At 40.3% G+C, this 72,089-nt stretch overlaps 2 protein-coding genes across 4 annotated transcripts; both read right to left on the reverse strand.

Moving 5' to 3' along the window:
• Positions 1–829: 829 nt before the first annotated feature.
• Positions 830–37,641, reverse strand: CPT1A (carnitine palmitoyltransferase 1A). 3 transcript variants are annotated; one of them, XM_042814314.1, is made up of 20 exons: positions 37,538–37,641; positions 33,740–33,928; positions 26,767–26,921; positions 25,621–25,760; positions 25,049–25,220; positions 21,897–21,998; positions 21,021–21,158; positions 19,749–19,826; positions 18,943–19,050; positions 17,226–17,313; positions 14,504–14,699; positions 13,021–13,209; positions 12,669–12,774; positions 10,891–11,007; positions 9,986–10,150; positions 8,605–8,739; positions 7,283–7,435; positions 6,261–6,365; positions 5,302–5,394; positions 830–3,849 (listed from the first exon to the last, which is right to left on the reverse strand). In XM_042814314.1, the coding sequence occupies exons 3-20, from the start codon at positions 26,905–26,907 to the stop codon at positions 3,763–3,765; spliced, it is 2,313 nt and encodes a 770-aa protein (XP_042670248.1). In that variant the 5' UTR covers positions 26,908–26,921; positions 33,740–33,928; positions 37,538–37,641; the 3' UTR covers positions 830–3,762. The 3 variants fall into 3 exon arrangements, with proteins under 3 accessions (XP_042670248.1, XP_042670249.1, XP_042670250.1); XM_042814315.1 differs by lacking the exon at positions 37,538–37,641 and adding an exon at positions 37,277–37,295; XM_042814316.1 differs by lacking the exon at positions 37,538–37,641 and adding an exon at positions 36,787–36,806.
• A 16,105-nt stretch (positions 37,642–53,746) lies between these two features.
• On the reverse strand, positions 53,747–66,117 carry LOC122157981 (acyl-CoA (8-3)-desaturase-like). Its single transcript, XM_042814257.1, has 12 exons — positions 65,893–66,117; positions 62,466–62,576; positions 60,886–61,083; positions 59,741–59,842; positions 59,449–59,577; positions 58,060–58,120; positions 57,355–57,431; positions 56,507–56,604; positions 55,966–56,062; positions 54,789–54,868; positions 54,013–54,138; positions 53,747–53,834 (listed from the first exon to the last, which is right to left on the reverse strand). Exons 1-12 carry the CDS (start codon positions 66,115–66,117, stop codon positions 53,783–53,785), a joined length of 1,356 nt encoding a protein of 451 aa, XP_042670191.1. The 3' UTR covers positions 53,747–53,782.
• Between the last annotated feature and the right edge of the window lie 5,972 nt (positions 66,118–72,089).

A 72,089-nucleotide genomic window follows, 5' to 3' on the forward strand; every position in this document is an offset into this window, starting at 1 on the left:
TGCAACTGTTCGCGTTGCAGCATTCATGGCATTCAGGCTTCAAATAGAATTTAGCTGCTTGGTTTTAGCACTCAAAAAGAGAAAGAAAAATTTGACACAGCATAGAGCTTGGAGAGCAGCAGTCCCATTGTCAGTCTCGTACAACTGAGCACCGTGAGCTCAGATCACCTATGCTCCCCACGTCGCTACTGTCAGGTGGAGAAAAGGCACCCCTCTGCCCTCCGTGCTCCACAGCGCCTGCAAGACAGCAGCCCAGCCCCACCTGCTCTGCTATCACTGCAACTCCTGGATGTGGGCTAGGCTAACAACAGGATGCTGAGGCTCACGACACGAAACCAGCCCTCTTCCTTCACTCTACCCCCGTCTCCAGCTCCACCCTGCGCTCTGTGAGAAGGCGAGGAAGCGCCGCGTGCCTGACCGTTACAGGGCGCCGCGCGTGCGCGGTAACGGTCGACCCGCGCGCGCGCTCGGCTCGCGCCGCGGGGACGGCGGCGCGCTCCTGACGGGAGGAGCCACGTACCCACACGGTACGGAGAGCAGCCACGTGCTCCGTAGCTGTCAAGTTCAGACCGGGACTGATTGCTAGCAGGCAGTCGCACTGAAACTTTCTACCAGCTATCCCACCTCGAGTTGTTTCTATTAAACCTGAAAAATTGCTCATTAGCACGTTCTCTGTTAACTAGCAAAGCGTCTACATATAAAACACTTCTTAAATAAGCTGAGGAGCATCCTGCTACAGCTCTGAATTGGATTTAACTTCCATGATTTCGCAAGCCCAGTAAAGCAAGGGAGCCTGGAAAGAAAATACAGAAGACAGGAAACACTCTACTTAGTAGTGATAATTGTGAAACTTTATTTTTTGAAGTCACTGAAGAGGATAGAACATTGGGACAGACTATTGAATGTAAATAACCAACCACAGGAGTAAGTGAACAAGATAAAAAACAGCTGAAAGTAATACATTTTATACAAGGAAGCAATTGGTACAAAGGCTGAATTAGAACCATGATTTTCAAGGTCAGGCTTGCACACCTCCACGGTTCTGTAGAAGCCCAACCCTTAAGAGTACTCAGTTTGGAATAACCTTAGTCCTGGCAGCCTCTAGATGCACCAAATTTCAGCTATTCCATCATATTAAAGAGCTGAAATAATAAATTCTGCAAATTCATGTTTAAAGGATTCCATCAATTCCAAAAAACTGGTATTTAACCAACAGGTTAATTTATTATTATCCATACCTAGCCATCCCTCACTTAGAGCTCTTTTCACTAACTGAGAGCAGGTGATTCAAGGTTTAGTTATGGATGAACAGCTGTTCTAAAATACAGACATTAAAGTACACTGTGCTAGAAAGTTCATTCAATTCTAAGCATTTTCCATTACATTCCTATGGCTTTTGAGCAAAAAAGCAAGTAGTTTTACTGTATGTACACCATATTGAACATCAAGTTTTAAATTATTTATTAACAGCCTACATTCACTGTGGATTTCTAAGATTTACATCCAGAAAGCATATTTTATTTACACGCCGTTGACATCTTAAAGAATGAATTAAGATCCTACCTGTTTAGGAATTACGATCTAACTCAAATTAAAAAAAAGAAAAAAGAAAGAAGATACAATTAACACCACTCCTTTAAACATTTACAATAAAAAACAACTTTCTGTGCCAATTGTACTGTAAGAATGTAAAATTGCATTGATAACTGCACTAAATACAATTAGACATGAAACATTTAAAACCTGAGAGTCAAATCTAAACTTTTTCTTTTTTTTCTTTTTTTCTTTTTTTGGAAAATCCTAGAAGCCCTGTGTTAATTTAAGCACAGACTGGTTAGTGGTCAATAAAAAAAACAGTGCATTATTTCTGCAGCTCCAGAAAAACACATCACTATAACATTGATGCAGGAATTTGGTAAATGTTAGCTGCAGTAAGGCTTATTTTAAAGTCTCCTTTCCCACAAACTTCATCCAATCAAATAATGGGCATCTTTGGCCAATTCCTACGGGGGAACCTGTATTTATGTAAGCATGTATTTGCTTATGTATGCGTTTAGGAGCTTTGCTGAGGTTTTCCACCTCAAACATACACATAACAGGTGTTTCAACAGCTAGATCAGAGTGAAAAAAAAAAACAAACAAAACACATGTAGAGGCATATCAAGTTAGAAATACTGGCCAGAAAAAGAAATCCAAAAAACCTAATGAGAAGTTTCACAGCACCCCCGGAGAGCTTTCAAAATGAGCACAGCTCTGGAGCAACATTACTAAATATTTTGTACCTTTTACTCCCAGAAAAATAAATTTGCCCTCATAGGTGCACTGTATCGTGTGATCTAAAAAAGTCATGACACCGATAAAAGTTTGAGGAAGAGTAGCATAGCACACCAAGTTACTTCAGTTTTGTAGCAATCATTTTACTTCTGCACTTACAAATACGCCCCTTTTTCAGTGAAACTGTCTGCCCTATTCCCACCCCCATTTTTGTTGCGTGTTTCAGAAACTGCCTGACACAAAGGGCCATGCAGAAGAGGTTTGAGAAGGCCATAATTTCCCCATTCTGGAGCTATTTTCCATTGCCTTCACAGCCTGTTTCATGCAGAGAGCTGACCATGCAATTCTGGTCCTTTCAGACTGAAACCTAGCAAACTGCAATTGCTCAGCCTCTACATGCAGCATTGATTCATAGATTATCTAACAGGTCTGAGTTTAAATATATTTACATTCCCTAGGACCCAGAAACTCTTCTCTCAGCGAATCACTAATACCACTCAGCAAAATGAGATCATGAGTATCCACAGCTCTGAAAAGATACTCCTGCACTTTAGAGAATGGTCTTTGCCATGTAAGAGGAGATCATCTCATCAGAGCTTTGAACCTAGCTGCACCATACACAAGCAAATTCAATTCTACTTATATCATAGCCCCCTAATTTATAATTTCAGAACTAGATCTGCATTGCTGTTTCCCCTCCACAGAAATAATGTAAAACCAACTCCCAGCATAAGCTTTTCTCCCGTGTTCAAGGTATTTCTTTTACTAAGGCACTGGCACAAACAAGCACACAGGTTCATTTATATGGATATAAAATCAATCACGTGGCAAACGTGCTTATAAGTAACAAGGAAAGTTTGATACCTGCTAATTTGCATATTTTACTGCTTCGCTGTAGCACATAGTTGTTCCCAAAAAGAAACACACCAGTTGGATGTGTTGCACTAGGTTATGATTGTTTGGTTTTTTTTTCTAATCTCATATAGAAATTACCTTTAAAGATGTTAATGAAGGTAAACAGCCAGAAGAGTTGTCATTTGTTGAAATAAAGCAGCAGATACTCTGAAGAACATCCTGCTATCAATGCATACCGAATCAAATCTTTTAAAGGCTTTGAGTTTAAGACTTGATATGTTTTACCCCTTCCATTCTGGAATACAAGTGGACTCAAATAATATTAAGAACAAGAAAAAAAATGAGAAAAAAACTGAGTTAGAATATACATGCCTTCGTGCAATAGTGGTATACTTCATCCCTAGATATGTATAAAATTGTAAAAGTTGCCCTTTGTGGAACTAAATGCTTCCAAACTACTAAAAAAAAATATTCATGAAACATTCAAACCATGGCTAAAGTTTTCATAGAAGATCAACTCGATGTGACTCAGTTTCTTCACCAGCCAGTGTTTTTGCAAACCTTGCTTTCATTCGCTGTTCAGAAGAGTTTCCATCCCAACGATGGGAGTTTGCTTGGTGGCAATAACCCAAATCATTTGGTACAGTTTTTAGGAGGTTGAAACAAACCCATGATGTCAACCATTGCTTTTTGGATATTCTTTCCAAAGCGATGAGAATCCTTAATAAATAAATAAAAATACAGTGAGATACAATGAGCTGTGCTCTCTGGTAAAGTTATCTTATAAGCAAAAGAAAGAATTTCAATATTTTGTGACTTTGGAACACAGGCTTAGATCACATCTGTTACCATAAAACAGGTAAATTAAACTGCAAAAATTTGAATGCTATGTAAGTTAATCCAGGTTTATGCTATTATTGACTGGTAAATTCTACATTATGCTATTATGGTTTTTTACACACAGGACTGAGAATTTAGCTTTGAAATCAAATGCATCTATTACTTAAAAAAATAATAATAATAAAAAAAAAAACCCTAAAACGTCTAGTTCATACAAGATGATTTTATCTAAGCCATTTCTCACAACACAAAAGAATGCCCAGAAAGTATAAAACAACCTAAAAATACTAAAAAAGGAAAAAAAAAAAAAAAGAAAAAGAAATTGCATTTGAGTTCCTGTTGGAATCCTGAATCCATTGGAAGAACAACATGAAGTACAGGAAATGAAAATCACAATTACTTAAACATTAAGAAACTATTCCAAGAGATGAACGGTACAGGGAAGAAAAAGATTACAAATATAAATCATTAGCTACATTATAAAACCTACTACAGGAAGCTCTAATAATATCAAGGACAAGAACATAAAGCATTGCCTTCTCTCTGTGGACTTTTGCCTTGACTGATAAGAGTACAGGGAAACTTAATGTATAAATTAAATGGCATCTGAAGAACAGTTTGAACCACACATGAACAGAGTCATATTTTCTAATATGTAATGATTAACCAGAGGCACCAAGATCTATCAGACAAGTTAAGGTCTATGTACTCCTGCCAAAAACGAGTATGCTGGTAAGTCATAAAACAAAGGGGAAGGACAAACTGAAGCTCACTCAATGCTGATCTCTGCAACAGAAGTGATGGATGACATCACTACATCTCAATAGATGGGTGCTATTCCGATAAATTATGATACTTAAGTTTCCCAAGCACAGATTAAAATTTATCCATCAACTTCCGTCAGAACTATTTAGGCTAAGGAGATTCAAAGAATAAAGAGCACACCACTGAATTATCTTTACCACTGCAGCCAGAGGCAAATCAAAGCTGAACTGTAATAACAAAAGCCAGGAGACACCTATCTTACTGCTTACGGGACAGATAGGAGTCATTTCATAGGAATTCCACAGAACTGCATGTGCACAACTATGATCTTAGGCTTTTTTAATTATTATTTTTTACATCTGACAGAAAGGGGAAGTATTGTACCGTTCCCTTGGTTCATCAAGTCACTAAATTTATAGAAGCTGAGAAAAGCATTAATATACAGCATATGGTGACAAAGAAAAAAGCAGAGTACCACTGTATGTTGCAAGTCCTAACATTTTTAGTAGACAGTGAGTAGAAGAGTTTTACAAGCAGATATCAGAGCAGGAAAGGATTGTCCCTTACCGTTTCAGAACAAGAGAATTTGCTGGAGACATGGAAATGGATGGAGTTTTCATCTAAGATTATGTAAGAAACACCATAACCATCATCAGCCACCTAAGGGAAGAAAAATGACAAGTCTTGAACTTACTTTTCCTTCACTTTCTACAACAGTCCCTGAACTTTCCAAACCAATCAAGCAACGACCACAAAACCGGTTTTCAGCTTGACAAGCCAGCCAAAATACACAATAATTATTCTGATTTCTGAGTGCCGAAGAGTAGTCCTGTGATCCCCTCACCATTCTTTTAATAGAAATGCTTTTCGAAACAGACAAATCCAGTCTATGACATGGAAAAGCCTGCCTAACAGAGTTAACAAGAATACTACCAATTTCCATATTCAAATCTTGGTGAAATACCATAGCAAGTCAGAAGCTCATTTACAACTCTAACAGTACGCTAGCTCCACAAAACTGTTTTATTCTTATCCTAGCCACTACTCATATTTAGGAAGGCAAGCAGACAATCTGATTAGCTTAATTCAGAGGAAAACACGGACAATTATTTTTTTAAAATTAATTAGAAATTATAAATAAAAAAACCTCATAACAGTGAAATACTTACTTTCCACAAATCACAATCTTAAAATCTAGTGTAAGTAGTAAACTGCTTGTCACTTTAATAATAATTTGACATACTAAATCTGCAGGCATAGATAGTATGATAGCAGCCTCCAGTTTATCAGCCCTCCTGTGGAGCTTACACCACATTTGATAACTGCATATTTCCTTAAGGATGATCCATTTTTTAGTGGGACAAGGGAAAAAGGTGATGTTGGTTTTTCTGAGCACATTCACATAATTAGAAAACTTTAAACACACTTTTGAAGTGTATATTGCACTTCTAATGTGCAACATTAGGGGACTATGGGTCTGAAACAAAACTGTTCTTAAAAGGGATATTTGTATTTAGTAAACATACAGGTCCAAATCCACCACCAGAAGATAACATCTCAGGGTTCTTCTTCAGATCAATATGTTGCTGTGGTGTCTGACTCGTTGATAGCCTCCAAGGCTCTGACAAAACCTTTATTAGAGGTTAAAAAAAAAAAAAAAAGATAAAATCAAGTACATCATATTGTACTCAACTCTCTCAAGAAACAATAAAAATAACTTTAAAAATATTCAATAAAGCAATATTAAAAGGTAACTCTAGTTCACACGTCAATGGAATGAATAATCGAGTGTTAAAAGAAACAACTTAACTTGTCCTAACATATAAACCATCAACATATTGGATCTTGATTTTCATTTCTAAAACACAATAAAATTTCTGAAGAGTACAAATGTTATTTCAAAACAGATGAAACTGATCTATAGCCTGGTAAACTCTGTATAACAGACCTTGTTAACAAGATCAGCAGTGGTGGTACTCAAATCCCAGGTAAATACTACAGAAAGTAGTACTTAGAAGTTTGTAAAGTCTCCAACAATACAGAGGTTTCTTGGAAAGCTGCAGAAGCTCTACAAGGTTGTTTGATTCTTAACTTAAAGCAGGAGCATTCCAACTTTATTTCAGAAATTCCAACTTTAAAATATGGCTTAATAAAGCATTTGTCACTGCAGTTAAAAATTACACTATAAGGCTCCATTAGTTCATGTCAATGTACAACAAAGTAATTTTGTTACAGTTCCAAAAGAATATTCTTGAGAGAAAGCGCATGGCTGCCTGTGGTGAATATGTGCTAAGAGCCAGTATTTTATTGTAAGACTGATTATATCTTTCTTGCAAACCTTAACATGGTATTACTGAAAGTCTATTAGTAAATGGATATATATTAAAAAAATGAAAACAAGCTGTAAGATGTTAAGCCACGCTATCTATACTCTTTTCTTCTTTCTAAGGAAAACTGGAGTTCTATTAATATGTAACCAGATACCAGAAAACACTAAATAAATAAATAAATGGTTATTTACTGCAACCAATCAATAAAGATAACTTACTTCCTTGAGGAAAGGAGAATCTACAGAAAGGTACTTGGAAACAACGTACAGGCAGAACAGATGGCGGTCAATGCCTGCACCAGTCATGGCAAGACGATACAAGTGCTGGTGTTTGGTAGCAGCAAGCCGGAATAACTTCAGCTTATTTTCATTCTAACAATGAAAGAAAGATGGAAAAAAATTCCATTAAGTGAATCTATTTGGTTTCTTAGAAAGTTACAGAAAATCAAGTTTCAACGTGGTTTAAGAAAGGCGGGAACTGCAAGAGCCATTTTAGATGACAGCGTATGAGTGTAGCACAAGGGCTGAAAGAAAATTTCAGTGTCAAACTCACTTTAAGATAGCTCCTTTGCTAAGATCTTATAATATCAAATGCAACACTGAAAATATGGTAACCTGTCACTTAGGCCCAGCATCACTGTATTTTATGCCACTTATTCAGGATGCTGTGAACAGACTATTAGTCTCCAAGATGAAAACTTCTAAATCACTGGTAGTCATGCTCAGCATGCCTACTATTGGCACTCTGGATTAAAGCCTTGTGGATAGTCCATGGAGGACAAACTCTTGGAGGGCAAAAACACACAGATATGAAGTAAGCAGTAAAAGCAAGTATTAAAAAGAACTGAATTGAGATTTGAGTATACTAGCAAAGGTATCTACTGACTTAGCTTTCCAGACCATGTGAATAAGCCATGTGTCAAAAATGCAGAAACAGTACATTCAGGGGGATGGTTGTGTTAGAAAGTATCCACATTTCTATAAATTGAACAGTTCCATAATGGCAGGTCAGAATCCTCGTTAAGTACCATGTTAAAACTAAAATGTGTCCATCAAAAATTTTATTCTTAAATATTTCTAGAGCCTCGCTGAATGTTAAAGTTAAGCACATTCTGTTAAACCAAACCTATCAACTCTACAGCAGCAATTCAAGAGACTCCCACCCCAATAAAGTTCTTTAATGGCAATTGAGAGTTTGGCATGACATTCCTTGCTTCACAAATAAGAAATTCACAAATATTATCAGTTTTCTGGAGTTTAAGATCCATGAAGTTGGCATATTTGTTAATTAGTGACTCGTTATTCTCCTTTGGTGTAGTCTTTAATTCCTGCCATAGACAGGAGGATGTCTGCCACAGAGGATGAAGACAGCTATCTGCTGCTACACTTCCATTCTCAAAACAAGGCATCACTCTTTCTTTAAATGTATATATACACATTTATAATATATACATTCTGTACATATACAGAAATTTACCTGAATAAAAAGTGCTAGCTGCGTACTTTGTGGATTGTATTAGAAATCAACACAGTAAACTTACACTTTCACTGGGGTCTTCCATGGTTCGAACAAAGTTACACGACTCAATGGTACACGAGCGGACAGTTTCAGTTCTCCCTTCTCTGAACAAGCGTGTCATAGAGGCTTCGTATGTCAAAGAAAATTTTCCCATGTCCTTGAAAGTTGGAAAAAAAAAAAAGTCTTAGTGGCTTAGACAGACTTAGCCTCTCTTTCTTAATTGATCGTAACATTCAAGGTAAGTACATAGGATGCAAACCACTCCACAAGTTAAGCAAGTTGTTAGTAGTCTACCATTAGCAGCCTTACAGGAAAAACTAGTAATGGGATTTGATCAATGCTTTTACAGCAAAGACTACACATTTTATATCCACTTCTTTGCTCGTCACAAAAAGAACTAATTCAAAAACTATCAAAAGCTTATTAGAAAGTTCAGTGGCTACTTAACACAGCTGTAGTTAAGTAAGCTACAATATTTTCAATTCAAAGTTTAACAGCATAGATTTGTATGGCAGCATGGGGATAAAAAAAAAAAGTGAAAGAACATGATCTGAGAAAGTGAAAACTGAAAACGATCTGCAAAATCCAAAATCCACAGATTCTGAAGTTTTTATATTGTAAAAGCTTATCTAGTACATGGTACCAATTCTTTCAGGTCACAAAAGTTTGTTCAGCTTCAAATTAAGAGATTGGGTGGTTACTGAAAATATAGAAATAAAAGGTGGTTGGGATGGTGTGTGAAAGTCAAGTTATTTGCCATGTAGCTGCCCTAAGGAATGGTAACAAAGATAATAAGTAATAATAGCAGCAAGGGAATCTCTGTGCTTTGATATTCAATTTAGAATTGCATTTAAAAAAGCAACAAAAGATAAATTCGGAGAGCTAATACCAATAAACATTGAGCAATGACAGCCAGAATGCAAAACCTGTACATTTTGCTATGTGGGCATCCTATGAAAATGTGCAGGGAAAAAAAGGTGAGCTAAAAAGAAAAAGCCAACAGGCAGGCACGTCTATTAATAATGTTAAGGAATGGAATGTTCATTACTACAGAATTAAGGGAGACTCCAAACTAACAGGTAACTTTAATAGTATGTGGGTTTGACCAGCAACAACAAATTCACCTACCAAAGTTTTCATATCTAAAGAGGGCTAAAACAACTAAGCAGAAGAGAAAAATCTGCATTAGCATCAATAAATCAACCTTTGGACAATGAGTTTCCGACTGGTAACCTGTTCAGCATTTGTACTAACTTCCACTGAATGTCTTTAATAACACAAGCAGTGCAAAGTTACGTGAAAGCACAGCGTACTTCACACGATCACACATTCTAATCGCAAGTACAGAAACACAGAATCTTATTAAATTGCCCACAGCATAAGTCAAAGTCTGTTCTTCTTACTCGGTAGTGAGCAAGCTGCAGGGCAAGCTGAATGAAGGCATCAGGGCTGGTTTTTGCTTTCTTTATTAGCCCCTTCCCAAAAACATCAAAGTAAAATGAACAGAAGTCCACATCATTTGCCAGAGCTCTAGCGGTGCTCAGAGACTTCTCAATCACATCTTGGCACTGAAATACACAAGCAAATGACTTATCTATAATATATATCTCATATATATATATATATACACATACACAGGTATAAGCATTTGAAGGCATTCAAAAGAAATAAAAGTGCACACACGTTTAACTAATATAAAATAAATGTAAAATTATAAAATTTTTTAAAATAATTACATATTATAAATATATAATATTATAAAGTAACTATAAATTATAAGCCATTAACATCATTGTGTAAATATTCTTCCTTTGGAGAAAAAGAAGATATATTTGTGTGAAAGTTAAGATTCAAACAGCTTTAAAAAAAGTTTTAAGCCAATACACATTTGGAGTCCAAAAATGTTCTTCCAACAAAAAACATAAGACTGTTCAGATCACACATTAAGTGTACCACCAGCCACAGAATTCTGAATACAGCTAATCTCAAGGAAATATTACACAGGCATAATAACAACACAGCAGCAACTCAAACTTCACTGCAGTACTGTTCCTGTCTACAATGGATGACCATTTATTTTTGACAAGCTGCTACGCTAAGAAAATTTCTAGAAAAAAGCTGCTATTTCCTGAGCAGAATTTTTAAAAAGCAGTGTTAAAAACACTGCCATCCTTGTAATACACTGGGTAATGCGCACAAGCAAAATAGATGTTTTACAGGGCTCAAAGCAATTAACTACTTGTAAGGTTTTCAGTAATTAATTATATGATTTGACTGCTTAAGAAAAGCTGAGCTCCTTTCCCCTTACCTCTTCTGGAATTTCCCACTGCAGTTTGGTAGGGATAGGAATATTTTGATTGGTTTCTCCTTTGCAGTGTCCATCCTCAGAGTAGCCCAGTTCAAGATACTCAGTTGCCATTATGTTCTGTGAAGAAAGATACCTTTTCAGAATTGCAAACACATTATATCCTAATTCCACAACAATAAGTAATTTGCAAAAACAGTAAATAAGTCCCAACATTTTTAGGATAACACATTTTTAAACACAGTGAAATGCAATCTATTCTCAAATACTGCCTATTACTTCAAGGCATTTTTACCTCTAAGCAGAAAAATACCAGATATACATAAAATACTGTACTACAGTGGTGCAAAACGCTTTAATTAAACCTCCTCCAAAAAAGGCTTTCAATCTTTGTTCAATTTTGGTTCTAAAGAATTTCTGTAAGTCTGTTATCTGGCAAAACCAGTTCATCAAAAACAGTTTATTGCAGATTAAGTGCAAATTTCCAAAAAATTAATCAGAAATCTTTAATTCTTTTCAAGATTCACAAGCTGCTCAATGTTTCAGTACATTTTATGTGCACACTGGGTTTCTTGGAGTAGTTTTCAAGATGGATGATGCAGGTTGAATGACAAACAAAGACTTTGCCTTACAAGATTTCAAGTGAAATATTATGGGTTTTTTTTTGTTTTTTTACCTTGAGGTTATCAGTCTGTTCAACATGGAAAGAAAGAGTTTGATAAAAATCTGCTATATGTCTGTACTTATTTCTAATCTCTTGCTGGTATGGATAGAACACACCAACTACAAAACATCCAGAATTTCTTAGGAAATTGAATTCTATTTTATTTTGGGCTTCCTGATTCTCAGCAGAAAAGGAACCAACTAACAGTAAGTACAAAGATATGAACTAAGCACACTGAGCAATTCTATAAAATAGAAAAAAGTAATACTTTTCCACTGGCCAGAACAGCTAGTCTGAACTAGACTGTTCAATCAACCTTGAATGAGTTTTGACTTTCTCCCATTTAGAGAATGCAGTTAGGACTTTCTCTTCTTATACAAATGGATACTCATAGATAATAAAATCAGGACATGACTTGGGGCATCAGTCGGACCCGGGTTCCACTTGCACAGATACATAATTAAATCAGAATTAGCTAATGTTTCTGAAATACTTTTGAGTGATGAAGTCGTAACTGCTTATAGGTCTAAACATCAAAGAGAAAAAATATTCAGATAGGATTTCAAGCAATAAACTATGTCCATGATGAACAAATTCGACAAAAAGTCCATTTATACCATTCATAGCAGCAAAACACAAGAGCTAATTTAAATAACATCAATCTAGAACGTAAAAATAGCTTAAGGGAAATAAATGCTACAGAGTATAACTTCTAAGTTTTAACAATAAACATGGGATTTTACAGCACAGGGAAGCCTAACTGCTTCAGTAGCATGTGCATATGCAAAATGAAGTGCTATGTCAAACAGGCAATGGTTTATTGATTTAGAATATTAAAAACAAGCTAGATAGGGTGACATATCACTTTCCTATAAACATGTTTGTTGTCATTAAATTTTAATAAAGGCCTTTAAGGCAACGCAACTTGTTTTTTAGCTAGTTTTGCTTGTTTGTTTGTTTTGAATTCTGCTGACAACACAGAAGACAAAAGTGATCCAAAATCACTCATCAGCAACATAGTTGCAAGAGACTGGAAAGGAATCTGATGTTATTCAGAGGTGCTGCATGAACCACCTAACATTACATTCTACATTAACCTTTTGTATGTAACACTTACCTCCCACAGGTGTCCAACAATAGGAGCATCTGCCCAGGAGTGCTCAGCATTCAGGCCCATTTTGCCATTTTTGAATACTACAAGAGTAAACGTTTTATCAAACCACCTACAAAAAGATTAGATTTACTTATGAATTTTCATGTTTCAGAAACATTTTTATACTCTAACTTCATGTCTGTGAAAAAGATTCGAAGACAATGCTGGTTGTTTTTGGTTTTTTTTGTGTGTTTTTTTTTTTGTATGAAATGGACAAATTTATATGCTTATAAGTCACTAACTCATATGGATTAGCCACATGAATTAGCACATCTCTGAAAAAGAGAAGGGTCTTTTCACAGAGTCAATACTGTACCTGTCATAACATCTGCCATGTATTAAGGATTTTGCATATTCATTTAGTGACCTCACTGGATCTTCTTTCCTGTACCCTTGTTCGTCGTCATCCAATGTCACAAAAAATGCTGCCTTTTCAATGGCATCTAAGGACTGTTTGTTCTTTCCACGGCTAAAATAAGCCTGTCGAGCCTTAGCCCATGGTACCCTGCAAAAGAATTTGATTTACAGCCAGGTTACATGCATTAGTGCATATTTTATCATCCTGAGACATTCCTCCTACTTGTATCAAGTTTTGAGCTGCTACTTGCATTCATTTAAACTGTATCAGCACAGAAAAGTTCTAAACATACAGGTAATAATACAACACTAGGAAATAATTCAGCATTAGTTCAGTACCTACAGGGGTCTCTTCAATAAAGCTGGGGTGGGACTCTTTATAAGGGAGTGCAGAAAGAAAGGTCTGTAAACTAAAAAAAGGCAGATTTAGATTAGACATCAGGAAGAAATTCTTCGCTATGAATATGATGAGGCATTGGAACAGGCTGCCCAGAGAAGCTGTGGTTGCACATCCCTGCAAGTGTTCAAGGCCAGGTTGGAGGGGCACTGAGCAGCCTGGTCTAGTGGAAAATAACCCTGTTCATAGCAGGGGGGCTGGAACTAAATGAACTTTCAGGTCCCTTCCAACTCAAACTATTCAATAATGCCTTCGTATCACAACATGAACGCAAAGCATAAGCATTATTCTTCAGAAGTTTCTGCTGCACACAACACGTATAACATCGATCATCTACATTTAATAACTGAACAAAAGAAGATACCTGTTATGTGAAAGAAAACAGTAATAACAATGAAAACAATTCACTGATAAAAATGTCTATTGCTGTAACACCTAAGTATAAGCATCTGGACAATTTTCCATGAAAACTTCCATGGTATACAACTGAAACAGATCTAAAGTTAATCAACAAAGAAATTTCTATGCAGTAGTGCCACATTTATTTATTTAGAAACTGTAACTCTTTCCAATGAAAAAAATGTATTGAAGTACAATATCTCCTAGGTAGTATATTAAAAACCCAAAGCTCTTTCACTTCAGTGTCCAGAAACAAATCAAACAAGACTGAACTGAATTTGTCAAAATAGAATTGAATTCAATGATCTCTCACCAAGAGCCAGATGAATTTATATTCTCAATCTTAAGTTTGAGAACATTCTGTAAAATGTCAGTGAATCTCAGAGAAAACCTAAAGCTTACATAGTTTAACAAGCTTACTACTGCAAAGCCTCAAATTGCTCTTCTTACCACAAACAAAGCAAACTTCTCTAGCTTTCCAGCTAAGTACGGGGAGTCTATACAGAGCTACAATTATAACAAAATAATTGCCAAATTATTTTTAATTCCACATCATAATTACAAAGGACAGCACAGCAGTAACATGTCAGCAATATATTTCCAAATAATAAAATTAATTTAAAAAAAAAAATGATAATAGCCATACCTATCTCCTGCAGTAAGAGCTGCTAATTTCTCTTCACCAGCCTGAGGCTCTGAATCATCATCAAGAATTCTTTGTATCTGCTGTTCAATCTCTCGAGGTTTCAACAGTCTACCATCGTGGTACAGCCACACTTTGAAGTAACGCCCCTTGTGATAGACAACAATGTGTTTGCTGTCTTTCACATGCTGGAGAGTATCTAGAATTTTAAATAGTTTTTATGAAAACAAAGCTGAAGTCTCAATACTAATAATACACTATGTAACGGCGAGTGCCTGCTGCATGTCCTATCAATGAGCCACAACTCATTCAAACAAGTTTATCTTCACTTTGTTTATAAACAGAAGGTCAGCTGGAATAAGAAGGCTTACGACATGAAGGCTTTGTGTCAAACACCTACTGAAGCTTTCTAAGCAGCTAGGTAAACTCCTCACATGATGGAAACCAGTAATTCAGTTCTTTTGCTCTTCCTGTTGACATTCTTATAAATCTGAGGAAATCAGTTGATGAGACAGTGAAGAGACATCCTAAAAGCCTAAAATTCATTATTCTGAGAAACACAGTACCAGGAAAGAGTTCTCTACTTTGGGCGTTCTGACCTACCCATAAAGTTTTGAGAGGTATCCACTGACCAGAAGCAGTTTTATACTTATGGCACCTATGGCTAACCTAGATAAAGCTCAAGCTTTTGTAGAAGTATCACAAGGGCACCTGAAAGCTCCAAGAAAATCTGCTGCAGAATTAGTACAGGGTTTGACTCTCAGAACTGAGAAAAACGGATAGCAACATTTTCTTTCATCTGTTGACTACTAATGTTAGTATTTCCAGATGATCTGCCTCCTATTCTGTTTTGACACTGAAAAAAAGTAAAAAAGCATCCTCACACACATAAATTAAAAAAAAAAATAAATAAATAATAATAAAAAAAAGCCACAAACATAAGAAGAAGCTGAGCCCAGAGAATGTAGGTCAGGCTATTGGGGCGGATCATTGGAGGCTAGTTTGGGGGAGAAGCCCCTACTAAGCCTTTAGGGATACACTCCATAGAAAAATACCACCGCACGGAGAAGAATTTGCCTCAAGTGCTTTAATATTCCAAATTCTCAAAGCTGATGCACTGACTGTCACATTCAAGTACAACAAACAAGTCACCAAACATTCATCAGGACCAACCTGAATCCCTGAATGGGAATAAGCCCATTTAAAGTTTGCAAAAAGTTAAAGTTCCTTACGATCTTCAGGATGCAGGAATATTAAAGCTCCAACCCACCAGGTTATACAAGCCTATGTGACAGTCAAATGTACCTTAAACAAGACCACCATATTTGTTAAGCCTCAACACAACTCTTCAACATGGCAGGTACTAAGACTCACACCAGTATAAATGAATTATAGGAGAAGCAGTTGGAAAATCTGGAATATCTGTCCAGACGGGGATAGAAAGGTATCTGGAAGGTGCCCTGTCCATGGCAGGGGTTGGAACTACATGATCTTTAATAGCTCTTCAAACCATTCTATGACTCCATGACACTACTAAAGAACATCATTGTCACCTGGAAAGAGCAATACAACTTTAACATGGATATGTAAAAAAATCCTTGCTATGCCAGAGAAGGCATTAAAAAATAAAATAAGGAGATGAAATTACCCCATAGTTACATGGCTAATTTCAATAAGCAACTGAAAGGACTGGAAGGGGTGTGACATACCCTACTTTTCTACCCATGTTTTTTCTATCCATGCACTAATGAAAATGCATGCATCTGCCTTCCTTCAAGACATACCTAACTCCTGTTGTCTGAATTGAAAGCATATGTCCATTTACAGTGAAAATGTACAGATGAACTCTGACTTACAGATACAATTGCTTTTTGGGCATGGCTAGCAAACACGATTGCTTGTGAACTTGTAAATACATTCGTAATATCCCATAGAAGCTACAGGAACAGATTCACACAAAAATAACCCTGTTCTACTTAAACAGGTATCTCAATTCAACAGTAAGATGTAAAAATCTAGTTAAAACTAAGAATAATAATTTCATTGCTGAAAGTTAGAGCAGGAGCTAATAAAAAAGAATGTGTTTTCCTTAATGTGTTACAGAGAAAGATTTAGTCACTGTCCTTCTTAGAGCTGATTCATCTATCTGGTATCTTACAGTGCATACAAATCATCAAGATAACACTGGCACTGAAAAGCCTGCCAGGACTAAGATTGTACCTGCCTTTAACCCAGGTAAGCAACAATGCTGAACATACGTTCATATTGAGCAGAATACATTAAGATGCTGTTGTAAATAATAAACTGAAGGAAAAAAAAAAAGTCAAAAAAGGACAGATTTTAAAATGACTCAGATGAGAGAACTCAATCCTCGCAAAGAAAAACTCTGTATCAAAAGAAACCTGAAAGGGTACAACAGGAGAGAAAAAAAAAAAAAAAAAAAAAAAAAAAAGGTTGCATACAAATTAAAAGCATGAGGCAGAATTTCTTGAAGTCAGCTTTGAATTAAAGAGACAAGCACTGAAGTGAAGTTTCAAAGTCATTCAGAACAGAAAAAACTATCTATGTGCTCTATGACAATTCATTACTTCCTGAGAAACAGCAGTACTGGTGCCCTGGTGTCATTCAACCCCTTAGCTGGAAAAAAAGGGAGTCTAGCAGAAAATATCCCCAAAACTGTGAGCTCCATTAAGATGTTCTTTTCTCCTTGGATAGCCCAGCTTACCTGATTCTTCTCCTGGGATGCGGGAGGTATTAAACATCCGCTCCCACTGAGCTGAGCAAAGCGGAACAGTGGATCCCATCAGAAGAATCTGTACAAAACATCTGGATTAAATTCTAATTTAGTATAGATCGTTAGTAAATTTAAAAGAAAAAAACAATCTGGGTAAACAAGAGGCTGCAGAACAACAATATTTATAATGCATCATTTCTTTCCTGTTCCTTGTTTTCCCTTCAACTACATGTGGAAGATTTCACTCACTGACATTCCAGTAGCTGTATTTTTTATTTATTTATTTATTTTTTAAATTCTTATCAAAGCTCACTCTTCAGAAGCAAGCACTTAAAATAGCTTGCATCAGAAATCCAATGTCAATCTGGGTTACCCCTTGATTTCTTCCTCTGTTTCTGATTAATCTACCTATGAAATTACATCATAAACCCAAGAGAGTACACAACTCTCCTCCTATCCTTATCTATTTTGGCTCCCTTCCTTGTTGGATTTCTCCTATGCAGGAGAAATCACAACACCAAGTCCAAGGACAACCTTTGCTTCAAACAGCAACAGCTACTCAACTGCACTCTTTCAATGGTGCCTTTTGTTATCAAGCAGACCTTCTTACAACCACTATGTCCACATCAGGATCTGAATTCCTCTGAAGTCTGGATGTTTTTAAGGCAGTATTCTGCCTGACAAATACCATTTCTTAGACACACCATGTATTTACTCCAATTATCTGGGTCCAAACATCCAAACAAACAGAACAGTAGGAAGACTTCCCTAGGACACCTGCTTTGAAGAAAAACTACAAACATTTCTTAGCGTTTCTTTATATGACACTAGGAAAGAAATTGTATCCACTGAATCATCACAGACTAAGTATGTGGGCTGGGAGTTATGATGCTTACTTGAATAAAATATGAAATAGAAACAAATCAAATATTCAAACAAAATCTGCTTGAAAGACACTTAGGTTTTCTGGAAATGCAGTGTCCTGAGGAAGTATGAAGTCACACACTTAGCGTAAATCAAATGTTTCTAAACTTCAGATAAACTTAACTTTAAAAAAAAGTTGTCTAGCTTTATTGCTACACCAGCTTAAGAAATGAGTAAATTCAGCAATATACTGAAGTGTTTATTTTCCACCTTGATATATCAAGTAAATAAATTCACTGCATTTGGCAGATTCACTAAGCAAAGCAACTACAAGCAGAAATCACAAAGAACAACATGAAAATATGGCAAGCAGTACACATCCAATTGTAGTTAATATTTCAGCATATAACCTACTTCATATGCTACTCAATTTAAAATTCATCCTTACAGTCAGTTTTAGCAGGAAATAGGAAAATGTTTTCCTGCTGGGATTTCCAGAACTCAGAGGTTCAGAAGTACCATGACATGCTTGCTACCTATCAATAATTTGTTAGGTGGTGTACTTAACGTATGCAAACATAAGACCTTATTTCTCTTTTGGGCAAATAGCTAGGTCAGTTTCAAGTGCAGCAATTAGCTGGTGTAACAGAAGCTTGCATCTGATAGCCAGTAGTTTGTGCACATGTGCAATTCAAGTGATAACAAAGATGCCTGAGATCACAAATTCAGTTGAGTCTCACATATGGTTCTGGCACAACTTTTTCCTCTCCTGCTGAAAAAGCTGATCAACTCCTTATAAACTGTGCTGGAAAAGACCAAAAGCTATTTAAACCAATGTACATACTGGCTTGATTTCTTGTCTGTCCAGTTTTTTCCGGTAGAGCAGGATGGCATGGATAATATTACCAGCTCTAGCTGCCTGTATGGTTGTGGGAAATAAATAAAGGAAGTCCTGCAAAGTACATAAGAATCTTAAGTTAGCTATTATCATAGAACACTGAAAAATATACAGTACTACTGGTATTTTGTGGGTTTTTTCCTTTTTTTTAAATTTTTTTAAGCTATATTCTGGTCAATGAAGTCAAGTCTTGAAAATACATGAAGTACGTTAGTGCAGTGAGTTGATGACTTAAATTCCATTCCTTCAATAGCCACAATTTCCTTAACAGCACCAGTTTGAAAACCTACAGCATGGCTGTCAGTCATCCCATATAATGCTACTGAAAATTTGAATTCAAAACCACAGTATTTCCTACTTATGTTTTTAACCTCAGGGTCTTTCACAATTTTACTTCCTGTACAGACATTTACAAATACCAGAACACACAACTGTGCTATGCATACGCATCAGTTCGGTTTTTTTTCACATTAATCTTTTTAAAAATAGCTTGTTGCAGTAAGTATAAAACTGCAAAAGAAGCCATCACTGCACAAGTTTGCCCAACTGCCAGATGTGCTAAGTTTATTATGAAGATAGCACTTTGTAAGACATTTGTTTCAGATCGTACTCCAGAAAGAACAAAGACAGCCATATACTCAGTGGCAACAGAGGTCTAAAAAGGGAAATATTAAAGAAAAATAAGTTAAGATCCATGACAGAAATTTTCCAATGCTTCTTTGACCCATAAGGCATTTATAGCATTTACCTACCATTGCAAAATAGTTACTGTTAACCATAATTGGTCCACGCCCTCTAAGGTAGATATATTCTTCCCACCAATCGCTCACCTGTAGGATGAAAAAAGATGAGTAAAAGTTCATTATTTCTATAGTTGACACCTGCTGTGTTGATAATTCCACATTACAGTGCTTTGTACAGAAATAGAAATTTAACAGTCAGCTTGCCACCCCCCCCACTTAAAAACATACAAAGAAACAAAAATCCTCCACTGATTTCTGTTAATATTTAAGGAAAGCAAATTAAAAGTGGGATAATTCTAGAAATAGTAAGTTTCTGAATAAATTGTCATCTTCGCATGACATTTGAAATGCATCAGAAACCCCAAATGCTGGGGTAACCTAAGAGAACTACAGTTAATGTGTAGAGCCAGATTTTAGATACTACATCAGGAAGCTCAAGAGCAGCCTTGGGGTTGTTCAGCCCGGAGAAGAAAAGGCTCAGAAGAGAACTTATTGCAGCCTTCCACTACACAAAAGGGGCCTACAGGAAAGTAGGGACTTTGTAAAAAGGCATAAAAGGATAGAACCAGGGTAATGACTTTAACCTAAAAGAAAGGAGATTTCAATGAGATATCTGAGGAAGAAATTCTTCACTATGAGGGCGGTGAGCACTGGAACAAGTTTCCCAGAGAAGTTGTGGATGCCTCATGTTTGAGGCCAGGTTGGATGAGGGGCTTTAAGCAGCTTCATCAAGTGGTTGGGAACGCTGCCTACTGCAAGGGAGTTGAAACTAGGTGAGGTCCTCCTAAAGGACCTTTCTAACCCATGCCATTCTATGATTATAATTGCATTACACAGTTCTCACTACGATACTGCAGTTTGGATTTTCTCTTTGATGGAAAACATTTGTTTTCCATATGCTTTATCAATTCTACATAAAAAAGTTTTCCTAAAGTACTCTTCTATCTAAACTACCTGGACAGCTACGTTCAGGGTTTAATTACAAATCTTAACAAGGATAAATAGCCTATGAGCAGTCGTAATAGCTAAATCACTGGCTCCAGAATAACAAACACAGAACTGAACAAAGGTGTGCTCTATAAAGTTCCATTTACCAAACTTTCTGTTTTCAAAATCCCACATCAACTTATTTCTGTGCAAATCCAGTGGTCTCCAACGCACTTTGCACAAGTTTCAATTCCCTTCTTCTCCATTTAAGACAGAATGAACAATAAGCCAAAAATACAACAGGAAACAAATATTCAACAGATGTAATTTGAAGTCATCTGTTGATCTACTCACATAGTTTGTGGCCCACCATGATTTTAGCTTTAAGTACCACTGAAGCCTTGGTCCTAAGTTAAATGCAAAATCTTTTGCAAGACCTTCCATTCTTTTGAACTCGTCGTCATTCATAAGTGGCCGGACTGATTCCAGATACTAGAATACAGGAAGAGAATCAGCATCAGTGTAGTCACAGATGTGCACCTTCTCATCATTTCAGCCGAAAGTCATGTACATCATTACAGCAGAGAGAACGTTTACATCACTTACAGCAGAGAGAGCATTCAGATTCAAATGTATAAGGCTGCAAAACGCCGTGTTGTTAAAACACTTTAAACATTTTCCTGCAAACTTTTCCAGAATTTGTGGAAAAGGTCACTTTTCTAACAATACATTCTCCTCTCCAGAGAAGAAAGCATTTTAAAGAACATATTAATGTTATCATAGGACTCAACTCTTCAGCTTTAAGCAGCTTCACCCAGCTCTTTTCCTTCAGTTTCCTTCAAACCTCCAGTTTCCATAACACACAGTCCTACTTACACACTTTGCTGCAAGACTTTCTGTGATAAAACACACGCTTACATGCATGCTAGTCAACATAACAAATACAAGATGCACTGAAAGCCCTGCATATCACTTCATTGGAAAGTGTTGTAACAGACATCATATCACCCAACGTGAAGCAAGCCAGCTTCAAACTATCATCCATTTCAGTGGTTTGTCTTAGCCCTTAGTTCCTACACATTCCGTTTTTATGTATGAGAAAATATTGATACCACCACATAATGATTTTAAGACACGGCAAAAACAAAACAAAAACACTCGGATATAAATACAGAGGCATCTAAGCATGGATTCAATGTTACCAAAGATAATGAATCGAATTCCACACACCCTGGTGACTGTGTCTTTGACAGCTGGAACTGGCAATCGTGGTAAAGACGTCTGGAAACTGTACAACATGGGCTTACGTCCTGAGAAGAGTTTTACAAGAGTCTGAAGGAAAAACAAAATCAAAATATACGCTTCAATTTATTATGTTCCACAAAGGAAAATGACAGAGTAAAAGGAATAACATAGCTGGGAGTTCCTTTCACTAGTAAGCAACATTAGACTAAATTTAGCCAACTACCATCTTTATCACTGTTTGACAAAGGCAAAAAGGCAACGGCAAACTATCTTCCAAAGCAAACACCACATCATTTGAAGAAAAAGAGCATCATGGAGACTTCCTGACTTCTTCTGGTCATTAGGCAATATTGTTCGCATATGACACGCCTTGATCTCAGTAGAAAACGGAGGCAGTTACTGAGTGCACTTCCTCATTCATTTTCCTTTATGAAGATTAAAAAGCAAATGTACCCATCGATATTTTACTTACAAAATAGCCAACAGAAAAATCCACCTCAATTGTACTCCAAAACAGGAATCGTTCAGTCAAGCATCCCACATAACAATAGCCATCATTAAGAATTATGCTTTGGAATCATGCTTTGATATTTTTCAAAGTTATAGCTCAACATCAAGAGTATACATTTAAAGGGAGTTTCTTTAAGAACAGTTTGCCCCCAGATAATCAACTGCGTGATTTAAACACATCAAGTTGTGCAAGCATGCCAATGTTATGCACAGTCCTTGTGTTATCAAAAACCAATAAACAAACAAAAAAAAAATCAAAGACAACAGTTCCAGACTCAGTTTCAAGTTTTACAGCATCCCATCTTCTCCACGAGACTGAAGATAGAAATGCTGCTTCTATCTCTGAATACCTCTCAGCTGTGACATGCACTAAGTTGAAACTCTCAACCAGGCAAATTCTAGACTATACATGGAAGGATATTGATATTAATCATCCCATTTGGGCAAGAAAGTAAAATCAAGTATTAAACCAACAGTTCACTTATTGTGAAGTACAATCTCAACATCCTATATAGTATATTCTATGAAGTTCAATATACTGTGTTCCAACGGGCTGAAGACAGAAGAAAACTGAGGATGCCCTTTCACTACTAAATTGCTATCATTTGCCCTATTCACCCAAATTACAAACAACTGAAAACACTACTTATGAGAACAGCCCATTCCCTCTCCATTTCCTTGGTCAGCACAGCTACAGGAGGCTGTTTCAGGCAGCAAAGCCATTAACAGTCGCAGTGTGTTACCAGCAAAAAAGACTTCCCCGCAGCACAGATCTGCTAGATGCACCATGGTGATCAGCCCAATGAAATCTGATTGTGCTTCATGGATAAGACAATTTTAAAGCCAGGTGAGAAAAACACCACAGCTTTTCGTAAGAAAATCAACTTCCTATACTTGGAGAGTATTTTATTCCAGAACTCTTCAGCCAGGCAAGATTTTCTTCAGGCAGAGAATAAGACTACCTGCTCAACTGACAAATACAACAAACATGCTCAACTACAAGTTTACTTAAGAGTCTGAGACCACTGAAGTGATCTGACACCTCCTTCATTACTTCTCTGATTTCACATCCTAATACCCATCAGAAAACCTAATTACTTCAAAGCTGAAATATTTTCATTAGATGGGTCACCAGACTTCCAATTAGCCTGCCAAACAATCAATACTGCAGCTGAAATCGCAGCACAGGTTTGCTATCTGCAGGACTATTTGAACAAAGAAAAACATCATGAGTATATTGTTATGCTGTTAATCAGCATGAAAATCAGCTGGGGAAAAAACAACACATGCACAGGAAAATCCCTCCTGGATAACAAAGGTTTAGAAAGCTGAGGTAGTTGGTGCTGGTTTATAGAGGTAAACTAGTCCTCTCTTTTGTTGGAACTACCTAAAAAAAAGCAAGGAGTGAAATAAAGGTTTATATTAAACAGAGATGAGATAGTGCTAGGCATACACCTGTATAGTGGCCTGTTTTTAAACCACATGTAACACACAGCAAAATAATGTATGCAGCATATCATATACCAAAGTATATCAATAATACGCAACAGAGCGTGGTAAGTAGCACTACAGTTCATACTGTTCAAGGCTAGTGTTACAAGCTAAGATTAACAGCCTTAACATATCTGTTTGGTAGGACATGCTGAAAACCCAGACAGAGAGAGCTTCAAGCAATCGACAGAAAGCCTTACCATTCAGAGCCTGGACTGTACAAATTCAAGTCATGAGGCTCTTGACACTGCTTCCAGGAGAAACTATTGATTAGAAATTTCATTTGTAACAAACTAATATTGAACTGTAACGTATATTCTGGATATCTGTTGTTGAACAACTTCCATAATATATCATTACACATCTCTTGATTTTTTTAAGGAAGCTAATTCTTATCTTAGGAGAGCACTTAAATTCTGTGTCGACAATGGAAGAAGTTTAAACAACTGAGCCTGAATAATAAAAATCCACTCCCCCTTCCAGAGCACCTATACATATCTTCCCCACACTTATTACAGCCTTTAAGGGAGATGGCAGCCTCTCAAACCCTTTTCCAAAGCATCTTAATTATCAAGAGAAGCCACGTCATTCTAGTCTTATCTTTAAGTGTAAATTGTGTTACAAGCTCCCCACCTCATATGTTTTCTCCAACTCTGTTTGGAGTCTTACCACTACGACCGTTTGAAGGGACAGACTGTAGTTTTCTTTAAATGTAAGGTTAATTTTAGAACGGATGCCTAAAAATACCAGCATTTCTACTTTAAAAAAGAATTAGAGTAGTGCTTTCTGGAGAGAACAACATTTTTTTGTTGTTGTTCCATAGCCTGAGTTTAAGCTGTGGTTGCACATAGGGAAGTAGGCATTTGAGTCACACAGTCCCAAGGTGCTGGGAAATTTAGACATTCTTCTTGAAGTGTTTGCTTTTCCTTCCACAAGGCCATATTGAATAGTTTAATTACAGCATCAAAAGGATGATAGTCATTAGTAAAAATACCCAACAGCCCTTGTTCCGTGACATAGAAAACTCAAGCAAGACAGAAAAAAAGAACAACTACAAAACTATCTACTTCAGGGCTTTGAAAACAGACCACATACACAAAGAGATGAGATAGAACCGAAAGACAATACATCCTTACCATCCACAGCTTGGTGCCTGCAGAAAGCTTGCCGTGTTCAGCAAACATCCAGCCATGATAGGAAAGCAGCATTTTCAGGGAGTACCTCATCGTGACAATAAGGGCAACCCAAAGCCCTGTGCCAAAAAGTATTCCACTCACAATGTTCTGTGTTTGGTTTGACATATAGCCACTATTTAAAACAAAAGGCAGTATGAATCAGTTAACGTCAGTTTAAGTTTTAAGGAGAACTTAACATTACCAACCTACATTCTGTGGTACAAAGGCAGGCATTGTGCAAGTTTCACATCTGTCTGCTCCTTGTTATTGAACTCCTTTCCAAACTTCCTCTCCTATGGCCAGAACAAAGGCAACAGGAGTTGCCAAATGCACTTCCCAAACACGTATACAACAATGCAGTAATACTGGTACAACAACCTACACATTTAATAACTTCATGCATTAAGATTTACGCTTACTCTATCACAAAGACACTGTTCAAAGACTGGTATGCTTTAACAGGATTTAGATGAAAAGCAATTACACATAAAACTGATTTGGTTTAGAGAACAGTAAGTTTTCAGACTACTTACGTTGTATCAAGGGTTCGGTTGATTTTCGCTATTATTCCTAAAGAAGGATCAATTTTGGCATACATTGTTGACATCACACCCACAACTACAATAAGCCAGCTAGAGGGGCTAGCAGGATAAACACCAGTGATAATTCCATTCTGGAAAGAAAAGCCTTCACATAATTTTTTCATACCAAAGCGGTTGACTTCATATTACCATGGAAAGAAACAAAAATCAATACATTTAATTTTAAACAAGATTATCCAGCATTTTCTTTCATGGATTTTAGCTAAGTTTGATTGCTACCGGAAATTCTCACAACAATACCAATAATTACTTCATAGATTATGCAGTTTGTGCCACAAGTTCTAGTGAAAGCACTGCAATCAGCAAAGTTCTTTGGAATAAATGACATTTCCAATTATGATTCCATAATCCCATTATTAGCCCTTCCTAAACAAATACCTGGGAAAAGATACTCTACTGGACAAGATTCAGAAAATTGTCATTTAAACTGTCTGTCTCAAAGATACTTTTCTTAAGGCTACTTTTTAATAGTATGTGAAAAAGACACTGAAGTCAGCCTGTCGCTTACCTCATGTACTACTAATAGAATAGATACCATTTCTGATTCTATGAGCAAAACAAAAAAAACAATCAGAAACATTACTGTCTGGTGTAATTTATTCAAGATGGGTGTTCAGGTAACTTTGGAAAATAATAAACATTTTTTTCTAATTTGAAGATTTATTTTTGGTAAAGAACACATAAATCAAGAATGTATTTTGGTACCTGTGCACCCACATGATTTTCAAAGTCATGATTACATTTTTGATCTATGCAAATAGATAATATATAATTCTATGAGCTGTTGAGAAGAGAATAAAATAAAGGTATTATTAATTTCTAACACCCGCTTCATCTTGATTCCATAGAACAGATAAAAAAGAAGAATCTTTTCAGTCTTGACATTGTACTTTTGGCACAGCATCAGCCAGCACTGATGCTTCCTTTACTACCCCTTGTTAACTAAAATTCACAGAAGTCATTTGCTGTAAGGAACTTCATATGCCAAAGAGGCCTAAAAATTAAGTTCTGCTTAAACAAAACTTCTATATATCTATGAGAACCTTAAGTTTGGTAGGCTTGACTGGTTTTAAGTACCTTGAATCTGATGAACTTTTTCTTCCATGAATGGACACCAGATAGGTAAATTTGTTTGAGTGCCTCATGGCTCATTCGCAAGTCAATCCCATCTGGAGTTACTGTAAATTGAAATGCTACTGCTTGATGAGCTTCTGCCATTTTTGGAGAGAGTTCTGTTAAAAATAAATAAATAAATAAATAAATAAATAAATAAATAAATAAGACTCTGTACAAAGGTACTAAAATCATAAGCATAACATAATAATTCCAGGGGAGATTCAGGTTGGACTTCAGGAAATACTTCATCTCAGAGTAGTCAGGCATTGGAATGGGCTGCCCAGGGAGGTGGTGCAGTCATTGTGGGGGTGTTCAGGAAACGTTTAGATGTTGTACTGAGGGACATGGTTTAGTGGGGAACTATTGGTGATAGGTGGACGGTTGGACTGGATGATCTTGGAGGTCTTTTCCAACCTTGGTGACTCTACGATTCTACGATAATCAACACCATTTGGACCAGGGCAGCACTGACGTTTTTCTGTAAGCGTAGCAATTCTTTTGCAAATCTCAAGTTTAGACTTCTTAATTAAAAATTAAGTTCCAGTTGACCTTCATCCCTTGCTAAACCGCATGTTAGAGCTAACAAGTACAGTTTAGCAGAGCACTTCAAAAATGGTCTGTTGTGACTTTGCCCTTCCTCGCTGTAAATATTCTACAATGCCAAAATCATCTGGAACGTGGGAGAAGAAATACAAAGGTTCGTGTATGAATATACAGTAAAGGAATGTAAACACTGGGAATGCTGTATGAACAGGACTAGGAAATAAATACACAATGTAGAAAGAGTATTAGGGTGAGATGAACAAGATAACTGCTGTTGCACAACATCTAGTAAGGTAATTGACCAACGGGTAGTGCAATATTTATAAAAGTACCTATCTCTAGGACAGCCTCTGCAAATACATCTTCTCCTAGAAGAGCTGATGGCAATCCAAAGACCTCCCAAATCCATCAGTCGCTGCTGGGGAAGGCAGAGGCTCAAATCTTGGTGAATCAGGTTTCTGGGCCTCCAGAAACTAAGCTAACGCTCACAATACCGTGATAGAATGCAATTTCATCTATGCATGCACAGTGTTTCATTAGGACAGCAAAAAAACAAAACTGGTTTTGAACACAATTTCCAAGACAAGCACTGTATGCCCTTCTTGTAACAGCTGCAATTTGTAGTACTCCATGACTCAGTCACTAACAACTGCTTATTTATAATGGCCTTGTTGAAGGCAAGTATCAGGAAGTCAAAGTCAGCCGTGTACTCGTTCGTGTGAGTTGCACACCATCAGCTCTACACTGAGACCAAAACTGCATGAGCAATAAAGCAGAGACAGGCAGTGGTTAATACATGGTACACCCTGGAGTTAATACATGGTACACCCTGGACTCGACAGGGTTTGCAAAAACACAGAGCAATTGAAGAATTCATCATAAGTCTAGTGCTGTTCAGACAGTTTAAAAAACAAAAATAAACCCAACCATAGCTCTCAGTGGAAAAACAGGCTCCTCGATTTGTCTCAAGAAAGGCCAACTGACTCTCCAGTTCACTCCTGGAATTTTACATTCTGGGATGCCAACGCATCAGCAGCAGGTCAGCTGGTTTTCACTACCCTTCAAGCCCCCTGTGGCTTCTCAACCTGAGAATTCATAACCATCCTCCCTCTGTTTCTGAAGAGAAAGAATTTCTGGAAACCCTCTCACTGAAGTACATGCATTTGTATTGTCCGAGGTAGGAAAAGATTATAAATAGCATTAATCATAAACAGCCTCATATTTTACTAAATTTAGTTCAATGGTCAGGTTAAATTTAAATAAGCTTCAATAAGGAAAACATTCCCTATAGCCAAAATACAAATGAAAGAACATTAAACCAGCAAGAACGAAACCCGAGTCAAGTAACCAAGCACAGAAGACAAGGTTAGTTAGAGAACTGCACTGCTTGATCCTGAAAGATATTAAAGCATCACACAGCGTGCCTCTCTTCATATCCTTTCCCTTTACTCAAGAAAAACCAAGTATCTCAGACTACTGTTTGTTTGAATTATGATGGCTGAGCAGCAAAGACTTCCTGGAGCTCCTTCCTTTGAACACTTCTTTTAGCCCGCACAGGCCAATTCAATCATAAGCTGCCCAACACTTCCCCTCCTTTGCATTCCTCCGCTGTCACGTGCTTGCTAACAAAGTAGGGAAAAGGGCACTGGCCGAAGGAGCATGCGCTGCATTCTCAATTTGACTTGCCGACGTTAGTAAGGCAGCGCCCACATCCATCAGCTTGCTAACACTGAAACAATAACTTCTTGTAACTCCAGGCGTTTCGGTCAGCAAATGCAGAATAACCTTTCCCAGCCATAAACAAGAGCTTAGCAGTTTGGCCGATCTTACTGAAAGGAGAAGAGAGAAATGAACACATGTTCACCATCAGCCTGAAGTGGCTATTTTCATCCTTTGAGTGTTATTTTCCTAGTATTAACATATCTTCAAAACACGCCTCGCTCCTTACTAAAATCAGAGTTGAAGGAGAAAGCTGCCTGCTCCTTGTTCTTTTCTGGTTTCATTTCAATTCAAACACGCTGTATCAGCCACTAATGCTTCTCCTTCCTCCTCTTCGTAACTCAGCTTAAGCCAATCAAAGCTTGCCACAATTTTCCTCTTGTTACAAACAAAATGCTGGTAGGTTGGAAATAAGCTTTTCAGCTGGGAAAACACACGTCAAGTCCTGATAGACCTCATGGGCCAAAAATGCTAAGACTGAAAATCTGTATTGCTGTCTGCTACACACAAAGCTTCACTGTGCTATTGTTACACCTTTACTGATGCTACAATAATAATGTTTAACTTTTTAGCTTCTACTGCCCATAGGCTCAATGATTTCAGGGTGCAGACGCCAAAGAGTCCACTTCGTATTGTAACCTACGTATCCTGTAGCCACTGAAGGAGATGAGGGTCTCCTATTTAAATGTAGTTTTTACATCCTTTGCTCCTTTTCCTGCAAACAAAGCAAATTCACAAATGAAGGGTAAAATGAAGAGATCTCTTATTCACATGGCCCAGAACTGCCAAAATCTGGGTTAAAGACTTAATTCTATGACTCTTGCTTGCAAGCAAGCTCAACAATTCAGTTTGAAGCTCTCTTCGTGGTATTTTGACATCTATTTGTACATTATGTGGAGCATACGTCTGTCAGGAATCAAACTCAGCTTACACAGCAAATCCCCCCAATTCTTCTACTCTGACAATCAACGGTTGAGAATTTTCTGAGAAGAGCAATGACTGCTACATTGTTTCTCTGAGAACATCCCCACATAGGACCCCGCCAAATATAATGTTGCTGGAGCTCTCAGACAGACATCTCCAACATCCTGACCGCAGATTGCTCCCCGGTGGCAGGCAGACTTGAAGCATTACACATCTCCATGCTAAGAGCTAAATTATGCTGCTGGATTCAGAATCACAGAATGGCCCAGGTTGGAAAAGACACCACAATGATTATCTAGTTTCAATCCCCTGCTGTGTGCAGGGTTGACAGCCACCAGACCAGGCTGCCCAGAGCCACATCCAGCCTGGCCTTGAACGCCTCCAGGGATGGGGCACCCACAGCCTCCTTGGGCAACCTGTTCCAGTGCTTGCAAGCTGTTCCAGAGCTTAAAAGCACCAGAAAAGCTTATATACTCACGCAGGTGCACACATTTCATCTAAGGAATAAAAACAGTTAAGCTTCCCTTCAGGAGATGAGCTTGATGCAGCTTTCGGAAGAAATGGTCATTAAAAAAAGAAAAAAAAAATCATTTGTTATCTATTTTGTTGTTTTAGGATAGATCACCAGCATGCAAATGCTAAAACATCATAACCAGATACTAAACTAAAAGCAAGATAATTCCCAACACCGAGGTGTCTAAGCATGGAGGCCAGCTGGAAAGCCAGCCTGCAGCAAATTGCACAGCAGCCAGCAAGGTGCCCTTCAAGCAAAGGTTAACAGCCCTGAGGTGCATTAGGAGCAGTACTGCTAAGAAGTCAGGGGAGGTGAGTCTGCCCCTCTCTAGCTCTGCTCAAGTCCCATTCTGAGAACCGCCTTCAGTTCTGGGCTTCGCAGTACAAGAGAGATGAAGCAACCAGAGTTCAGCGAAAAGCTGTTGAGAAGATTAAGAACTTGGAACATCTCTCCTGTGAGGAGGGAGAGGCTGAAAGAGCTGAGACTGGATTGCCTGGAGAAGAGCAGGCTCGGGGGATCTTACCACGTCTGTTAACACCCAGAAGGAGAGTGCAAAGAGGACAGAACCAGAAGAAAAGAAGCACTACATACAGAGCAGAACAGGAAAAAAAACCAAGAAACTGCACGGAGCGCCTTACAGGCAGCACATTTCCCTTTTGTTTAATCTTACTGCTTCTTATAGTCCATGTATGTACTATTTATGGACCAAGCATAACATTTCAGGAAAGAATACATGAAGTGAAAGCTGGAAGAACACCTTCAAAGGCATGGAATAAAAACGATCAAGTCAACAGCTCAATGCTGACCTCAGAAGAAAATAATTAATACAGTAAAAAAAAAACAACCAAAGCTCTCAAATCATGATAAGTTTGTAGCTCCCTTGATGATGTTTAAAAAGACTCCTCTGGATGGCCTGAGTGCAACACAAAGCATCCAGCAGTCAGCATCTGTAGCATCTCATTTGCAGCAGGGCCTGAACCCAGGAGAACAAAACTCCCAATTCACCATTAGTGCCACTTACACTGTACATAAATACAAAAGCTTTCTGAAAAGTAGAGTTTCAACTGGCTACCTAGCAGAGATTCTTTCTGAAACTTAACATAGACATCTTTAAAAGCAGATCTCATTTAAAAAAATAGGCCTGATGAAGAAATCCCATGCACAAACAATTCAATTGCTCTGAAAGACCATCATGTCTTAGAAGACAAAGTAGAACCAGTCAAGCACTCAGGAAGTGCTTTCTGCAACTGACAGAAGCGTACAATTAATCCGGAGGACAGAAAGTTGGATTCCACAATAGAATTTACACACAGATGTTTTTGTATGAACTTTATAGACAGATGGAGGCATTTTAAATACTGCTATAGTGAGAGCTGGCTGGTTTAAAGGTAGCAGGCAGCTTTCTGGTGCTGACCTTAAGTGCTGTAACTTAAGTGCTGGTGATATAAATGGTGGGAAAGAATACGAATTCCTAGTAGTAAAAAGTCCTTGAAACTTAATGTCATGTGTGTATTCATTGGAAAGGAAAACAATGACCCTTCTTATCCACTTGAGGCCCTGTATTACCAATAACAAAACCTGGGTGACTTCAGTGATGTCTTTTCAGAGAGTTTGCTATAGGTGCAGAAGATTCATTCACTGAAATGCATGCTGTCAGCAGTATCCAGCATTGATGCAGTCAAAGTCACATCTGCCGTTATACGAGTGCTTCCCCACCACTACCTGACAACCTAAAATCAGACAGGATTTGGGTAAGGCAGGCAGCTAACCAGAAGATGCCTAAAGCAGTTTACAAGAATCTGGTGCTCCATTGATGAGCAGTTGAAGGAAGTTAAAACTAAAGCATCCAATTTAACAGAAATACAAAGATGAAAGTTGGCTAATTTTATTTGCATATGATTTCCCAAAAAAGGTTGCTATGCCTCTCAAAGGAAAATAATTTTTTGATCTCCAATTCTCTTCATATTTCACTGCGAAATATGCAGCCCAAACATTTAATCATGACCAAAAAGGCTTTTGTTTGTTGGATGTTCTACCAGCTAATACCACTTTCTTGCGGCCCATCTTAGAGTTCTAGAGCTTTGCAAAAAAGGTAACGAGATCCCTCAGGAAGAATAAAGAGCTTATTCACAAACCACGTGATATTTTGCAAGTGGCTGACTTCTGAACTTACTATACAGATTAACCAACACTGTTATTCAGTTAAGAATTTATACCTCAGAATAGCTTGCTCATGTACAAACCTTCAATAATAACTAATCATGCTTGAGCTGCACTTATCACTGGCTACTTTACATGCTTAAGTTTTACCAACAATTCACTTCTCTACTCCAATGGGACTGCAGACACAAAACCATTAAGAGAAATCCAAGAGGAGCAAAGCCAAGTTTTTTTTTTTTTGTGCAATAAACAACCACGTGGGTTAAATTCAGCAGGTCTTCTCAGGTGAACCTAATAACTGTGGTACAGAAATAAAACAGAAACCAAACAATCGCCCGCCTTTAAAACTTCCATTAAACGATGATGGGCTGAATGCTACGCTAACCTGACAAGTTCTCTCATGCCAGGCTAGCTGTAACTGAAGGGAGTTAAAACCAGTTTAAGTTTCCCCAAAAGCTGAATGCAATTATTTACATGATAGATCTCTCAAAGGATTGCCAAAATAGGATTACTGGGCAATCCAATGATTGAGATGGCTTAAGCAAAGCACTGGATGAGATAGGAACTTTTTAATGTAAATTTTAGGGGTTATTTTTTTAGTTGTCATTATTGCTGTATAAGCAATAAGCATTGGCTTCCATCCCTCTTATCCTCCCCTATGGCTGAGGGCTGTAGTCCATTGAAATTACAATGTTTAAAGGATTTTCTGCACCTAAAAAATGAACAAATGGTGTGTTGCAAGCCCACCGAGAACTGAGAGCATGTATGTGCACAGGTACAGCAACACTGGGACCTACTACAAACCTCACATGCAGCAAGTTCGAGATCAGAACAGCCAAGCAGCACGCAGTAACTCACTGTCCCCACTGACAAAGCTATCAGCTTGTGTCCCATCCTCAGCATTTTCCAGCATCACTTATGGAGGTAGAATAGATAACCTCCAAACGCAGCTTCTTTGAAATTTTGGCCCAATTTCCTTATCCACTTCCCAAAGGCTAAAATGGGGTGGCAGGCACATGTGGAAGGACAATATGAAAACAGACAAACAGACCAAGGAATGAAATGCAAACATACCTGAACAGCTCTGTATTCCTCAAAAAAGAATTTGTGATCTGCTTGTCCCCCAGAGATCTTCTATCCCACAGACTCACTGCAGCTGGGTTCTTGAGTAGGTCAGAACACGCTCAGAGCCAGACTCATCCCAATGCTGTTAGCTGCCAATAGCCATTAAACGATGGCAATGACAAACAGTTCACTGTAGCTCTGAAACAGAAAGTCAAGAAAAACAGTTTGAGCTTTGATTCACGCAGAGCTTTCAATGGCTGTGAGGGACTGGATCAAACTGGAAGCCCTCAAGTAAAATTTATGCCAAAGGAAAGCATTGTCACAAAGAGTAGTGTGAAACTGTTTTCCACTACACTGCATGAATATACTGGATTGATCTGGCTGTATTTAGCAGGCCTAAGATGGTGAATAAGAGTTCACCCAGTGCCCTGCTACCCTCTTAGCTACTTCTGAGGGCTGAAATTAGCGGCTGCTGGCTTGTGCAACAAGCAAGGTGATCTCAGTGGCCAGACCCAAAGGCCAGATTCATCGTGCGGTTTAAGACATCCAAATGCAAGTTCTATCCTGCAGGCTTTAAGCTCCCATTAAACTCAACCTTGATGCCACCAAGATTTCTTGGAGACACGTTCACAGAACAGGCTGCTTTCACTAGTGCCTCCAGGAGAAAAGACATGGATAGATAAGCAGCTGTCTTCCCACCTGCAGAAATTGAGGACAGTCAAGCAAAAAGCATAAGAAGACCAGCTATAGCAGATGTGTTCATTACTAGACTAACATTGATGAATTTTAATCCCTACTGTGTATGGATCATATAGCCTCTTTTGTCTTCCTGAATATCACGCTGCTCTACTGGATGGTTCCATGATGTTACTCCACCAAGAACAAACATACAACAGCAACACTGAACTGCTCCACAGCTGTAATCAAAACTGAAACTCTTACAATTGTTGCTATTTACATTCTTTTCTATGAGCAGTAGGACATACTGAAATTCTGCTAAGCCTTTTGCATCATCCTGATCTTCACTGCAACACACATTAGATTGTACACATTTCAATAAGCCACCTCTTCTCATCTTCTCAAAACTCAGTCATCTTGACGAGTAAGAGATAAAGCAAAATGCTGCACAGCTGCTGCACTATGCAGAAGCCTCCCACACCCTCAAAAGCAAACCTCTGGGTTCTGAGTATTTTATTTCTTTTAAAAACGCTGCCATAAAAAACATTATCCGGGCATTCACAGAATGGCTCTGTTTGAAGGGACCTCAAGGATCATGAATCTCCAACACCTGTCGCAGGCAGGGCCACCAACCTCCCCATTTAATACCAGACCAGGCTGCCCAGGGCCCCATCCAACCTGGCCTTGAACACCTCCAGGGATGGAGCATCCACAGCCCATGTGGGCAGCTTGTTGCAGCACCTCACCACTCTCATAGTAAAGAATTTCCCCCTGACATCCAACCTAAATCTTCCCTCCCTCAACTTCAAACCATTTCCCCTTGTCCTGCTGTTATCTACCCTCTCAAAAAGTTGATTCCCCTCCAGTTTGTAGGCCCCCTTTAGGTACTGAAAGGCTGCAATGAGGTCATCCAGCAGTCTTCTTTTCTCCAGGATGAACAAGCCCAGCTCCCTCAGCCTGTCTTCATAGGGGAGGTGCTCCAGTCCCCTGATCATTTTTTTTTTTGGGTCTCCTGTGGACCCTCTCCAACAGCTCCCTGTCTTTCTTGTACGGGGGGTTCCAGACCTGGTCACAGGCTCCAGATGGGGCCTCACAAGAGCACAGTAGAGAGGGACAACCACAGCCCTGTCCCTGCTGACATTCAAACCACTGCAGGTGTTTTTCCACTTCTCCCTCCCTTTGCACTAAGTACCTTCTGCAGTCACGCAGCAAAGAGTTGTGCTTAACTTCCTGATGGCAGCAAATATTTCTGTAACGTCTTTGCTTTCAGCAGCCCTGCACCTGAAGCCGTCCACCTCCCAGCACCTCTGAAGTCCTACAAGCTGACCACCACATCCAGCCACTGAAGACAAACGGAATGAATTGCTCCCGATGATCATTCCAAGAGTGGAATGAGTGAGCTTGGAACATTTTACTAATATTGGAACCGATTATTCAAATAACATTAACCCAGACACGGAAGAGAGGAATGCTTTTTAGTCAGACAGATGCCGTTTTTCTGAGCAGGTGGAATTTGGGACTGCATTACAGCTCCGTGAAGGACAAAGGGAACGGCTTCAAAATATAAAAAGACGCACTTGGCTTTTATTTTAAACATAAGCTTCCACTTGAGTCACCTTCACAGAAGGTTTTCCAAAACTGCTCACGCAGTCGTGCTCCAGTTGCAGCTCTCCAACAGTGTGTGCACGCAGCGAAAGCAAACATCCCCTCCCCGCCAAGGGCACACCGGCCCTCCCCTCACCCCCCAGACACGGCCACGTGGAAGAGCGGCCAGATCCCAGGGGAACCCGATCCCAGCTCCGGCCCGGGACGCCCGCAGCCCAGCCGCGCGCGCCCCCGCGAGCCAGGCCCCGGTCAGGCGCGCCCCTGCGAGCCAGGCCGGCCCACGTGACCGCGGTCGGGAAGTAGGGGAAAGGTCGCGCCGCCGCAGCGCCGCGCCAGCGCGCCCCGGGCGGCTCCCGAGCGCTGCCAGCGCCGGATAGAAGTTACTAAAGAGAAGGAAGCGGACTCTATCTCAAAGGCAGCAGGAGAAAGCGACGTGCTTTGCCTGCATAACGTTCTGTTTCCAGTACAGCTCGCAGTGTTACGACCCCTCGGTTGCGCAGCGTTAAGCTTTCCTCTAAAAATAAGGCTTTCTTGCTCCCTAACCAAAGCTCAAACACCCCCAAGCTCCAAAGAGCCCTCAGAGATGCTATTTCTACAGCTGTGCCAGAGCTCTACCTCGGTGCCAGCACGCAAAGCCACGCTTCCCAGTCCGCATCGCTCACCCACAGCGTTACAAAGCGGTAACGATTCATTAGCACCAAAGATTCGGTACGGCCACAATAGGAAAAGCACCGCTGCGAAAGCGCATTCCTAACCCTCATTTAATGGTTCACCTCAGGCAGAGGACGCGACCGGGGCGTCAGGAAGGTCAGACAGGCAGGAAAACACAGTGCGGGAGAAACCGAGAAAGAAAGGCATCAGAGCCGCCCCGGTCGAGAACACGGCAGGAGGAAGCGAGCCGCGCCCGGCACAGTGCGTCCCGCTTTGGGACCAGCCGCCGCGCAGCGTGCGGGATGCAGGGAAGGGCCGCCCCAGGAAAGGCGCTCCCTGCGGCAGTTCCGCCGGCAGCAGCATAGAGCCGCGTTCCGCCAGGCTATAAATAAGAGACCGGCGCTTCGCTTCGATCCTGCCGCCCGAACTCGAGCGAGAAGGCAGAGATGGAAGATGCGGCAAAACGTCAGCGTGCCTTTAGCAACAAGTTCAGCGGGTGCTGCCGCCCGGCCCGGCGCCCCGAAGCAAAGCGCGGACGGGAAGAGCCGCGTCCCAAAAGCGCCGAACGAACGTCCCGGCCCCACGCGCGCACGCCGCATGTAGGTCACGCACCGCCCGCCGCCGGGCGCCGACATCCCAGCGGCCGAGGTCAGGCTGCGGCTCTCGAGTCGCGCTGATCCTCGCAGCCCTTCCCGACCTGACGGACGCGCCCCCCGCCGCCCCCAAGCTGCTCCTCGCGGCCAGCGGAGCCCACCGCTCAAGAGAGAAGAGCTGCGGCCCCGCGTCCGCCCGCAGCGCTGCCCCGGGGCCCGCCGCCGCCCGCCGGGCCTCCGCCCACCCGCCCGCTGACAGAATGGCGGTGCCGCCGCTCACCGGCTCCGGCTCTCAGCGTCCCACAGCCGGCCGAGCAGGAGCGAGCGGCGGCACCGACGAAGAGCGAGTGGGAACCGCGGCCGCTCCCCTCACACACCCTGCCAGAGCCGCGCTTGCCGCCCGCACTCTCATTGGCGGCCGGCGGCGAAGGGGGCGGGCCCAACGCGAAGGGGTATGAGAAGGGGGACGCGGGGCGCTCCCCGGGAGGGCGGGGCGGGGGCGGGAAGGGAAACGGGTGGCGATAGGCTGAGGTTGGGCGGCTTGCGCGATGTGATTGGTTGGGAGCGCGTGGGCGGGGCGTGAGGGAGCCGCTATGGTGGCCTGCGGGCTCGGGGCTCAGGTGGGGCGGCTGCGAACTTACAGATACAGGTCTCTGAGGAGAAACAGCTTGAGTACGAAGTCAGCGCTTGAGGATGTTTGGTTACAGCACAATCGCAGCAGGAAGGCTACTCTGTCCCTTCCAGAATGAGGGCACGACCTGTCGAGCTACAGTCTGCCAGCACAGAGGCTCTGAAGCAGCACAAGCTGAGATCCATAGCCTTTCCCTGCGTAATCAGATCCACCCAGCCACGGCTGTGCTCCTGCCAGCTGCTATTTCCACGTGCCTGAGGGCTCCAAAGCATACAAACATGATGAAACACAGATGCACTGATGCTACAGACTGAACCTCTCCTTTACCCTCAAGCTCATGCAACGCTAATAAAACACCAAGGTGCTGGTTGGGATTTTCCCTTCCAGCATTCCATGCCCAATGATGCAGTTTGAAGATGATGGTATTATTCCAGGAGGAAACTTAAGGCCCAGAAGAAAACAAGGAAAAAAGGGAAAAAAGAAGAGGGATTTAAGTATTAGCAAGAGGGAAAGAAAGGGGAACCAAAAAAAAGAAAGGAAAAGAAATCACTAAAAACACTTCCAAATTCAACAGCTTCCATGTCTGCATATATTTACCTATAACAAGAACAAATTGGAATTTGGTAACTTTCATCCCTTTGGCGTCCTTGTGTTCTACACATTTTTCACCATGCACAAAAACAGCCTAGAATGTCACGAGTTGCTATTTGTGTTTGGTTTTTGCTGCCATTTTTACCTTCCAGATGCTTTTTTACCTTTGAAATGTTAAAATCAACAAAAACACAAGTCTGCTTTCTCTCATTCTGCTTGGAGTTTCCTCATGTCTCAGTCCTCAGCCAACACTTTCATCTACACAGTAATGAGTTAGGAATCAGTCAGCTGGGAGCAGACGTTGCCATTGTTTGTCTCCTTCTCCAAAATCCTGAGCAAGCAGTCATGAATTAGGGAACACCCAGATGAAGCACTTACTTTATCATGGTGCTAAGCCCCATATATGAGAAGTATTGCATTACATGAAGCGGTGTGATTGTGACTTAGCCAAACCAGACTTGGCTCTATTTATCTGGCAAATGTAAGCCTAGCATTACAGACAGCCCCGTGACTTGTTGCCAGTGGAACTGCCACTATCACCTGGGTCAGGCTCTACTTACCCATTAACCCAGATAAAGCAAGTTGGATACTTCCTGGGGTAGGGCTGTCCTATTCAGAACTTAGTCCATCTCTTACTGTGGCAACACACACTGCTGAAATGCTCCATCTCTTCTGCACACTGTATTTTCTCTTCCTATAAGAACACAGAGTGATTGTGCTTCTCATGACTGGATCTGTGGTCCCCTGCATGCCTGCAGCATGGCCTGGACTTCTATCGTAACCTTTCACTGCTCAGGAAAGACAAGTTTGTTTGTTTGTTTTTCCCCTTATAACTGGCACATTTTTGATTTCTAAAAAAAACCACGAGTACAGCACAGACAGCATGTGGTTGGTGCTGTAAGCCCCCTAGTAGTTAATTCTGATTCTTGTCATCCAAAGAAATGAAAATAATCAGCAACTGGTCACATTTATCTATATAATTTATATTTATATATTATATATATATTATAGTATAGTATAGTATGTTATAATATAATTATAATAATTTATGTATTAAATTTATAATTAAATTATAATTAAATTATAATTATAATATTATATATTATTATATATATATTATTCTCATTGGAATTGAATTATTCAAGAGTTTTGGCACACAATATTATTGTGTGCAGTCTCAGTTGCTTGAAGCAGATATTTTCCCTATTTGGTTGCTAGTTTCATTTTAAACAAGACTAGGATTATTTTTCCCCCCCTCTTATCTCTTGTGATATCTAAACGTGAACACTTCATGGTTAGGACATAGTAACTCAGTGACCCATAGCAATTTACAACTGATAATCTGTGTGGCAAAACACATTGATAGTAAGCCAACTGAAAACAGCTCTGAAATACAGATTTCATAGACAGGTATGTGTGTGCATGTTTGTATGCCAGGAGTCAAAGGTGAGAGCAAGGCAGGCAGTGCCCTCCCTACTAAGGGCGCCATCCCACAGCACCTGAGCAAGGCAGGCAGAACAGGTCCAGTGACATCAAACAGGGTCAGGCAGATCATTTGACACGTCGGCAGCAATGAGGAAGTCCAAGGTTGTTAATCTGGAAAACTGAGACAGGGTCAGGGTCCAGATCAACACAGAGCGTGGCCTGGCTGCAAGGCCAGGGCTTCAAGGACAAAAGCATCAGCTTAAAAGCTACTTAAGAGCAGGGAGCCTCACTAAGGCCCCTTAGCAGATGCTCTCCGCAGACAAGTTACACACATACACATGTACACCTTCACAGAATAGCTACATTCACCTGTGAGATGGATGCGGGAAAAGTGGAGGTGTTTACAAAATGCAGTGGCCAGAAGTATAGAATGCAGTATATGCAGTATAGAATTTCATGCCAAGAATTAGATGTGATGCTGCTGTAAAGCTGCATACTGCTCATTTACTGACTAGTGAAAATCACTGAGTGATTTCACACACCGCTGGTAATGCCAGTGTCTTACCACATCCTCCTTTCCTTACATGTTTCAGACCACTCCTGACTCCCAAGCCCTTACTGCTATGAGTCAAACATCTCACTGCTGTTAATACTAACACCAAATTCTGCCAGCACAGTGATGTCTCAGGAAACAGAGACTTTGATCTGGCTTGATCTTCCTTCATTCTTAAGTACTTTCTCATAAAGTATATGAGGATATAATATTGCTCCAAATGATATTTAAACAGAACAGGGTGAGTTGTCATGTCTTGCTCTGCCACTAATTTTGCTTGACTGCATTGTCAACAGGGATGTCAGCTGATCCTCTGGCATTTGGACATATAAGAAGGCAAACATGCCTCTGTCATTTCAACACTATAAAGATGTTTTAGGAGAACAAATGTGCTCTTCTTTTCATACCATTGTTAGAACTGATAAATAACTTCTATAGTATTAATTTTTCTGGAGTAAAACAGGCATTTCAGCCTCATGGTTCACTGATTAAGGGATTGCTCAGAACACATCACAGGTTTTGCTTAGAATTCATAAATCAAACACATGCACCGTTCCACTGCTCTAACTCCATGGATTAGGCTATCAACCTAGCTAGGCTTTTGAGCATCCTTGGAAAGTTAACACTGGCAGATGTGGCTCAACTAGGAAGAAATACACTTCTGCTTTAGAAATTAACTAATAGTAACGTTTCAGGTGATGGAAACTCAACTGATTTCCTCAAATTTGATCCAAGAAGTCTCCATGACCAGAGTTGTACTCTCAGTGTCTAGACATACTATTTTGTACGCCTGAGGTATTCTTACCTATTGTAACATTGCTTCCATAGAGATGAGCTAGGCTAAGGGAACAGAAACACTTAATCAGTGCCTACTGAGAAGTGGATAAATGCAAATCTAATGTAGTGCTGACCAAGCTGTCCATAAATTTGGCAGGTAGCTAAGTTTCTCAGAAAGGGTAAAATTTTAATCAAGTAACCATGATAGACCCTACTGAGAATTTTTAAGAGTACCTGAGCATATTTGGCAAAGAGTCCAAAAGCAAACAAACAGTATCTGCATGCTTCAAACATCACCTTCCAAGCAGTGCATTGTCTCTCTAATATATTTTTAATACATATTGAACAGTAAAAGTGAAATGAACAGCACTGCCACAGCATACGGTGAGACAGGCCTTTTGGAAGAACTCACAGTCATTCCTCTGCTCAGAAAATAAAACTACAGCCCATTTGGAAGGAACAGCCACAGCTAGTGACAGATCTTCAGATTTTTAAACATGTGAAAAACAGAACATTTTAAATTCTCTTTCTTCCTGATGTTTCAACTCTATTCCCTTACTTAGAGTATTCATGACTCCCTGCTTTGTCCTTCACATTCACATTGGTTGAGGAATACAGATATCCCAATACCATCCCAGATGTGAGAAGATGGATGGCATGCCAGGTATAAAGGCCATTACTGACAAGCTTACAATATATGCCTAAGGTTATATTGACAGTAGAAAAATGGAGTCCGGCCAAGCTTTGAAAGAAAACTGTGTAGTGGATGTTTTCTAGAGCAAGGGAAAAGTCAAAAATACAGTACTGAATCTATATTAATTAGCAAAAGCTATGGAGAATGTTGCAACCTAATAATGGTTGTGTTTGGGACACTCTCTAAACTCTACAAAACTTTGAGAAAGAGAACCCTCTTGCCTGAAAACGCACACCACCACTTCTAGCTGAAGGTAGAGGTGTGTTTAGAGGTTATTCAGAATGTTATTTAGAGGTTTATTTGTTTGGATTGAACAATCTAGCCACTGTCAAGTATTTGTGATATTCACTTCATTTCTAGTATATCAATTATATACCTTACAGTAATTTCCAGAATGTGTCCAAAGACTGAGAAAGATTGATTTGCTGCTTAGTGTCCTGGAGTCCCAGCCTAAAACAAAGGAAGAGAGTTTAACTCCTAGCTGTGTTATGGACTTTAGGGACAAAGCACATCAGCTGAGTTCCTCAGTGTTATTCATAACTCGTGCTAAACAGAGCCCATGGGAAGGCCATGTAAAAAAACCACAACCCGTGCAGCTGGGGAGCAGGGAGGAAAGCCATTTGTTTATTTCACGACTGTGCCATTTCAGACAGCATAAAAAATGCGGAAGACTACTCAGCTCCAGCTGAACGGGTTAGATTATCCTCCCACTTAGTTCATAGATTCTGAACACAAAGAGCAAAATGAAAAAGTACTGCAACTCTCACTAGAACCTCTATTTGTTATGTAGCATGACAGTGTTTCTTCCCTTCAAATGCTTGCAGTTCATGTACAATTCATTATGGCATTTTCCTTACTAATTATCACAATAACTCAGATATGCCTTCACTAGTGATCAGTAGAGAGGACACATTTTGCCTATCGCTCTGTGATTTTATTGCTCTGTGTTACAGAATACCTCTGATAATACAGAATATAAAGGAAATCTGGATAAGAACAACCCGGCCCCTATCAAACCTCTCTTGGCATCTATTACTAGTGCCACTGCTATCCAGTACTGAATACCATTATCACAGCCATCAAACTAAGATCCACAGTGCTGCTCTTTACAGGTACTGTTCCCCAGCCACTCAGGAAAGAAAAGGATATTCTAACCATACGAAGTCCCAAAAGAGAGCTCCTTCTCTTTATAGCGTCCATGCCAACATGAAAACTAGCTGTGCTTAAGTTGCTCACTTATTGCACAGGTAGATTTCCGTAAACAGGCTGCAATATGAGCTCAATTCTATAGACTTTGTTTCAGATGTATGCATAACCAAGAGATTTTAAGGCCCTGTAAATTTACAACGTGTGCATGTCTCATCTTCAGTCAAGGCTGAGTGCACACATACAAATAAAATCTACCTTTGTACCTTTTCTATTGAATTTCCTTATCTTTCTATATCTGCAGCCATAATAAAACATCATTTATTTGCCATTTGCTTCCTCTAACTTCCATAGTACCACCCACTGAAGCAAAGCAGGGTGCTGAGTATTAAGAAGAAAGAAAAGACATCCAGTAATTGGAGGAAGACGGGAGAAAGCAAGTGTCAGACAGCTTGTAGAAGGGGCAACAACTGTTGCATCAGCACAGCTTTCAACTTTTGAGGCATGGACCCCTGGGAGTCCCAGAATGGAGAAGCCTCCAACGAAGTGAAGCAGAGAGACAGAAACTGTGGCTAAGCTAAACACAGGTCATGTTTGCACTGAAACAAAAACTAGTTTAAAATCTCCCTGCATAGTTATATTGTACATCCAGGTTTTGGACACAGCTTCTTACCTGCAGCAGTGTTGTGGATGCTGCTGCTGGGAGCTGATCTCACAGTGGTGTGACTCTGCCATGACGGCTAGGCCACACAGCCACAGTTGCTCTGGTCATCTCATGCACTTGTTGTGGAAGCAAATATCACAACTCTTTTTGTGGATTCAGGGTGCTAATCCAGCCAAGGGTAAAAGGCTGGAGCAAGGAAGACGTACCCTCGATGGAAGTGAATCAGGTCAGGAAATACTTGATCAAACTAGACAGTGCATGGGCCCTGATGGGATGCACCCCTGGTGCTGAAGGAGCTGGCAGATGTCACTGCTCTCAATAATCCTTGATCAACTGGCACTGAAAGAAGTGCTCAAAGACTGGAGGAAAGTAGATGTCACTCCTTGCCTACTACAGGCCAGTCAGCCTCACCTTGAACCTTGGGAACGTGATGGAACAGCTCATTCCAAAAACCATTTCCAGGCACAGGAAGTAAAACATCATCAGGAGTATCATCACGGATCCACCAAGTCCATGGTCACCTCTTACCATCCTGATAAGCTTCTGTAATGAAACCACCAGCCTGATGTTGGAGCACAGGCTGGATGAATGGACTGAGGTGGATCAAAAACCTGACTGAACAGCCAGGCCCAGAGGGCACTGATCTTTGTTACTGGGAAGAGAGGATATCTGTTCACTTAAAAGGAGAGCAAACATAGCCAGAATTACTAATGTCTTCCTATTCTTACTAGGAAGGCTGAAGGTTCAGAAGTTAGTTTGAAAGCTGTTTCATTCCACAGTCTTCTGTTCTGCTATCTGTCTTTATCATCTTTCTTGCACGAGGAAGCCTTTTCCAGAAGAAGCAGTTTGTCATATTGGTCCTCCTGCTTAATTTAATTAAAAAAACAAAAAAAAAAAATTTTTCTAATTAATATTTTCTGAGCACATTGATCAATCTGCATATATAAGCAAAGCGAGTCTGGAAAAAGTGCTTTATACTCGGTGCAGGATCCAGTGAAATCTGTGGCACTCTTCACTTAAATAAAGGCATATTGAAATACGAAATATTGAAATATTGGCTTTGTAAACAGCTATAAAAGCACCATAATGTTTTTTTTTATTATTATTTCTGGAGGATTTTCAGTATTTAGTCATATCTGATAGTCTTGCTATGTTTCTCAAACCATCCTGATAGGTGATAAAGACTTTAAGAAAGCAAAATGTGTGACTGGCCTATTTACAGACATCGGCTTCAGCTCCTATCAAGGTGAGTAACAGAGAGTAAACAGGAGTGCACAAGCACTTCTGTACTGTTTGGTTAACTTTCTGGAGTGAGGTAAGCACCCAGTGGACTTTGCCCATATTTGTGACTGAATATTTCAATTTAACATAGATCTGCTTGATTTTGTGGTCATGTACCAAGGACAAACTCTTCCCATGCATATCTAAAACATACATCCAGATCACCGAAATATTTGAGAACAGTAAGAGAAGGTGAATGAAAACACAGATCATGATCAGGTTTTGCAAACAAGCTTCTCAGAATCCAAAGTAAAATATTATACTTGACTTTGTAGGCGGTTTATTGACCTGTAAGCAGGTTAGATTCCTAGGTAAGACATATCTGCCTGGCAGCTTTTCAAAATACTCACTGTCAAGGAATTTCTCTTACACAGACCTGGACTCTGCATGCTGGAGCCTTGGCACTCTCAGTGTCTATGATAAAGTTAGATCTGTTTGCATTTGGGCCTGGGAAGCTAATCAATTTAAGGGCTGTGCAGATGATGGGCTGGGTGACTAGAATACCACCATGCACAAATGCATTCCTGCAGCTTACTGAGGGAACAGAAGTATCAAGGGAAAAAGTCACTAAGATTAGAAAGGTATCAGCTAGGGGAATTATTAGAAGCTCAGAGTGCCAGTAAGTCTTGGTGTTCTTTGATATGACGATGCAATTGAATTGGTCAGAGAAGGGGCTGAAATTGAACCTCTCCTCCAAGAAGTGTACCTTTTAGAATGACATTCAATGACAAATAGTGGAGAAAAGTAGCATTTCTAAGCAACACAGAAGACAAGGAATTACATTATACATGGAAATAGTAGAACAGTGTTTATCAGGGAGTCTTAATGCAAGTTAAATACTTGCAGTATCAATGAGACTTTGGGAAATGGGAAAATTACACGGTCTAAAAATTACAAACTTGAAAATGTCATGGTATCAGCTGCATATGTCACTGAACAGGGACTTTTTGCAACATGTTCAATAATAAAAGGAGGGGAGGGAAATAAAAAGCTTTTATTAAATAGAAAATAGGGCTTACTGCCCTCGTGTGGCTACTGATTTGAAAAAAAAAAAAAAAAAAAAAAAAAAAAAAAAAAAAAAAAAAAAGGCTTTGCTTCAGGATTTGATCCAACATAACTACTAGAAACGGGCATTCCCAAGGTTGCAAGGTTTTGTCACAGCAGAAGTCTCAGAACTTTCTCATCTTGCCTTTGAGGCAGCTGTGACTTGTCATGCCCTGGCTTTGACTAGATGACCCAGCCTTACATTTTAACAGACTTTGTGAAGGGGCTCCTGCCCATCTCCATCACTACTACTCAGTGCCTATAATCACTACAGATGAGCTTGTACAATCTGTTTTTCTTCCACAGAGCATGTACTTCCAGAATCCTTTTCTAGTGGAGTGGCTACACTGAGAACACTATCAGCCCTGCAAACACACTGTCCTTCCCACAACAGACCTGCAACCTGCAGCAATGGAATGAGATGCCAGCATTGCATGGAGGGCAATTACCCAGCAAGGATCTTCTTGCTTGCAGTTACGCACGCAAGGTGCTGTTAGTGGTCCTTAGCAAAGGGAAGGATGTTAAACAATGTGTGTGGTATGGTGCATGTCTGCTACAAATAGGGCAGTGTATGTGCAGTGTAAATATATGTGACAGGAGGACCTGACTTCACTGGGAAAATTTAGGAGTATTTTTAATTCCTGCTCTTTCCTACCAGACTTGCTTCTGCAGTCAAGCAACGGTGGATACCTAAGTCTGCCCTTAAAAACAAATGGTAAGGACAAATAGAGGAAAGAAATCTTTTTCAAACAGTCTGTCCTTTTGGAGAAGAACACAAGTACAAAAACACTTGGTACCCTTGCCCAGAATGGACTCTTGAACTGGACAAGACATATGGTTCAAGGTTTAGCAATGTATTTATCTCTCCTTTTGTAAATACCGGTGCTAGGACACTATCACCTACTGTGATGTTTACACTCCAGCCTTCTGACAGATGGGGTGGGCAAGTGTGGCTCAATCATGTCTTGTTCAAGAGAATGCCATCAAATACCAACATGTCAGAAATGGTTTACACAAGTCGATAGAAAACCGAGCAGCATGCATGGCTAATAAAGAGAAAGCATCATTGCCCCAGCTCCAGGGTTTTCCAGGATAGTGCAGGTTTCTTACATGACCACAGTCTGAACTATTTAAGCAGGACACTGATGGTTTCATGTACACCGGGGTTCTCTGAAAGTTCACTAAGTCTAATCCCAGGTCCCTCTGTGGCAACAGATCCTCTTAGAGGCAGCTGGAATTCAGTCTCCAAGCTTTGCCATCACTCTCAGGGCTAAGAAGAGCTCTTGCAACACTATTTTACACTTACAGAGTTAATTCTCAGACATCTAAAATTAAATGAGATAGGTTGCACCACAAACAAGTTGGTCCAGTGATGCTCATTTATGGCCAAATACTGCCTGCTCAGTCCCACTGTTGACCACAGAACCATAAGTTAGCCCAACTTCATGCATCATGAATGAAGTGTTAGGCTGTAGGAGTTAGAGCTACACACATGAACCTCTGGCTACAGTCCATGCTGTATCCACATTGCTACTGGAAGAACGAGGCATTTTATTTCAAGATAAAGAGATGTGAAACATTAACTTGAAAGCAGAACATTTTACCTTATTGTAGCGATAAAGTTGCAATGACTCATTTCAACCTCATTAATCTCATTTAAATGACAGTTTCCAAAGAAATGCCTGCACTTTGGTGGAATCTCCTTTGAAATCCAACTCAATTCACTTTACTTCACAGTGCGGCAATGCCTGAGAACCTAGGGTGAACTCTTCTTATGAGCCACTGTCTGAACAGCATTGGCTTCTTGAGTGGAGAAGCCACAAGAGGACATATACCAGCACTGCAAGACTGCTAATTTAGTCTGCTGAGCTCCCAGCTTCTACAGCGCCTTGTCTTGAGTATCCCAAGAAGCTCATTCAAACCCATCCACGTTCCTCTAGGTTACAACACGCAGCACATGCACAGCCTAAAGAATCTGCAGCATTTCATTAAAATTTCTGGTTATCCTTATTGCACCTCTACCCTGTTTACTTATAAATGAATATATTCCTGTCTGACTTCTGGGGCACGATTCTACCATTTATAATGATGGATTTTTCCCAATCTAAAGAGAGGTCAGTTCTATGAGAAGTTGAGTCCCTGGCTCCAACCCAGAAAAACACTTACACCACTTCCATATGCATTAAGTGACAGAGTTGATGCACTTAAAGATAAACCTATACTTCGATGGCTGCTGGAGAAAATACCAAGTATTATCTCTAACAGAGCAGCTTTAATACAAAACACTGTATTTGAACTCCTGACTTCTAAGATTTTTCAGGCCGTCCACCCAAATGACAGTTTCCAAGTTTATCCATATGAAAACAAATAACTTATTAATTAAACAAGTGCATTCAGTAGTAGTTCCTGTATAAAAATTTGCTTCTAGGTTTTAGTCTACCATAAGCACAAGAACTAATGGGATCCGGGACTTAATCTCCAAGACAACCAAAGCAGGAGTGACAAATGAAAACAGAAGGGTGCAAGAATGTACAGTTTGGTGCAGTTGCAGTATTTGATACACCCTTCTCTGATAGATGCTTCCACCAGATAATCTCCTGAAATACTTTGTGATGGTTTAAACCTGTCAGGCAGTGAAGTGCCACACAGCCACTTGCACACTTTCTGGGATACAGGAGAGAATTGGAGAAGTAAAAGTGTGAGAACTCATGGATTGAGATAAAATCAGTTTACTAGTTCAAGCAAAAGCTGTGTGCGCACACAAAGCAAAACAAGGGATTCTCACTACTTCAGCCACTCCCAGGAAAGCAGGGCTCATCCCACATAACAGCTTCTTAGGAACACAAACACCATGAATCCAAACATCTCCCCCTTCCTCTTTCTTTACCCTAGATTTTATTTCTGAGCATTTCTGAGTTATATGGCACAGAATATCCCTTTGGTCAGCCTGGGTCAGTAGCTGTAGCTGCATCCAACCCCTCCAGCTCCCTGCTGTCAGGGCAGCACGTCAAGCAGAAAAGTCCTTGACTCTGTCTAAGCACTTCACTGCAACAAGTGAAAACACTGGTTTGCTGTCACCTCTATTTTCAACAAAAATCCAAAACCCAATCAAAAAAATAGGTGAGCCTCTATAAAGAAAAACTATGATAATCATCTTCACAAAAATAGGTATTATTAAAGCATGGGGACAAGAAGTAACACACTGGGAGTTACAGAACAGATTGCTGAGTGGCACAGAGTCAGCACATAAGACACAAAATTGTGCAAGAATCACCCATAAATGATGACTTATTAAACTAAGGTGTGCTTAAGGTCTACAGGGGTAGTTAGTCGATAACACATCTACTTCTTGGAAGAAGTGAAATGTTCCTAGAAATATTTAGTTCATTTTAACTACTTGGTTGACTATAAAACAGAAAAATCCAACAGTTTAAAGGCGAAACCTAGCAGGCTTTGCAATAGAGAAGAGCTAGATTGCCATGTGAAACTAACCACTCATTTGACAGTCTCAAGTAGATGTGATTTAGAATCACAGAACCATTTAGATCAGAAAAGACCACTGAGATCACTTAATCCAACCTCCAGCCCACCCCCACCATGCCCACTGACCACGTCCCTCAGTGCCACATCCACCAGGTTCTTGAACACCTCCAGTAACCACAAACCCATCGCTTCCCTGGGCAGCCTGTTCCAATTTTATTTCATATTCAAATTAATTTTCTGCATGCTCCACCCAAGCAGCCCTAGAAAGCTTCCTGAAGAACCCCCAGACTGCAAAGATGCACTTGGAGTCTTCCAATAGGAAATGCTATTTTGAGTGGAGAGCAGGAAAATGCCAAAGCACCAGGCTGGCCAGGCACACAGGTGTGGGGATCAGTCACACTATTTATTACTTGCCCTGGTTCTTTGGGAATCTGAGAAGAAATTAACCTAGTGCTTCACCCCCGAGGATATTTAGAGAAGCCAAGAGCAGAACAGGGCAGAGGATAACAAGATCTAAATTGTGTCTGGTTGTTGTTAACTTATCTTCAGCAGCAGGGGGAGACCTTAGAAAGCAAATGAAAGAAAAGGAAAAAATGAAGACCCAGATGTGCTCAAATAAATTTGAAGTCTAAATGCAAGGAGGGAATCTTAGACTTTAAGCTAAATAAAACATGGGAATTCTGAGTATAACTGGAAAATCTGGACACCTGGATGTGATTGTACCCTAGAAAATGAGCAAAGAAAGCAAGGGAACTTCAGATGAAATTGGAAACTTCAAAGAACTGAGTGAATTTATCTAAACTCAAAGCCCAGAAACAGGGGACATACTGGAGCTTTGAGCACTCGCACTCAGGAACTACATTGAGCAATAGGGGCAGAGGAGCAAGTATTTCAGTAACCAAGTCAATTTGGGGATGGAGCTACCCAGCATCTCTCCGATAAATGGACAGGACTGTCTAAGTATGAAAATGTTTGCTGCAACATACAGTGTCAGTGCAGGATTACACTCAAACTGAGCTGCAGAATGTTGCTGATTAGTATTGACAGCGAACTGGGGAAGGATCAGAGGAATCACTACTGTGAGTGTGGGACCAAGGAGTAGATTGGGTACAACTGAATCCCTGAGAAGTGATGCATCTAGAAATGATTTCCCAATATCCAGTAGTGACTCAAGGCTTAAAAATGGAACAGGCAAATGGAAAATTGATTTAATCTCTTGGGAGTGGTTGTGGGGGACCATACAGCAACCCCACCCATTTGATTGGAGCAACAGAATGGTGACATGGAAGTATACATATAAAGGGGCATCATTTGAGAGATTCAGCTAAATCCACTAAATTTCACTAAATCCAACTTAGAGACATTTACTTTGGGACTGCAATCCAGACTGTCATCTGGGGCACCTTTAAATCTTATAGGAGACATCATAATGCTCCTGGAAGCTGTCCAGACAAAATAAGTTAGTGATGTAATTCTGGCATTAAACACAGTTGAAAGAATAACAAACTTAAAGGGAAAAGAGAATATGATTTATGAGTAAACCACAGAAGAAAGTAAATTACCAGAAAGGAGGTGTTCATAGCTTTACTCTGATCTAGAGTCCCAAAAGACAGAATTGATGGGATACCTACCCCATGAGGAAAAAAAAAAAAAAAAAAAAGGCAATTAAAAAGGAAAAAGAAAATGCAAAAAGACAACAGGATGATGGATAAATCAATTACATTCTCAATGCTCTCTGCCATTCCCATCCCCAGGCTTCAGTGAGGAAAGGAAAAGTACACCAGGACCAAGTAATTACTCCAGTCTTTTCTTGTTGTCTCATTAGAAAAACTGATCAATCTATCAAGTACAAAATCCATGCAGACTGACTAAATCTGGATCCCCTGCTCCTTGCCCCAGGGTGCAACAGTTCCTTAAGGCCCAAGAGAGAGATAATAGCTCTTACACACTGCTTGTGATTGAAGTCATTATAATCAGCAGCAGCTGCTGTAATGGGTTCTGGGGCTGAGGTCACTTTAATTCACAGGGATGTATCCCAATATAAAAAAATAAATCACTGAAAATTATTGTCTTTGGAGACAGGAGAGCCTGCTGGTGAATTTGTTTTTAAATTACAACTGGATTCCTACTTTCCTACACAGAAAACTCAACTGTGGGAAAACTGCTGAGGTTCCCTTCACTCTTACCTGCAGCAGCTTCACTTGTCTTCCAGGAGCTTCTGATGAGTGGCCCTCCAAGCACCTTTTGTTGTGCTTTTGTTGGATGAAAAGCACCTTGACGTGTTCCCTAGGTGCTAAAGCCTATTCCTGACAATTATCCTAAACCTTCCCTGACCCTAAAATTTACCCTCATCCAAAACATCAACCCTAACACTAAACCCTAAACCAAAGTCAGATTCCTTGGAATGCTGATCCGTAATCTCCATCTGTAATCATTCCCCTAACTCTAGCTTTAATCCTGAATGAGACCCAAATACCAAACTACTTCTAAAACTCCTAATCTAACCCTCATCCAGACGCTGACTTACTCCAAATGCTTTCTGGTGTGCTTCAGGTGAAGCTTAGAGAACTCTTTAAGGACACCCGTGCGCTCTGAATTTGTCAAGGAGAGCCCTCTGGTGGACACCAAGAGCCTGGATCAGATTTTCTGTGCTCCAGGAAGGTCTATAAACGGATTTTGGTGCACACCAGAATCTCAAGTGACTTTATAGGCAAATCAGAACTCTGAATGCAGTTTGGATACCAGAGGAGAACTCTGTGTGTGTTCTGTTGATACATAAGAAAGTGGAAGTGCTTTCGGTAGACCACAAGTGCCTCAGAATGCCAATCCTACATCCTACTATTGATCCTAACCCTAAAAATGTCTGTGTTACTAAATGAAGCCCTAATCCTTGACGTCTAAAACCCAAATGTAACCCTATTTGCGGCCAGGAAACTGACCTATTTCTAGTAATTTTCAAATGCCTTCTGGTGAGCTCAGTGGCCAAGTACCTTTGGTGTATTTTACCTGAATCTGAGAGAGCTGTGAAGTGCACCAGGGGCAACTGCAACCATTTTGATTCTCCTCCACAGTCAATGAGAGTTTTGTGATGTGCACCTATCGACTTAGAAGGACTTTCTGTGTTCTAGACATGCTTGTTAGAGCTCTCTGATGCACACCAAGATTTCCAGTAATATTCTGGGCATGCCAGAAATCTCTAAATGCATATAGGTAAGCAAACAGAACCTTCTGAGTGTCTTTCACTGACATTAAGGAATCTCTAGTGCTCCCCAGGTGCCATTAAATGTAAAGCCTAATACTGACATTTACCTTAAGCCTAAACTGATCTTAAAACTTAGCCTAAACCTAGAGAAAAGCAAACAATAAACCATAACCCTAAATTTTAACCTGAACCCTAATCCTAACTCTGAACTTGAACTACAAAGCCTAACCAAAGCCTGTCAGGGCCCTTCTGAATAGCAGCACAGCTCTCTGGTGAGTCAGCCATTCCTCCATTTTGTATCATGTACTGTAAATGTAAATGTACTGAGGGTGCACTCTATCCTATCTTCCAGCTCATTAACAAAAATTAATGCCAAGGCCAAGATTCAGCTGAGGCCAAGACTTAGGAGTGGAAAAATGACAAACCCTAGGGGTTCCATTGTTGCCAGGCTGCAAAAAAAATTTCATCCCAAAGACTTTTCCCTATGTTATCACCATATGTGTCAGCCAAGGCTCAGCTAAGTCTGGAGTTAGGATCCAAGAATGTTCCTGTTTTATTGGCTCCCCCAGAGTCCTTGTTTCACCTGTTGATCTAAACCAGAGTGATCATTTTGCTTTTCAGTACACCTACATGTAGTATCTAAAGAAAAAAACAACAAACAAACAACAACCAACTGATCAGAGGAGACTCTGGCATGCACTTAAGTGTGTCCAGTTGCACCAGTCCATAATCTAACTTGAGCACATGCTCAAAATTGCTTCTTGGCCACATTTACTCAGACACAGTTACAAAACATTCCTCCCTGACATAGCAATCCAGCTCCTGCTGTCCTTATTCACTTGTAATGTATCTGAATCAAAATACCTGGAAAGACCAAAAGAAAAATTCAGATAACTTCATATCAACTGGAATCTGATCCATCCATTCTTAGCCATTTTATTCTTCCTTAGAGTCCTGCATTGCTCCTGCTCTTAGCCTTGCTGGGGATGCAAAGATGTGGCAGATTGTGAATGGTACCATCAAGTCTTGTCTTCCTATTTGTGGAGGTAGGCATCAAGCCAGAGCTCTCCTGAATTCTTCAAAGAGCTGAGAGAAAGAGAATGAGAACATTATGTCAAGTTGCTTAGGAGGGGTGTTTTTGGAGATAAGGGAAACAAGGATTTCCACTTCTTGTAAAAATGAACAAGTCATCCTTTTTCTTAGAACTCCCACCTCTCCTACATCCTTCTGTATTTTTGTCTGCAGTGTGTTAACTGTTACTTACTGCACAATATCTGCAAAGGCGGTGAGCAATGGCTTGCATTGGTACTCAATGCCATGTTTGGCACACAAGGATTTCACCAGTGGAGCCACCTTCCAGTAGTTGTGTCTTGGCATTGTAGGGAATAAGCTGTGAATAGGAGACAAGTTCTCTTCCAGTGCCCCATCAGAAATTTTATCTTTTACAAGTTTCTATTCATTATCACTTCCTAAGAATCTCATAGCCCACACAAAACAAGACTTGTTGCTGCTCCTGTATATCCCTGTTTTTAGCACAAGGAACTCAATATTTTCCTGCTTCCCCCTCTTCCTTATTTTTGCACCTCTGAAGCAAGGTTTCTCCTAATTAAGTGATACTGTAAATTAGAAGAACCCACTTCTGTCCATTTTTTTCCAGAAGCAATTATCATCACAGCTAGTCAGCACAGGAATGGAAATGACTATCCTTCAGTTTCATATCTCAGTTTTGTGAATAATAGTGTTAGTAGTTGATATAGGTAGAGCTAAACCACTGCATCAGATTACAAACAGGGTGCCTCAGAACATACATTTAAGCTTCTGCTTTGGACAGACATTGTTGCTACTGAATTATTTAACAGATCACATCCATTTCAGTTTTCCAACTTCCTTCAGTGAAGGTTTTGAATTAACACTATGATGGTCCTTATAATTTTCAGTCTCTAAGACAAATTCACTGGTGCTACAATTAATTGTAGGATTCATGCAAAGAATGGGGGAGGGAGGAAAAAGAAAGAAAAATTTCTCAAGGCATGTACTCACTGGTGTTCAATCTGAAAGTTCAGATGCCCAGTAAACCAGTCATTGAACAGAGACTGCTCAACATTACATGTTGCGTGGAGCTGGGAAAGGGAAGAAGAACAGCTAAAATCAATACAGATTGGTGACTTTCATTTGTCTTAAGAGCATGCTTCTTTTATTCTATTGTTTTATTTTAGCTTCAGCTGAGCTACCCACAGGGCAGGAGTCATATTCCTCCTTCAGCTTTGTGGACCAGCAGTGTTATGTAGACGGGATAACACGGACCATGGTAAAACAAGGAGCTGGCACTGTGCTCCTGTGAACGTGTGTGAACAGCCAGTCAAATGTTTATCCTCAAACCAATGTCTGCAGAAAGAGGAGGGGCGTCTGTGATAGTTTTACTACTGGACTCCAATGAGTTACTGTGCAAAGAGGGGACACCACGCTGACATTTCACTGGTGCAAAGGAGCTCAGTCTGAGCAGGACACAAAATTTCATCTCTGCAGAAGGGGAAAGTGTTCAAGACAGAATATTACAGTAAATATATATTTGATTTTAAATGGCTCATGAATATGCCATTGTTGTTCTCCTTTACCATTACTAGAACTGTATCCCATTTTTATAGAAACATTTCTGACAAAAAAGACCCTAAGTTGATCAAGACCAATCACCTACCTAAATACCAAATCCACTGCTAAACCATGTCCACATGCCCCTTAAGTACCTTCAGGGATGGAAACTTTACCAATTCCCCAGGTAGCCTGCTGTAATGATTAAAGCATCCTTTCCATGAAGAACATTTTCCTTCTATACAATCTAAGTGTCCCCCAATGCAAGTAGAGGCTGTTTCCTCACATCCTATCACTTGTTACTTGAGAAAAGAGACTGATACCCACCTCACTACATCCTCCTCTCAAGTAGTTGCAAATACTGATAAGTTCTCCCCTAGCCTCCTTCTCCTGACTAAACAACCCCAGTTCCCTCTGCTGCTCTTCATATGTGGTTTCCCAGTCCCTTCATCACCTTCTTTGCTCTTCTGAGCACGTTCCTGTAACTCAATATCTTTCTTGTAATAATCCTATTAATCTTCACCTCCCACTTACCAGTGGATTTCACCCTTAATGCAATACAGCAGTTTCTTTTCTTGTCATTGGAATTTGCACCAGTACAGCCACAATTATTGAGTACATGTTTTACCTGAGTAGACACCCAGTCCAAATTCTTGTCGTAGTAAATATCCATTGGAATATGGTTCATCTGTGAAACCCAGACAAACCAACTGCTCTCCAGCATCCTGTGCAATCAGACAAGAGGTCAGAATTCAATAACAGATAAGGAAGTCAGTGACGAGCCACCAAAGTTGTTGACAGCGTAAGCCAGACTTGGGGATAGGTGTTAGAACATCAGACTTTCCTATCCAGCACCTGGACAAAACTTAAGTTATTATGGATTTCATAAGGAATTATGAAACTTCCACATGAAACTAGAAGCAGAGCCTATTTCCAAAGCACTCAACAGTATGTAAGGTATTTCTCAACTTGGTTATCATTCACTAAAGTCTTTGCTTTCACAGCTATTGAGGCAGCACAAAACTGCAGTTAACGATTAAGCAGTTTTAGTTTAACTTCAAATTATAAGAAGGAATAAGAGGAAGAACAAGGAAAAAGCAGAGAAAGATAGGCAGGCAGATTAAAAAACACAGAAATGAAGACTAAAGAAACTTCTAAAGAGATATTACCTGAATATAAAGTAATATGCCAGGAGACTCTTCATTTCTAATAATGATCCATAAGTAAAAAAGAATCTGATATAGAAGGTCAGCATACATGCCAAGTCCTTCCAAAACCAAAGACAACAAAAGAGAATATCATTAGATACTGCATTTCTTTTCTAAACATCATATGTACAGGATAAATTTCTGTGTTTGATTTCTGTAGGTTTTTGTTGTGCGGCTTTTTTCCTTTTTTCCCCTAGACTGATTGATCGAAGGAAATCCAAATTAAGAGAAGCTAGCAGTTTCTTTACACAGCTTGCTATAATTGAATTTGAACAGTAAGTCCTAGTAAGTGGATTAGCAAATAGCTAAGCATTCAAAAACACTGCTTTAAGACTTGTACCAAATCATTGACTGTGACCCCTCCAGTGAGCAGCATGCTAGACAAACTACTTTGTTCCGCTCTGTTTTTCTGAACTCATAACACATGCAAGAGAAAGAAGAATGAAGCATAAGCACTGGCTGCCTGGCATGGGAAACAATGCCAAATGCATTCATATTGCTGACAAATCAAGCACAACAGTTCCTATAAATCAACATTCCTCTGTTTCTGACCAGTATGGACACACACTTAATGATTTTGCAAGAGAAGCAAAGCAGTGCAAGCCAAGTAGCCTGCTACTCTTGCCTTTATCATCAAAGTAGGAAACAATGTGATTAGCAGAAAGTATTCGTAGCCACTGAAAATGCTGCACCAAATTGACTGCAGAATTATGCCCAGTAGAAAAGCATACTGTGTCATGCCTGAGCTCTAAGGAGAAGGACTGGAAGCCCATAGCCAACCCCTTGGTTGCACAAGCAGCAGTACTTACCACCCAGTACCTCTTCGTGTATGCAATATAAAATGTGTGACAGTGGAAGTAGGTGGGAAACAGGAGTGGAGGAAGAGCTGTAATGGAGAATTCATCATCACTGGTAAATTGTGCTGCTTTGCAACAAGAATGAAGCTTCACTAAGATGCGAGAAGGGTACAGAAATGAGAACCTGGGGCAATGATAGTGGAGAAGCGAGAACTCTGATTTTTTTCCCTTTGTTCTGACTGTGCACTTTAATAGCCATATATTATATAGCAGACGTAAACAATCCTCAGAACCCTCATCTCACTCTTCCAGGTAACTTCTCTAAATAATCAGTTAAGGGTATTTCTCCTTTTCTGTCTACAATTTTAACATGACCTAAGATAAATGCACCCCACAACAAATAGAGTAAGTGGAACAAATGTAAGCCAGTTGGTTATAAATATATTAATTTGGTCAAGAATTGTACAGAAACCTGATCTCACATAGAATCGTTCAGGTTGGCACACCAGGAGTTCAGAGCATCAGCTATGATGTCAGAGCAGGTTACTCAGGATTATATCCAGTTAGGTCTTCAAGCTCTCCAAAAATTAGACTCAGTCTGATTGCGTTCTTCGATGCAGCCAACCTTAGCTCTGCTCAAGCCCTGCAGATCGGAAGCAATATCTACAAGCCCCATTAGTTTTCCTCATGGTATCACAGGAAAATGAAAATACTCACTGAAGAAGAAATATTTGTGCTGATGGTTGTATGGCATGTATTTTTTCTTTTTGATCCCAAGCTGTGAAAATAAACAATAAAATACTGAGTGGAAACTAAGCAACCTGTATGGTTAACTTGCCATTTCCCAGTCTCTTTTCAACAGGTGTTATTCTGGCACACTTCCCACAGCCCTCATTACTACTGTCTCCCTCTTGTGCACCTGCCCTATTATTTACAAACCAAACATGCCTTTTCTACAAATCCCATTCCAGATAACTTCTTTAATACTTTATAGCTCTGTAAATTCCTTCAGAGATAAGCAGTTAAGAAAGCTTCTTCTTCAGTAGGAGAGAAGTGAAATGCAATTGCTGAAAAGTAGTTCTAAATACATTTATGTCAAACTAAAACAAAAGTAACAGCCCATAGGAAGGACAAAGAACTTGCATTGATACACAGTAGGAAATAAAACTGCTGTCACAGATACCACCATAATCTGTGTTGAAGGGGAATAATGTAGTAAAATTATACCAGAATGTTTTATCTGATAAAAGATGATGTGATTCATAAGTGTAACGGTTATGATAAAAACTAAGTGAATAAGAGCGAATTTCAATGGTTCGATTTCTTTGCTTATGCATTCCTGCTAAGTTCATAATTGATTTAGTGCAACCTTAGATGCTTCAAATCTATGTTGTACTATTAGTCAAAAATACTTAAGTAATACTTAAGTAACAGCTTCGTGTTGGCAAAGGCATTTTTAAAAGAAAACTCATTCACTGCTCTTAGCTATTTCAGCAAGGCCTCAAAAAGCAACTAAGTTGTGCAGTGAAGGCTGCAGCATTGTCTCAGGTTATTGCTTCTAGTGATGGCCCATCAGCACAAGCTGAAAACATCTTATGTGGACAAATGACATCTGCCCTAACCAGTCCTAGAGAGCTAAAGAAGAGCTACTGGTTCTTTAGCCCTGATGTGCCAGCTGCCTGTCATATCAGGCAAGCATGCCAAAGCAGCCTGTATCTCTGAGCCTCAGACATTAGCATTGACTAATAATCCCATGTAGGCATGCTTGATATTAATCTTTACAGATCACTAATAATCATTAATTGCTGAATTATTATACAACCCACTAGGCCATTAAGTTGCCATAACGATTAGTAGTCCTTTTTCTGCTGGGAAATGCATTTGTCTAGTTGTTTAAAATGCCTTATTAACAGTTTAAGCAATTTTTAATGAACATAATAAAAAATGTGACCTGCTCAGAAAGGCTGAAGGAGACAGAAAACAATATTTTCTCAGAAACTATGACCACACCTTAGCTTTAGATATTTTTGATATAGTGTGCTTTTGGTGGTCCTTCCCAGCTCCTAATACATGGCTACATGTGCATGCACACACAGACATACTGACCTCCACAGAGAATTTCTTTCCCAAAGTAAACAAGAAAGGGTGCATGTCGATGTCAGGATCTTTCCGGAAGCAGTTGGGTTTGGAATGGTGTCGAGAATGCAAAAGAGTCCACCATTTGGCTGATGCCCCCTGTTTATGTGAAGAACAGAGTATGATAGCTACAGTGTTCTCACTGCCAAACTCTCATTAATTCCCCTTCTTCGCGGCAGTGCTGAACGCTGTCTTTAGAGCACACACACTTTTGCAGGAAGATCATCAAATCTAGAACGTTTTTCTGTGGTCAGTTACTTACAATCAAATGGCACATCACGAACTTGTGCAGCAGGTGGTTCCACTTTGCCTTCCTGAAGACTGAAAGATGTCCTAAATCATGTTGTAACCACGAAGCCTGGACCTGAAAGAGAGAAAAGGAAGATCTGGGAGTGACACAAAAGAAGAATAAAGATCAGAACAATGAAATAGCTATTATTTACTTTGAGATATCAAGATCTGTTAGTTGGACACTTCTTCAAAGCCATAGTCAGAAAGGAACTATGAAATCCTGATACTCTTAATTTCCACAAAAGATTCTTGTCTTTAAACTGGAGAAACACGGATTTGACTGCCCATGTAGTGGATAAGTAATTGGCTGGATGGTAACACTCAAAGAATTGCAACTGCTCAACAGCTCAACATCCAGGTGGAGACAAGTGGCAGGTGGTGTTTCTCAGTACAGCAAGATGATTGTTCCTGTCTCCTCCACCTTTCTGACACTCCACCCTCAGCAAAAGAAGGGCTTGGACCTGTTGGAGTGGGTCTAGAGGAGAGCTATGAGGATGATCAAAGGGATGAAGTACTTCTCCTATGAAGGAGACTTTGGAGACTTTTTTTTTTTTTTTTTAGCCTGGAAAATAAAGGCTTCAGGGAGACTGTAGCAGAGTTCTAGTACTTAAAGGGAGACTACAAGGAAGATGAGGTGATACTTTATCAGAGTGTGTACCAGTGGGACAAGGGATAACAGTCTTGAACTAAAAGGGCAAGTTTAGGTTAGACATTAGGTAGAAATTCTTTTCTATGAGAATGATGAGGTGCTGAAACAGGTTGCCCAGACAATCTGTGGAATGATGCTTCCAGCAACCTGATCTAATAAAAGGTGTTTCTGCTCATGGCTGAGAGTCTGGAAGTGGATGATTTTTAAAGTTTCTTGCAATCCAAACCGGTCTGTAATTCTGTAATACATCTTCACCAAAAAAACTTAACAGATTAGGCATACTGGAAGCTCCCCACATGCAGAATTTCTTCTTTCCACCTTCTGTTAACAAAGGCCATACAGAGAATGTCTTCTAAAACCAAGAAGAGCTACGCCAAGTAAGGTAACAGATAACTAAATACTGCAATGGTATATGTATGAAAGTTGACAGAAGTGCATGTATACATGCTGTGGACTCTGTTGCTTACCTGGGAAATGGTCAGCACCAGCATGGAGACAATAAAGGGCACGAAGGATGTCCCAAAGTAAAAGAGAATGAGCCAGGCAGCAGTATCCAACAGAAGAATGTGAGTAAGGTGCAGGAAGAAGAAGAGTTTATTCGGCTCCAGAAGTCCCATTTTCTCCACAGAGGCACGTAATTCACGGAAGTCTTTTACCAGCATTTTCTGTGGGAAGCACGAGTGTCACAAATTTCTTGGTCTCAGAGTATAGCACTGCAACCTCAAAAGACTACACCTCTAGTGCTTCGTCTGTCATCTCTCTGGCAGGTAACAGGGTTTATTCAAGAGATGTCTAAGACTGTACTATCTTCTGAATGTTACTGATTCACGATCACCAGAGCCCAGCACTACTCAGACGTTGTCAGGAAATAGAGGAGGCATGTGGATGAGGTTGACATAAAGCACCTCTCCTCAGAGTATCAAACTGGAAGGGAAAATGTGTGCATGTGTGTCAAGTACTCAGCAGAATGCATACTAAACATATATGAACAGAGCATACCATGCTTGTGGCAGCCATTTGGATGAAATCAGTCCTCTTCTTCCACTACCACTTCCAACAATTCAAGGTATGCTTTCACTTTACTGATCCCAAAATTAGAAGGGGAAGGCAAGTATCTGTGTAAAAAATGGCACTTACTGCCCACTGGGTTTGTAGTTATGACCATGGAGGGTGGATTATGGAACAAAGCACTACAGCATAGGTGATTGACCAACCTATCTTCTTTGGCAGCTCAGCAGGTACCTTCCAAACCTGACTTCTGCCTTAATGAAGTCCAACCTAAAGATCCCTGCCAACCTAGTTTCATAATCATTTCTGGGAAACAGAGTTTGCAAGCAGTAAGGCACATGAATGCTCGAGTACAGGCCAGCTCTAAGAAACAGGCAAAGCATGGCCACAGTCATGACCCAAAGGAATAGGAAATAGACTTGGACGTTAGGAAGCAATTATGTCCATACAACCCCAAGGACAATTGTATTCCAAGGCTACTTCTGTTATACTGTCTGCACCTCTCTCCTTTCTTTGACATGCAAGGTTAGTTATTTTCACACTGCCATCATTAGTGCTTCTGTGGATGATTATGCATTTTGAACTTGAGACCACTACTGAAGGCTGTCTCAGAAGGCAGTGAATTAAGTTTCACAGTCTGTATTGTAAAGGTTAATACACTATCTGCATTCTCTCCCTACAGATACCTACAGCAGAAGGAAATACAGTCTAAAATCTCACCATCAACTGAAGAGAATTACTGAGTTGTTGGTTAGCTCTTTCTCAAATCAACAGAAAGAAGAAGAGGTGATAACTAATATTCATGAGAGCCAAGGCTATAATTTATATAGCTGCTGTGATAAGGAAAAAAAAACAACAACTTAGAAATGACATTCTCAGACACCTAACATGGATTTAGACCAATACTCATGTATTATTTCTAAATAATTTTTAAAAATTGTTAAGAACATGGATCCCATTGTTTTAGAAGCTAAACTGATATGGAAAAATAAGTTCTAATCTCAGAATATTTGTCTTTGACTTATGAGAATGGACTTACATTTTTAGTGGGCTCAATACTGGGTTGATCTGGTGCCAGCTCTCCTATCTGCAGCGGCTTCAAGTATTTGTTCACCAGGAACTTGTCAACATGGAATGCTACAAAAGCATCCTACAAATGCAGGAGAGTTGAAGAAGAGATTTTAAAAAAAACCAAAAACACAGTGTTACTACCCTTAATCTGCCATGCAGACTGAAACATTCACTTGGAGGAACCACAGTGACAAAGACTGCTGGTTTACCTTTCTACCTCCTCTTTTTTTGACCTTCCATGCCCCACTCCCCAGTCACCTTTGCCTTACATGCTTTTAAAGAGAGATCTTATTTCAGCTGGTAAACTGAAGATGTCTGATTTCCACAACTGCAATGACTCAGTTGTTATGAATATGTGAGTTGTGGTGCTTCTTATTCACAGGCATGAGAGATTTTGATCTTTCAGAAATACATCCTTCTCAATGGCTGTATTCCTACTTTTCCCCAAGTAGACATATAGAACACCAAGAGTTCTGGCATGTAAATGCTAAGTAGCCCTGGAAAACTAAATTAAAATACAGGTTCTGAAGGAGGAGGTAGACAGGTGATAGCAATGTGAAATTGCTTTAGGAGACAGATCAGAACAACATTCCAAGCAGCTCCAAGTACAAAATTCCACTCCCAAATTAATGAACACAGCATGGATTTCATAAAAGACTAAGTGATACAGGCAACTTTTTTTCTCATACTTTGAGATATTCATACAGGAATGAATGTAAGGATGCAATTCACATGAACAGGCCTGGTTAGGTGTTAACTGATCTCTCACAAAGATATAAGTGTGAAGAAACAGCAGTCTGATGGCTTCCAGGCAGGGCTGGAGAGAAAAGGGCAGAAAAGCAAGAGACAGCTCCATTAATAGAGCACACAGGGAGTAGCAGCTGGAGCCCTGAAGGGAATAGGAGTGCACACTTGGATGTGCTACAGCTGAGACTAAGCTGGAAATGTGGTCTGGAGGAGTTAAACTCCTCCAACTGTGGAAAATTGCTTTCATACATCTAAACAAAGGGCTTCAGCTTAGTGCTCTGCTGGCATGCTTTCATTTAAGACATCTTTCATCTGAATCAATTTTTGCCAGTCTAGCCACACCAAAATTAGTGTTTTACTGCATTCCAGCCCCAATTTGCTACAGAATCTGTCCCATATTCCAATCTGTCCATATTTCAAATTCCAGAACAGGTCTTGTCACCTGTTCAACTGAATTGGAGGCCTGTGTGCAACACACTAAGTACTGAGTGCACAATCACTACCAGAGGTGAATCTATGCCAGCAGTTTCCACAATGAAATTCAGCAATAAACTGTAGCTCTAACAACAAATAAACAAGTAAGCAGCTTCTTTGAAAACCAGCAGCAGGAAGGGACACTATTTCATGTTGTTGCACTAGTAGGCATTTTTACAGTTGCCAAAATGCAAACAAATTTAACTAAATTGTAATCCAGAAGAAAAAAATCCAGTCTCAAAACAATTACTCCTGTTTTCTGTGCCACTTGATTCCCCTCTTCTATCCTTTGTGAGAAAGAAATCAGCAATAAAAGGAGTCTAATTCACAGATCTATGCAGCATGAGCGTTGCTAACATTTTGACTTTAATCATACTCATTTCCTATACTTCAGATTCCTCTTCTTACTCAAAGCCCTCCACAGTTATTATCCTCCAAGCCTATCTGCTCTTGGTACCATCTCCCAGTCAAACTAAGGGTATGCTGGTTTTTTTTTAAATTTTTTATCATGCACATCCAAAAGATTGAACAATTTGACCTATTCCAAGATGCGCAGACCACACTAAAGTCTTCTGAATTTTGTTAATAAATGCTCCTTCCACTACTTTTTCTCTCTGTCTCCTATATTAACTAAAAAGTATGTAGGATTCATACTGTCTCATAGCACTGCACTGAGTGCTGAAGAGGAATTTCTTACTCTATCTGCAGTGTTCAAGTTGATTTTCAGTGTAAAAATAAAGTTTTCTATAAACAATAAAGCTCAGGTTCAGATATAATCATGCTGCACAGAGAGCAAAGAGTCCACATTATTAACTTGCCTTCCTTTCGGTACAGGTTGACTAGGGCCAGCACAGCTTTCTCTGTACTTTATTACATGACTCTGCAGCATAGGCATACTTGTACCAAATAATCCAACCAGGCATTTTCCTATTATGGTGCACAGCTTATTTCATATGCATGAGTGTGAAAACAGTTGAGTTGGGGTCACACAAAACTGGCTGAAGTCTGTCAGGGCTTACCATTTGGACATGATATCCACTAATAAAATGCAACTCAGATCCTAGAAACAAAGTGTCTGTATTTTTCGGGCTCATCCACCACTTGGGCTGTTTCAGCAGCCTGAGATGAAAGAAATCTGACAGTACTAACTAAAGCAAAGGAATGATGGAAAATATAGAACACAAAACACTGCTAATTTTCATGACCCTCAAACATCCCATTCATACGGGAGATCCAGGAACTGATAATCTTGCTTGTGTTGCTCTTTCAAAACACAGAGCAAGGAAGCAATTTCATCTGCCAGATTTTTGTGCATATGTTGATTTATCACTTTTTTCAACATTTCCTGCATATGCCAGAGGGCAAGAACTCCAGGGAACGTGCTTAATGTTTTGATGGGCATTCCCACAGATTCCCACAGCATTAAGATAGACAAGAATGGTGCTAAGTAGATGCTTTTCTTTGTCAACAGACTAACATGCCAACAGTTGGTATTTAGCAGATGCTTCCAATTTTATTCATCCAAAGGATCAGAAAGCCCACGGGCTATAACTGTGAAACTTTTCTGGACTGCTGCTTGTGAATGCATGCTGCCTTGCCTTTTCCTACAATTACATGGGATGACACGGAGAAGGGGATACCCAGCCTACAAGTAAAAAGAGCAATCACTATAGTTGCCTTGTGGCTGTTACGGTACCTGAGGCAGCTTCCTCACTTTACCCCAGCCATTAACTGCTGCAGTTATAGCAGCTGTAAAATAAGATCAAGAGACAAGAATAGTCTTGAGGACATCGATGAGATAAAACAGTTACAACCTGATTGCCCCAAGGCTAAGCCTTTTCTTAAGCACCTTCTTTCCAAAGGTGTTCAAGGCCAGGTAGGTTGGGGGCCATGGGCAACTTGATATGGTAGATGTCCCTACCCATAGAAGGGAGTTGGAGCTGGAGCTATCTTCAAGGTCACTTCAACCCATTCTATGATTTACCAGTTTCCATAGCATAAGCAGGAAAGCTTGCACATACCAACAGTACCACTGAGCCCATTGCAGCCCCGCAACCCCCATGTATTCCCAGCACAATCACTCCCTGTGCTCTTACTGCATGATGCTGGCCAGACACCCAACACACAGCACAAGCTGTTGGTGAGCATCTCTTCCCCATCCTGCTACCTCTCACCGTGACATCCTGCCCGGCGTGGCTGCTGATAAGAAGGGCACCACCCGGGTGCCTCCGGTAGAAGCGGCTGATGTCGTACACCTTCCTGTCGATCACCACCCAGCGCTCCTGCACTGCTGGGCCCTGGCCCGTGCGCTGTGCAACCTCCTCCCAGGTGAACCATCGCATCACCAGTTCGGCCACTGCATTCCCATCCTGCTTCCTGTCCCCATGCTGTGGAGCCATCCTCCTGCTCCTCTCACCGCTCAGCCTCACCCAGCAGCCCCTCCATCCCGCCTCTGTACCAGTATATAAAGGTTGGGACATGTCTACGCAGCCCACGCCCACCTTGTTTTCTCACTCCATCTTTCAGGAAATACAAGTGGTGTTGGCAAAGTGACAGCTGCAGGCAGAGCTCCTCTGGGCTTCCCTCTTCCCAACCCCCACTCAACAAATCCATCAATCACTCACTCCTCAAAGCTTCCTCTTTTCAGCCCAGCACCCACACTGTAATGCAGGCAGGCAAAAACTACCCAGTAACTACAGGTGTTGAGTGTCACACCACGCAATTTCTTATTCGTGAGCTTGTTTTGTTCCCAAGACTTCCAGTGTTCTTTGTGCAGGGAAAACTTCACTAAGAAAAATATACTTCTGATTAACTTACCTCCCAAAATAATATTCCTCTGCATCTCTGTTAGGATATTACAGCCCATGAACCCTTTAGTGAGAAATATGAATTGTGCAGAACAGGGCTGGAAGAAGGAGGCTTCATAGTGCCCCTTGCATTAATAGAGCTCCTCAGAGCTCTGCACTTTGTGCTTCTGTTACCCTGGGTAAGCCTGGGGTGGCAAACACAAACTGTTATGTTAGGTTCTGATGGTAGGCTTCTTCTCCCCTTCTGTCTTGTAAAATTACCATGTAAGCTATTAGGAAAAAATTCCAACTATTAACTTTGGGAAATTAATGTTAATTACAAAACAAAGCTTGATTTAGCTTTTCCAAACTTCCTTAAGCAGTCACAGCAGTCATGCTATTCTTTCTTCTAATTTAAAAACAGACTATAAAGTCTTGAAACTATTCTAAAGCCACACCTGAATGAGTGATTTCACTATTCCACATAAAGACAACACCTCTTAAACACATATTGGCATCAATCAGGATGGAGGAACACACATCGAGAATGGTTTTCAAATTATGTGACTAAACCTAAAAAATTAATTTCTCAGTTATCTTTTCATCACTGGCAACATTTCACTTGAACTAACGCGCACACATCTGTAATATTTCTCACGTATCTACTTGTATTTTTTCCATTGTTTTTGAGTCTGCTATGGTCAGTTCTCACTTAATAATTCTACAGTTCAAGTTAGAAAGGTTGATCCAAATAACCTTGAGAAATCTCACAGTTATCACAGCTGAGTTGTTTAAATAGTGTTAATGTCTTTTCTCCTTTAGAAGAACATGTGGAAAGACTCAAGTCAGTTTCTCAGTTCAGCTGCCAATGACAGCCAATAAAAGAGTTTAACAGTCATTACCATCGTGTCTCTTTGCTTCTCCCCTTTTGTAGCAGGCAATCAGAAAGCATACTTTCTTGTTCCAGTTTTTGTGGACTAACATTGAGATAAGACACCTCTGGTTCACTGGTACACATCCGTAGGACGACAGCAGGACATGTTTCTTCCAGCATTCCTCCCACACTGGATACTGTGAGGTAAAAAAAAAAAAAAAAAAAAAAAAAGAAAAGGAAAAAAAGACCAACCATGATTCATTCATAAACCAGTATCTGGAAACTTCAGAATCATAGAACATCCTGAGTTGGAAGGGACCCACAAGGATAATCAGGTGTAACTCCTTGCTTCTCGAACTCTGGCAGCTTGGGGTCCTGCCTGTTGTTTTGAGGAGCCTTTTCCATTCCCACCACCCTCTGGTGAAGAACATTTTCCTAACCCCCACCCAGCCCTCCCCTGATGCAGCTCCATCAGGCCCTGTCGCTGTCACAGAGCACAGCTCAGCGCTGCCCTCCACTCCCTATGAGGATCTGCAGCCACCATGCGGCCTGTGCTCAGTTCCTCTGCTCTGGGCTGAGCACACCCAGGAACCTCAGACCCCCCCTACACAACTTGTCCTCCATATCTTTGACCATCTTCATGGATGCATTCTAACAGTTTTTATGTTCTCCTGATACTGGGGCACCCAAACAGCATCCAGTGCTGGAGGTGAGGACACACAGCACAGAGCAGAGCACAGCAGGACAAGCCCTTCCCTTGCCCAGCAGCAGTGCACCCTAGGGTATGGATGGCCCTTTGGGCAGCCAGGGCACACTGCTAGCTCACATCAACTTGCCACCAGCCAGAACACCTGATCCCCTTCTGTGGGGCTGCTCTCCAGCCTCTTGTCCCTCATTCTGTACCTACAGCCAGGGTTGCCCTGTTCCAGAAGCAATCTAGCAGTTGCTCTTGTTTAACTTCAACTGGTTGGTAACTATGTAAGCCTCTAATTTGTCACGATCTCTCTGTAAGTTCCCTCCACCTCAAAGGAGTCAATAGTTCCTCCCAATTTTGTACCATCTGCAAACTTACTTAGTATGTGTTTGAGTCCTACTTCCAGAATATTTACAAAAGCATTGAAGAAAACTGCCCCTAAAATGGAGCCCTGTGGAACCCCTCTAGATACCCGCCACCAGCTTGGTATAACCCCAGTTACTGTAACTCTATCAGCCTGACTCATCAGCACCTTTTCACTCCCGGCATTATGCTGCATGGTGAATATTTTGTCCAGAAGGATACTGTGAGAAACAGTACCAAAACTTGGCTGAAATCCAAGATGACATGAACTGGCTTCCCTTGGTCAAGTAGGTGGGCAACCTCATCCTAAAACGGGACAAGGGGAAATGGCTTTAAGTTGAAGGAGGAAAGATTGAGGTTGGATGTCAGGGGGAAATTCTTCACAGAGAGAGTGGTGAGGTGCTGGAACAGGCTGCCCAGAGAGGTTGTGGATGCCCTGTCCCTGGAGGTGTTCAAGGCCAGGTTGGATGGGGCACTGGGCAGCCTGTTGGTCTAGTATTAAATGGGGAGGTTGGTGGCCCTGTTTGTGGCAGGGAGGTTAGAGATTCATGGTCCTTGAGGTCCCTTCCAACCCGGGCCATTCTGTGATTCCGTGAAAAGGAGATTAAATTTGTTAAACAGAACCTTCCCCTTGTGAATTTGTTTTGGCTGTGACTAACTATCTTCTCTGAGAGGCATTAAGCAGCACTGAGAACCTGGCTGGAACCAGGAGTCAGGCAATAGCTTAGCTGAAGCTTTAGATTTTAAACACTGCCCCCAAGCATCTAAAATTGCAGCCAAGCTATAAAGTCCTTTTATGAATGTATGTTAAACCCTTAGATAACAGAACCTTTAATTACTCCTGATTGAGCCACATAATCCATTAAGAGAAGGAACTGCCATATGACTTGTATGACACTCATGATTTTGCCATTGTGTCAATGTGTACACATTACTCTGATAAAAATGCTGATAACATTTGCTACTGCATCAACCAAGACAATAAAACAATACACTTGCTAACAAAGAGTTAATGAATCTGAACAACAGCTAGCTATTACATGAAATTGCCAGCTACTCCATTTTTTAGTGGATTCTCCTCCTCCAATGGACTAAGCTTGGGCATTTCCAGTATTACAGCTCCCCATTGTCACATTTTGCAATCTGTTTTTCACAATAAAAGATCAAGCAGCTAAAAAGATAAGCATCAAATTATGATTAAAGGATCTACCTTCATGATAGGCAGTAGATTCTCCTATCCTTGATAGGACAATGAGAAATTGTTTCAAATTAAAAGAGGGGAGATTTAGATTGGATATAAGGAAGAAGTTTTTTACAATAAGGGTAACAGGTTGCCCAGAGAGGTGGTGGATGCTCCATCCCTGGAGACATTTAAGGCCAGGCTGGATGGGCTCTGAGCACCTGATGAATTAATCTTGTATGCAGGTTAGAAGCTGAACAGAGATTTTTCAAACTAAGCTGTTGCATATTAAGTGTAATTAAGATACTTGCTTATTCCAGAGGAAGTCTATTTAGTTACCTGTCTGCAGGCATGGAGTTCATGAACACCGGAGAAAGATTAACTAACTGAATGCCATCAAAGTTACATCTGTAGCCTCCTATAGCCTGCACAAATGCTGAAAAATTGGTTTAATATTTCCACTGATTGATGCATAAGCATTTTCTACATTTGGAAAATGTCCTGGAAAGTAATTCAAGGAGTTTAGTGCTGTACTAGTGCTCCCATTACTGTCAAGCTTCGTACTAAGTGTGCCCTATCTACTAACACCCCATTTGGGGATACGTTCCTTTACTCTGTCAGAAGGGGCAACTGATGATATATTCGCAACGTTATACTCTGATAAATACCTTGATTTGGTCTGAATAGCAAAAAAAAAAAAAAAGACAGGGTATTCATTTGCCTGATAATCAGTATATGAGATTCAATGTTCCTATCTCTGTTTTCTACTTTGAACTGCTAGAAAATAGATTGAACGAACTGCGTAGGATTCCTCCTTTGTTATTGTATCTGGGTAAAATCTTTTTGGCAGGTTCCTCTTCCATTACAACTGTGTGGGCAACAGTAATAATTTCGGTAACAGATAACACTATGAATTTTAACAACACAAGAAACTGAATGATATCAGTTACTTGTCTTGTTAAACACATAATTACATCGTGCTCTGTACATAACATAATAATCAGAGCAGCCAGACACAACATAGACACCAAAATCTCCATAAACAGAGATCTCTGAAAACAGCACACAGTGTGCTCACTGAAACAAACAAAAGGGGAAAAAAAGAAAAAAAAAGAAGCACTAATTAAGCTCTGCAAGCCAAATCAAAGCATATATGAACTAAAACAAACAAACAAACAAAAAAAAAAAAAAAACAACTTCAAAAATTGCAATATCTAAGAATGCAGGTTGTACCCCTGAGCTACTATTTTCTGCCTATAGCTCTTTGTCTTTTTCTTTTTTGATTCATTGTGTTCACATGATGCCACATGTTACAGGAATGAGAAGTAGGCAGCAGAGCTTATTACTACTCACTGGAGTTGACAGCAACAAGCATGAAAGTCTGCTACAGTAGGGATGTGAAAAAGTGCTAATGCTTTATTGAGGACTTCTGACATGAATCCGTTCAGCCAAACTGTTGCTATGGATAAGACACTGTCATTCACATGAGCTGAAATAAATTTGGATCTCTGAAAGCACACACTCGTACAGGTTCACGCTGGTAGCCTATACCCAGAAGTGTTATGGAAACCAAGGCTGGCATCTATTAACAAGTGCATGTTGTCCACAGATGGCATTGAGGTTAGGTGGCTGGACCAACAGCTGTGCTAGTGCATAAAGCTGGCAATATTGACTCCAAGCACAAGCAGATATACGTTACTGTCTTCCTAGCTGGAAAGCAGCTTTGCAGAAAATGGCTTAGGAATCCGAGTGGGCATCAAACTGAACATAAGACAGCAATGTGCTCATGCCACTAAGAAAGCTAATGGTATTTTTGGCTGCATTTGGCAAAGTATCACTAGCAAATCAAGAGAGGTGATCCTTACACTCTACTCAGCACCGGTGTGGAGAAAGAGGCATGCAAGTCTTAGGTGTCTTTGTGTTTTCTGCTAAACAAGACACTATGTCTAAGCTCCAGAAAAGGTAGTGCATAAGAACACAAGCATTGTGAATATCTCTAAGTAGGAAGGAGACAGTTTCTTGGGCCAAGAACTTCTAAAAAGCTCAGTAGTTGTACAGCATGTAAATGAGCACAGAATCCTTTCTGTTACCAAATTATTCAGCTAGATCTGCTCACCATCTAAGCAACTCAAGTATCAAGGACTCAAGTTGCAAAACCATAATCTTCAAAGAATTTCTTCCTTCAGTCTTAGGAGAACTGATAAATTCCTTAAGTAGCCAGTATGTGAGTGACTCTGTGAACGAATCTCTACAAAGAAAAGACCACTTAGCAATTCCTGTTGACTGCTATACACAGACACACAAAGTGATATATGTCAAATACAACTTGTCATTGATAACTCACTAAAAAATCTGGTCCTTGATCTCCAAGACAGTCTACGTTTACCTTCTACTTCCTAGGCTTAATTTTTATTGGTCAGTGATCAAGATGACGAATGTCAATAGCGACGGACTCATTTAAAAATAGAACATCA

The sequence above is a fragment of the Centrocercus urophasianus genome, unplaced genomic scaffold (assembly GCF_019232065.1).
Source record: "Centrocercus urophasianus isolate 14NV4802_14NV808 unplaced genomic scaffold, USGS_Curo_1.0 seq_14, whole genome shotgun sequence".
NCBI classification, from domain to species: domain Eukaryota; kingdom Metazoa; phylum Chordata; class Aves; order Galliformes; family Phasianidae; genus Centrocercus; species Centrocercus urophasianus.

Excerpts from the sequence above, each read along its gene's own strand:
- CPT1A (XM_042814314.1), bottom strand. The coding sequence starts at position 26,907 with ATGGCAGAAGCTCATCAAGCAGTAGCATTTCAATTTACAGTAACTCCA. Across the intron at positions 12,775-13,020 it reads CATGGCAGATGTTATGACAG|GTGGTTTGATAAAACGTTTA; the intron begins GTACAGTATTGA and ends ATCTTTTTGTAG. Across the intron at positions 3,850-5,301 it reads AATTCTCTTGTTCTGAAACG|GATTCTCATCGCTTTGGAAA; the intron begins GTAAGGGACAAT and ends TTATTTATTAAG.
- LOC122157981 (XM_042814257.1), bottom strand. The coding sequence starts at position 66,117 with ATGGCTCCACAGCATGGGGACAGGAAGCAGGATGGGAATGCAGTGGCC. Across the intron at positions 58,121-59,448 it reads GAAAGAAATTCTCTGTGGAG|CTTGGGATCAAAAAGAAAAA; the intron begins GTCAGTATGTCT and ends TTATTTTCACAG. Across the intron at positions 54,869-55,965 it reads TGGACTGGGTGTCTACTCAG|CTCCACGCAACATGTAATGT; the intron begins GTAAAACATGTA and ends TCCCTTTCCCAG.